This window comes from Arachis ipaensis, chromosome B2 (assembly GCF_059453495.1).
Source record: "Arachis ipaensis isolate K30076 ecotype BB chromosome B2, ASM5945349v1, whole genome shotgun sequence".
Lineage (NCBI taxonomy): Eukaryota > Viridiplantae > Streptophyta > Magnoliopsida > Fabales > Fabaceae > Arachis > Arachis ipaensis.
The window spans coordinates 70,870,504-70,942,592 of record NC_142437.1 but is presented as its reverse complement, the minus strand read 5'-3'; the positions used below and the strand labels follow the sequence as shown (position 1 = coordinate 70,942,592).

At 39.0% G+C, this 72,089-nt stretch overlaps 2 protein-coding genes and 1 pseudogene across 2 annotated transcripts in view; all 3 read right to left on the bottom strand.

Annotated features, from left to right (window-relative positions):
• The window catches only part of LOC107625269 (uncharacterized), a 6,715-nt gene extending 6,362 nt beyond the window's left edge, over positions 1-353 (bottom strand). Inside the window, exon 1 of the mRNA XM_016327867.3 lies at positions 1-353. This exon is cut by the window's left edge and continues 137 nt beyond it. The gene's annotated coding sequence lies outside the window, so the exon portion shown is untranslated.
• Positions 354-31,676: 31,323 nt separating this feature from the next.
• Positions 31,677-35,124, bottom strand: LOC110267639 (cyclin-dependent kinase F-4-like; annotated as a pseudogene).
• A 29,352-nt stretch (positions 35,125-64,476) lies between these two features.
• On the bottom strand, positions 64,477-65,364 carry LOC107628311 (uncharacterized). Its single transcript, XM_088505883.1, has 2 exons — positions 64,825-65,364; positions 64,477-64,728 (listed from the first exon to the last, which is right to left on the bottom strand). Exons 1-2 carry the CDS (start codon positions 65,362-65,364, stop codon positions 64,477-64,479), a joined length of 792 nt encoding a protein of 263 aa, XP_088362009.1.
• Positions 65,365-72,089: the final 6,725 nt, after the last annotated feature.

Here is a 72,089-nt window from a genome sequence, read left to right as displayed (position 1 = left end):
TACAAATAAAACGAAACAAATGAAAACAACTATGTCAAAAGAAGGATACTAAGTTTATTCTTTGTGTGGACTGAAAAGGGAAATCATAAAAGCAGAAGCCGGAAGGAAACGAAGCGAGGGAAATTTGATAAGAGAAGGAGTCAAAGAAAATGGAAAAAAAACCCAGAATCTAAGCAAAGAAAGGCGAACTTGATTCTGTTGTAAAGGTATATAGCTCAAAACGGATAGAGGGACTTGTAAAAGTGATGGGGAGTTAAGAAAAGATTGATGATTTCATTTCATTATTGCAAAGAAAAGAATATTTTGGATTCCACGTCTCATGGATGTGGACTAGGTAAAAGAAATTTCAAAGTATCAGACATGAAATTTTTTGGGTACGAATTAATAAAGGCATGGGGCCTAGCATTTCATTCATAGATGAGTTTCACCTTTTTCCTAATAATAATAATAATAATAATAATAATAATAGTTAAAAAAAGAGTTAATAATCAAATTAGTTTGTAGAAGGTAAGATATTTTTTAAATTTATCATTGAAATTTTTTTTAATTAAATTAGTTCTTCAAAAATTACGAATTAATCATATTCGTCCTCCAGTCACTCCATTATCAATTTTCTTCAAAGATTGATATTGTAAAACGTCAATTGATAACATATATAATACCTGATATGTCTAATTGAATATTGACCAAATATGTTTATGAAAGCTTATTAATTTAGTCATTTTTCTCAATTATAAAAATGTTATTCCTAATATGACCTAGTACTTGTTTGACCGTCTGGTCAGTTCGGACCGTTAAGGGGTGGGCCTGGAAGTATTGTCGCAGGCGCCGGGAGGCTGTGAGGAGTGTAAAAGCTAGTTTTTCTAGTCGTGAGTAGCGAGTTTCCGCTTCTTGCAAGACTTTGCTTATGAAGTAGATAGGTTCTTGTTCCTTTCTCATGTTTTCGCGGATGAGTGCTGCTGCGAGTGCCTCTTCCGTAATGGAGAGGTACAGGTAGAGTGTTTTCCCTGTTTGGGATTTGGCAAGGATTGGTGGTTCCGCTAGGACTTTCTTGAAATGCTGGAATGCTTCTTCGCACTCCGTCTCCCATTTAAAAGGGGCTCCTTTTTTCATTAGTTTGAAGAAAGGGATCGCTTTTTGAGCCGATGCCCCGAGAAAGCGTGATAACGCCGTCAATCGGCCGGTGAGCTTTTGGATGTCTTTGAGGTTTTTTGGGCTCGTCATTTCGAGGACGGCGCGACATTTCTCCGGGTTTGCTTCAACTCCGCGTTGCGTGATCATAAAGCCGAGGAACTTCCCTGCCTCCATCCCGAAGGCGCATTTTGCCGGGTTGAGTCGCATTTGATGCTTTCGTAGGGTGTTCATTATGACCTTGAGGTCGTCGGTGAGTTGTTCGTCGGATTCAGTCTTAGCGAGCATGTCGTCTATGTAGACTTCTAGTTTGCTTCCGGACAGGTTTTGAAATATCTTGTGACGAGTCTTTGATAGGTGGCTCCGGCGTTTTTCAGGCCGAAGGGCATCACTGTGTAGCAGTATGTCCTGTCTGGGGTGATGAACGCTGTTTTTTCTTCGTCTGGTCGGTGCATCGGAATCTGGTTGTAGCCAGAATATGCGTCCATGAAGCTGAGGTATCGGTGGCCGGATGCGGCATCTACTAATCCGTCGATGTTTGGTAGGGGAAAGGCGTCCTTTGGGCAGGCTTTGTTGAGGTCCGTGTAGTCGACGCACATTCGCCATTTCCCGTTAGATTTTTTCACTAGCACGACGTTTGCTAACCAGGTCGTGTAGGGGAGTTCCCTGATGAAGTTGGCTTCGAGTAAGGCTTTGACTTGCTTCTTGACCTCGGCGGCTCGGTCTGGTGACCTTTTTCGCCTTCTTTGTGCCACTGGTTTAGCTTTGGGGTCCACGGCTAGCCGGTGGGACATTAGGTCGGGGTTTATTCCCGGCATGTCGGCTGGTGTAAATGCGAACAAATCTCTGTTTTGCTTCAAGAGTTGGGAGAGTTCTTCTTTGAGATCATATGGGAGGTTCCTATTAATGAAGGTGTATTCCTCTTTGCTTGGCCCTATTTGTATCTTTTCCATGTCTCCTTCTGGCTCTGGCCTGGGTTGGCCGTCTTGCCGAGCATCTAGGTCGGCTAGGAATACCCCGGCCGCGTCTCGGGATTTCTTCTTTAGGGCTAGGCTGGTGTTGTCGCATTCGGCTGCGGTGTGTTTGGAGGTTGTCGTTGTGGAGCCCGAGCTTATCGAAGGCTCCTCGGAAGAGGATGTTTGAGTCTGCCCCGGTGTCTACCAGTATCCTCCGTACTAGTCCTGTTCCGATTCTAGCCGAGATGACGAAGGGGGCGTCTTCGGCCGAGGTGCCGTGCTGGCAATCCTCTGGTAAGAAGGTTATCGTGTTGTCGGCCGCAATGGTTGGAGTCTGGTTTCTGACTGCCATTACTTTGAGATCTTTTTCATTGTTAGTTTCGACTTGCTCGGTATGTCCTTACCCGTAATGACGTTTACGATGATGGTGGGGTCGTCTTCTGGGCTTTCCCTGGGCGGTTGCTTTTGGGTTCTCGGGTTACGCCCGTCTTTTTCCGGCGACCTGTCTCTTTCCACGCGTCTTGGTTCTCTGATGATTTTGGCAAATTCTGGGAGTTTGCCGTCTCGTATGGCCTGTTCGAGGGCGTCTTTAAGGTCAAAGCAATCTTGTGTTTTGTGACCGTATCCTCGGTGGTAGTCGCAGTAGAGGGTTTTGTTGCGTCCTGTTCTTTCCGTGAGTTGTCGGGCTTTCGGAATGATGCCTCGATCTGCTATTTGGTGGTATATCTCGGTAATTGGTGCTGTCAGGGGCGTGTAATTAGAGAATTTACCAATTCTTGGCGGTCGGCTTGTATTTGTTGGTCTGGGGTGGTCTCTTTGATTCTCTCTGGGTGGTGGGTTTTGGCGAGAAGCCGAGTTGCCGTGTTGGGTGTTGCCGTTTTGCCGTTTGTTGGCAGCGACGACCTGGCTGACTTTTTCGTCATTGATGTAATCTCTGGCGACGTTCTGGATCTCGTGCATGGTCTATACTGGTTTGGTGGTGAGGTGTTTGCAAAAATCTTCGTTCATGAGTCCATTGGTTAGGCAAAGGCTTGCGACGGAATCCGTGAGTCCGTCGACCGTCAGGCATTCGTCATTGAAGCGATCGAGGTATTTCCTTGTGGATTCTTCTTGTTTTTGCGTGACCCCCAGTAAGCTGATGGGGTGTTTGGCTTTAGTGATTCTGGTTGTGAATTGGGCCATGAATTTTCGTGTTACATCGTGAAAACTGGCTATGGATCCGTTTGGAAGGGCGTTGAACCATTTGATCGCCGGTCCCGCTAGGGTTACCGGGAAGGCCCTGCATCGGACCGCGTCGGCCGCTCCATCCAGGTTCATTCTGGCTTCGAAGGCCGTTAGATGTTCCTGGGGATCTTTGGTTCCATCATACTTCATGTCGGTAGGTTTGTCGAAACCTTTGGGGAGTTTTGCTCTTAAGATTCTTTCTGTGAAGGGTGTAGCTCCCATTATTATATGGTCGTTTCTCGTGCGCTTGGTGTTTCGGTCCCTCCGATCTTCGTCTGAGTAGTGTTGATAACTCAGATCTCGGGAATCGCTGCGGTTGTGTTTCTTGTTGTATCGCCGTTCTGGCGATTTCTCGTGTCTGTGGTCGTGTGAGGCGCTGCGACCGTCTCTTCTGTCGTGTCGTCGGGTTGGCGACCTACCGCAGCGAGACCTTGATCTGGAAGTTGCGTGGCTTTCGTGTTCGTTGTTGTGTTTTTCTCTATTGGTCAATTTGCCTTCGAGTTCCTGGACCTGGAGGCAGAGATCTTGGATGATCTGTGCCGCTTTGTCCCTAGCTTTCTCGGGATGTCGTTGGTCCGTGACGACGTGGTCGTTCGTGTGTTGGACAGTACTCACTATTCTTGCTTGGTTTGTGACCTCCCGGTGTTCTGGGGTTGGGTTAAGCGGTCGGGAGTCATCCTGGCTTGAGGGGGTTTCCTCCAGGACGTCCCCCCATCCGGCTCGGCTGGCGCAAGTCTCCACAGACGGCGCCAATGTACGAGATGTCTCTGGTACGGTTTGAAGGGTAGATCGGGAACCCGCGAACCTGAGCTGAAGCCGGGTTGCCTGACTGGAACAATGGGGGGAGGTACCTGCAAAGACACTCCGACGCTCAAGTCAGAATGGATCTAAGAGGTAGAAGGTGTGAGGAATGAATGAATACCTGGAAGGACTCCGGTCCTCTATTTATAGATGATGGGTATTCTTATCTTATCTTATCTGGTTAAGATAAGACGGACGTGTGAATTCGAAAGTCGGTTAGGAGCTCTGAAGGGTCGGTTTTTGGGCCTTCGGAGCGAGGTGCGGGTCGGACTCGAGAAGCCAGGGTTGGGTACAGTCTCGGGTCCTGGATCCGTGGCTCGGATCCGTAACATGTATGCTATCAATTAACATTTCACATCATCAATCATTGACAAAAATTATGAGTAGAGTAACTGTAGAACAAATATGATTAATTCATAATGTTTGAAAGACCAATTTGATTGAAAAAATCTTTTAGGAACGAATTTGAAGAATGTCTTATTTTTCAGGGACTAATTTAACTATTAACCTGTTAAAAGTATATATTTTATTATTCTATTCAGATATTTTATCATCAAAATTCAGAATAATAAAATATTAGTTTAAAGGAAAAATTCCATGGATAAAATGATTTACATCAATATTATTAAATGTCCTAAATTAAACTGTGTTATATGTCTGTCTCGTTTGTAACTCTATTTAAACCGAATCAAATAAACTTGATTTATGCTCTTTTAGTGTAAATCGAATCAAATGAATTCACTTTAGCAAGGGCAATAGTAAATTGAAATAGGTAGATTCGATTTACTAGCTAGTAGCTACTGATACATACAACTCCTAGTAAATCAAAACAAACCAATTCAATTTAAAGCATAGGGAAGCCAATAGTAAATCTACAAAAATTGCTTTGATTTCTTGAGGATATAGCTCCAAAGGTAATTAAATTTAATTGATTCGGATTACTAAGTAATGAAGCACAATATAATTCGAATTTACTTAATTTGATTTAGTTACGAGTACGTCCTCTAAATATAACAAATGTAACTCTTCATCAGAGTGGCACTCATAATGGCTAGTGATGATAGTTTTTTAGTTCTTGTGCACTACATAGGGATGATTAAAAAAAATGCGAGAGAGGATAAAATTTACTGATAATGATCCATTAAGTGTTTTTATCAATCCTTCTACGAGTTTTGCTCAATTTCAGAATACTATAAACAAGAAATTGGGAGTGCATGGCATGAAACAGGGGAAGAAATTATTTTATATAATTCTAATTTCTATTGTTCGAGATAGTGTAAAGTACGACTCTTTTGTAATATATAGTAACGAAATTTTACAAGCTTTGTTTCACTGTCATTATCAGTTTTCTGAGTAAAAACCCATGAACTATTGGTCAAGTTTGGAGATGTGGTCTCTAGTTCAGGAGGATCTAATCAACATCCTCAATTTATAACAACGCTAGAAGCATCTAGTTTAGTGCTTGTTGTTGTCTTCATATGTGTCTGTAATTCCATCCGAAGCAGTTTTGGTGGCATATCTGTCTTTTGCAGTTGATCTAAAATACGTTAATGATGAAGAAATTGGTGATAACCAATCTTTTAGTGTGTTTGCAATTACAATGGTTGATACTCCTGTTATGACCTTAGTTTTAGAAAAATATGGTGAACCAAATCCCATAGAAAATGTACTGTGGGATGATGATGATGTGGAGTCCAGCAAGATAGATGATAATAGCGGTGACGATCTAGAGAGGAGTATTCCAGTTGGTCAGGGTAAAGTATCGAGTTCGGAAACTCAGCAAAATCCCCTACACTTTTCAACTTTAGATCTAGAGGCCATGATATAGCAGAATTTTTCAGATGTAGAATCCGGTTTTAGGGGCAGAGATGCTCAACATATGTCAGCTACAATTGAGTTCCAAGTTGGTCAACAGTTTTAGCGTAAAAAAAAAGTTGTCTTAAGTATGAACACTTATAGCATCTGTCGTGGAGTTGAGTATAAAGTGTTGGAGTCGGATCACCTCAAGTATCATGGAAAGTGTAAGGAATTTGAAAAAGGTTGCAGTTGGTTGACTCGGATCACTCTATGCCAGCGAAAGGGTGCTTGAGAGGTCAGAAGGTATAACGGACCTCATATATGTCTGGCCACATCAATTTCTAGTGATCACAAGATACTTGATTACCATGTTATATATGCATTCATCTTTTCAATGGACTAAAGCTTATGCGACTATGTCGATTAAGGTACAGTAGACTACCATAGAGGCAAATTTTGGTTTTAGGCCGAGTTACAGAAATGTTTGGTTGGCTAAACAGAAAGCCGTTGCACAAATTTATAAGGATTGGAAAAAGTCATGCAATAAGTTTCCAATATGGGTGTTATGTGTGCAGACAACAATGTCAAGTAGTATTGCAGTGCAGAAGACGAGCCCTGTATAAGTTGGAGACAACCAAGTTGACAAGTCATCAGCTTATTTTCATTGACTATTTTGGACATTTCCACCATGCATCGAGGCCTTTAGGCATTGTAAGCCACTGTTCAGTATTGATGGGACACACTTATACAGTAAATATGGGTGTACATTGATGGTTGCGACTGAGCAGGAAAAAATTCGAATATATTTCCATTCCTTTTCGCACTTGTAGAGGGTGAGAATACAGAGTATTGGTCATTTTTCCTATCTCACCTTTGATAGCATGTCACGCCTTAGCCGGGTATTCTAGTAATATCAGATAGACACAACAGAATCAAAGATGCTTTAGAGGCTTGGTACACGGAATCGTGATCTCACACTTTTCTCACAACTCCGTTCAACTTACCAGCAAGTGCACTGGGTCGTCCAAGTAATAAACCTTACGTGATTAAGGGTTGATCCCACGGAGATTGTCGGCTTGAAGCAAGCTATGGTCATCTTGTAAATCTCAGTCAGACGGATTCAATTGGTTATGAGGATTTGATAATTAAAATATAAATAAAAACATAAAATAGGATAAAGTTACTTATGTATTTCTTTGGTGGGAATTTCAGATAAGCGTCTGAAGATGCTTTGTTGCTTATGAATATCTGCTTTCCTATTGCCTTCTTCCAACCATGCGTTACTTCCTTCCATGGCAAGCTGTAAGATCCTCTCAGTGAAAATGGTCCTCTACGGTTTCTGCACGGGTAATCAACTGTCGGATTTCTTGTCTCAGATGAAAAATACCAGGTACAGCTACCGCATGGCTAATCATCTGTCGGTTCTCGCTAGCGTTGGAATAGAATCCATTGATCCTTTTGCACACTGTCACTTGTGCCCAACATTCGCAGGTTTGAAGCTCGTCACAGTCATCCCTTCCCGGATCCTACTCGGAATACCACAGACAAGGTTTAGACTTTCCGGATCCCAGGAATGGTTGCCAATTATTATAGCCTATACCACGAAGATACTAATCTCACAGACTCGATCCGTGTATTAGATACCCAAGAGAGTATACTCCAGCTGTCGTCCAATGACTACGTTGAACATCATGTAGACCGCTTTGTGGTTGTCAGGCACGCGATCTTGGCTAAGCGAGTAACGAAGATTGGGTGATTGTCACGGGTCACCCCTTCATTCTGACTTAACTGAATTAAGAATGAGAGTATATCTTGGAGAAGAAGTAGGCGTGAATTGAATAGAAAACAGTAGTAATTGCATTAATTCATGAAGAATAGCAGAGCTCCACACCTTAATCTATGGGGTGTAGAAACTCCACTGTAGAAAATACATAAGTGAAAAAGGTCTAGGCATGACCGTGAGGCCAGCCTCCAAACGTGAACAATGGTCTATGATAAAATATCAAAGAAAAAACTCCCAAAATAAATCTCTAAAAGTAGTTTTTATACTAAAACTAGTAACTAGGGTTTACAGAAAATGAGTAACTAAATGCACATAGTGCAGAAATCCACTTCCGAGTCCCACTTGGTGTGTGCTTGGGCTGAGCATTGAAGCTTTTTTGTGCATAGGCTGTTTCTGGAGTTAAATGCCAGCTTTGGTGCCAGTTTGGGTGTTTTACCCCATGTTTTAGGCTGTCTTTGAATGCCAGATTGGGCCATCAAATCTCGAGCAAAGTATGGAGTATTATATATTGCTGGAAAGCCCAGGATGTCTACTTTCCAACGCAATTCAGAGCGCACCAATTGGGCTTCTGTAGCTCCAGAAAATTCACTTCGAGTGTAGGAGGGTCAGAATCCAACAGCATATGCAGTCCTTTTTCAGTCTCTGAATCAGATTTTTGCTCAGGTCCCTCAATTTCAGCCAGAAAATACCTGAAATCACAGAAAAACACAAAAACTCATAGTAAAGTCCAGAAATGTGATTTTCGCATAAAAACTAATAAAAATATAATAAAAAGTAACTAAAACATACTAAAAACTAAGTAAAAACAATGCCAAAAAGGGTATAAATTATCCGCTCATCACAATACCAAACTTAAATTATTGCTTGTCCCCAAGCAACTAAATACATAATAGGATAAAAAAAAGAGAATATACAATGAATTCCAAACTTATCAATGAAGATTAGCTTCAATTAGATGAGTGGGACTTGTAGCCTTTTTGCTTCTGAACAGTTTTGGCATCTCACTTTTTTCTTTGAAGTTCAGAATGATTGGCATCTTATAGGAACTCAGAATTCAGATAGTGTTATTGATTCTCCTAGTTCAGTATGTTGATTCTTGAACACAGCTACTTTATGAGTCTTGGTCGTGGCCCTAGGCATTTTGTTTTCCAATATTACTACCGGATATATAAATGCCACAGACACATAACTGGGTGAACCTTTTCAGATTGTGACTCAGCTTTGCTAGAGTCCCCAGTTAGAGATTCCCAGAGCTCTTAAGCACACTCTTTTTGCTCTAGACCACGACTTTAACTGCTCAGTCTCAAGCTTTTCACTTAACACCTTCACGCCACAAGCACATGGTTAGGGACAGCTTGGTTTAGCCGCTTAGGTCAGGATTTTATTCCTGTGGGCCCTCCTATCCATTAATGCTCAAAGCCTTGTATCCTCTTTACCCTTGCCTTTTGGTTTAAAGGGCTATTGGCTTTTTCTGCTTGCTTTTTCTTTTTCTTTCCTTTTTTCTTTATTTTTTTCGCCATTTTTTTCATATTTTTTTCGCAAGCTTTTTCTTATTCACTTCTTTTTCTTGCTTCAAGAATCAATTTTATGATTTTTCAGATTATCAATAACATTTCTCCTTTTTCCATTATTCTTTCAAGAGCCAACAATTTTAACATTCATAAACAACAAATTCAAAAATATGCATTGTTCAAGCATTCATTCAGAAAACAAAAAGTATTGCCACCACATCAAAATAATTGAACTAATTTCAAGATAGAATTCAAAATTCATGTACTTCTAGTTCTTTTGCAATTAAAAACATTTTTCATTTAAGAAAGGTGATGGATTCATAGGACATTCATAGCTTTAAGAAATAGACACTAGACACTAATGATCATGTAATAAAGACACAAACATAGACAAAACATAAAGCATAGAATTCGAAAAACAGAAAAATAAGAGCAAGGAAATTAAAGAACGGGTCCACCTTAGTGATGGCGGCTAGTTCTTCCTCTTGAAGATCTTATGGAGTGCTTGAGCTCATCTATGTCTCTTCCTTGCCTTTGTTGCTCCTCTCTCATGGCCTTTTATTCTTTTCTGATTTCATGGAGGATAATGGAGTGCTCTTGGTGCTCCATTCTTAGTTACCCCATGTTGGAACTTAATTCTCATAGGGAGGTGTTGATTTGCTCCCAATAGTTTTGTGGAGGAAAGTGCATCCCTTGAGGTATCTCAGGGATTTCTTGATGAGGAATTTCCTCATGCTCTTGTTGAGGTCCATGAGTGGGCTCTCTTGTTTGCTCCATCCTTTTCTTAGTGATAGGCTTGTCTCCTTCAATGAGGATGTCTCCCTCTATGACAATTCCAACTGAATTGCATAGGGTACAAATGAGATGAGGGAAGGCTAACCTTGCCAAAGTAGAGGGCTTGTCTGCCACCTTGTAGAGTTCTAGGGATATGATCTTATGAACTTATACTTCCTCTCCATTCATGATGCTATGGATCATGACAGCCCGGTCTATTGTAACTTCAGACCGGTTGCTAGTAGGAATGATAGAGCGTTGGATGAACTCCAACCATTCCCTAGCCACGGGTTTGAGGTCAAGCCTTCTTAGTTGAATCGGCTTGCCTCTTGAGTTTCTCTTCCATTGAGTGCCTTCCACACAAATGTCCGTAAGGACTTGGTCCAACCTTTGATCAAAGTTGACCCTTCTAGTGAAAGGGTGAGGATCTCCTTGCATCATTGGCAAGTTGAATGCCAACCTCACATTTTCCGAATTGAAATCCAAGTAATTCCCTCGAACCATTGTGAGCCAATTCTTTGGGTTCGGGTTCATACTTTGATCATGGTTCCTAGCGATCCATGCATTAGCATAGAACTCTTGAACCATTAAGATTTCGACTTGTTGGATTGGGTTGGTGAGAGTTTTCCAACCTCTTTTTTGAATCTCATGTCGGATCTCTGGATATTCACTCTTTTTGAGCTTGAAGGGGACCTCGGGGATCACCTTTTTCTTGGCTACAACTTCATAGAAGTGGTCTTGATGGACCTTTGAGATGAATCTCTCCATCTCCCATGACTCGGAGGTGGAAGCAATTTCCTTCCCTTTCCTCTTTCTAGAGGCTTCTCCGGCCTTAGGTGCCATTACTCGTACTTCAATATGGAGAATATGATGATCCGTGACACTCATCATTATCCTCAATCCTATGAATGCGTGCCTGACAACCACTCTGTTCTATCTGAGCTCAACGTAGTCATCGGGTGACAGCTTGAGTGCGTATCTCTTGGGTTTCTAATCCACAGACCGAGTCCGGAGGTTAGAACCTTCGTGGTATAGGCTAGAATCATTGGCAGCATTCCTGGGATCCGAAAAGTCTAAACCTTGTCTGTGGTATTCCGAGTAGGATCTGGAAGGGGATGACTGTGACGAGCTTCAAACTCGCGAATGTTGGGCGCAGTGACAGTGTGCAAAAGGATAATGGTCCTATTCCGACGCTAGTGAGAACCGACAGATGATTAGCTGTGCGGTGACAGCGCTTGTTATTTTTCATCCGAGAGGATCATACAGCCTGCTATGGAAGGAGGCCATGCATGTTTGGAGAAGAAGACAGTAGGAAAGCAGAGATTCAGATGACAGAGCATCTCCGGAACCTCAGCATGTTTCTCATTACTGCATCACAAGTACTGTTTATTTTATGATATTTATTTTTCATAAATATAACCACTCTTATCATTAATCTCCTGACTAAGATTTACAAAATAACCATAGCTTGCTTCAAGCCGACAATCTCCGTGGGATCGACCCTTACTCACGTAAGGTATTACTTGGACAACCAAGTGCACTTGCTGGTTAGTTGTGCGGAGTTGTGAAAAGTGTAATCACAATTTCGTGCACCAAGTTTTTGGTGCCGTTACCGGGGATTGTTCGAGTTTGGACAACTGACGATTTATTTTGTTGCTTAGATTAGGAAAATTTGCCTTTTTGGTTTAGAGTCACTAACATTGAGTCTTCTATTATTGTTTTGGGTTAAAATTTTAAAATCCTTATTTTATTTTTCTAAACTATTTTCGAAAATTTTTAAAAAACCTATAACTTCATAATTTAGTCTTTTGTTTGAGTTTAGTTTCATATTTTATGTTTGGTGTCAATTGCATGATCTTATTTTTCTTTCAATTTTCGAATTATATGTTCTTAGTTCTTTAGTGATCTTCAAATTGTTCTTGATAATTTTCTTTATTTGATCTTTAAAATTTCTTGTTTGGTGATTGTTGCTGTTTATCTTATACATTTTCGAATTATTAGTGTCCAAAATATAAAAAATTTTAAGTTTGGTGTCCTTTGTATTTCTATTTTCTTAAAAATTTTTAAAAGTTGTTCTTGGTGTTCATCCTGATCTTCAAAGTGTTCTTGGTGTTCATCTTGACATTCAAAGTTTTCTTGTTTGTTTTCTTTGTTTTGATCTAAAAATTCTAAGTTTGGTATCATTTTATTATTTTTCTCTTTCCTCATTAAATTCAAAATATCTTTTCTATTTATTTAATTAAATTTTTGAAAATTTCATTTAAAAATTCATATTTTTATTTTAAAAATTTTTATTTTATCTTATCTTAGTTTTAAAATTTCAAAATTCAAAATCTTTTTCAAAAATCATATCCAAAGTTTTTCAAATTTTCTTAATTAATTAATTATTTTAGTTTTCAAATTTCTTTTTATTATCTAGTTTTCGAAATTTATATTTTATTCTCCAATTATTTTATTTTATCTTTTTATTTATTTATTTATTCGGTTTGTTTTTAATTAAAAAAAATATATATATATATATATATATTATCTGCAATTCACACCAATTTCCTTTTCTCCATCATGGACCTAAGTGGAAATGAACAGTCTAGAAGGACTATGGGGTCATATGCTAACCCCATTACTGCTGCATACGGGAGTAGTATCTGTATACCCCCCCATCAGAGCAAGCAGTTTTGAGCTAAATCCTTAGCTCATTATCATGGTGCAGCAAAATTGCCAGTATTCCGGTCTCCCACAGGAAGAACCTACTGAGTTTCTGGCACAGTTTTTACAAATTGCTGACACAGTACGTGATAAAAGAAGTGGATCAGGATGTCTACAGATTATCACTATTTTCATTTGCTGTAAAAGATCAAGCTAAGAGGTGGTTAAATAACCAACCCACAGCAAGCATAAGAACATGAAAACATTTATCAGACAAATTCCTGAATCAATATTTCCCTCCAAAAAGGATGGCACAGCTAAGGCTGGACATCCAAGGCTTTAAACAAGAAGACAATGAATCTCTTTATAATGCCTGGGAGAGGTACAGAGGGATGCTAAGGAAATGCCCCTCTGAAATGTTTTCAGAGTGGGTGCAGTTAGACATCTTTTACTATGGACTTACAGAAAAAGCTCAAATATCTCTAGACCACTCAGCTGGTGGATCTATACATATGAAAAAGACAATTGAAGAGGCTCAAGAGCTCATTGATACAGTTGCTAGAAATCAGCATCTGTACTTAAGTAGTGAGTCCTCCCTGAAAGAAGAGGCTAAAGAAGTATCCACTGAACTTAGTCCTCAAGAACAAGTTGCTAAACTCAATCAACAATTGCTTATTATAACAAAACAGTTCGCAGAATTTAAAGAGATGCTCCAAGACACTAAAAATGCTAACCAAAATATGAAAGCACAATTGGATCAGACAAGACAGCAGCTATCTAAACAGATAACAGAAGAATGTCAAGCTGTTCAATTAAGGAGTGGAAAAATACTGAATGTATCAATCCAAGGTAGCAGGAAGCCAAGAAAGAAACAACTAACAAAGGATAACCAAACCACTGCCCAAAATCCCTCTGAGGACAGTAAGAGCCCGAAGAGGAATGAATCTGGCGTTCAAACGCCAGAAAATGGTGAAAAAGTGGCGTTAAACGCCCAAGGGACAGCCAATTCTGGCGTTCAGACGCTAGAAAAGGGTGACAATCTGGCGTTAAATGCCCAAGTAGCCCCCAATTCTAGTGTTCAAACGCCAATAAGGGGTCAGACACCTGCAAGTGCTGACAACAACCCCCTTAAGCAGGCTTCTCCAACCACTTCTGTAGGAAATAAACCTGCAGCAACTAAGGTTGAAGAATACAAAGCCAAGATGCCTTATCCTCAGAAACTCCACCAAGCGGAATAGGATAAACAATTTGCCTGCGTTGTAAACTATCTCAGGACTCTTGAAATAAAGATTCCATTTGCAGAGGCACTTGAGCAAATACCCTCTTATGCTAAGTTCATGAAAGAGATCTTAAGCCATAAGAAGGATTGGAGAGAAACTGAAAAAGTTTTCCTCACTGAAGAATCCAGTGCAGTCATTCTGAAAAGCTTACCAGAGAAGCTTAAAGATCCTGGAAGTTTTACGATACCATGCACATTAGAGGATGCTTGTACCAAGACAGCTCTGTGTGACCTTGGGGCAAGTATCAACCTAATACCTGCATCCACTATCAAAAAGCTTGGTTTGACTGATGAAGTTAAACCAACCCGGATATGCCTCCAACTTGCTGATGGCTCCATCAAAATCCCATCAGGCATAATTGAGGACATGATTGTCAAGGTTGAGCCATTTGCCTTTCCTACTGACTTTGTAGTGTTAGAAATGGAGGAGCACAAGAGTGCAACTCTCATTCTAGGAAGACCTTTCCTAGCAACTGGACGAACCCTCATTGACGTCCAAAGAGAAGAGATAACTCTGAGAGTCAATGAGGATGAGTTTAAGTTAAATGCTGTCAAAGCTATGCAGCATCCAGACACACCAAAAGACTACTTGAGCACAGATGTTATTGACTCCTTGGTGGAAGAGGTCAATATGACTGAGAGTCTTGAGTCAGAGCTAGAGGACATTTTTAAGGATGTTCAGCCTGATTTGGAGGAACCAAAGAGAACGGAAGAACCTCTGAAAACTCCTCAGGAAGAGGATAAGCCTCCTAAACCTGAGCTCAAACCACTACCACCATCCCTGAAATATGCATTTCTGGGAGAAGGTGACACTTTTCCAGTGATCATAAGCTCTGCTTTAAATCCACAGGAAGACAAAGCACTAATTCAGGTGCTAAAGACACAAAAGACAGCTCTTGGTTGGTCCATTAGTGATCTTAAGGGCATTAGCCCAGCAAGATGCATGCACAAGATCCTATTGGAGGACGATGCTAAGCCAGTGGTTCAACCACAAAGGCGGCTAAATCCAGCCATGAAGGAAGTGGTGCAGAAAGAGGTCACTAAGTTACTGGAGGCTGGAATTATTTATCCTATTTCTGATAGCCCTTGGGTGAGCCCTATCTAAGTTGTCCCCAAGAAGGAAGGCATGACAGTGGTTCATAATGAAAAGAATGAACTAGTTCTTACATGAACAGTTACAGGGTGGCATATGTGTATTGACTACAGAAGGCTCAATACAGCCACCAGGAAGGATCATTTTCCTTTACCATTCATAGACAAGATGCTAGAAAGACTAGCAGGTCATGAATACTACTACTTTTTGGACGGCTATTCAGGTTACAACCAAATTGCAGTAGATCCTCAAGACCAAGAGAAAATAGCATTCACATGTCCATCTGGAGTATTTGCCTACAGAAGGATGCCATTTGGTCTGTGCAATGCACCTGCAACCTTTCAGAGGTGCATGCTCTCTATATTCTCAGTATTTGGAGACTCATTCAGCTCCTGCCTTGACCATCTAGCACTTATTCTAAAAAGGTGCCAAGAGATTAACCTGGTTTTAAACTGGGAAAAATGTCACTTTATGGTGACTGAAGGAATTGTCCTTGGGCACAAAATTTCAAAGAAGGGAATAGAGGTAGATCAAGCTAAGGTAGAGGTAATTGAAAAATTACCACCACCTGCCAATATTAAGAGAATCAGAAGCTTTCTGGGACATGCAGGATTTTATAGGAGGTTTATAAAGGATTTTTTGAAAATTGTAAAACCTCTGAGCAATCTGCTAGCTGCTGACACGCCATTTGTCTTTGACACGGAGTGTCTTCAGGCGTTCAAAACTCTGAAAGCTAAGCTGGTCGCAGCACCAGTTATTTCTGCACCAGACTGAACATTACCATTCGAACTAATGTGTGATGCCAGTGACCATGCCATTGGTGCAGTATTAGGACAGAGGCATAACAAGCTTCTGCATGTCATTTATTACGCTAGTCGTGTTTTAAATGATGCATAGAAGAATTACACAACCACAGAAAAGGAGTTACTTGCAGTGGTTTATGTCATTGACAAGTTCAGATCTTATTTAGTAGGATTGATGAGCGGATAATTTATACGCTTTTTGGCATTGTTTTTAGTATGTTTTTAGTAGGATCTAGTTACTTTTAGGGATGTTTTCATTAGTTTTTATGTTAAATTCACATTTCTGGACTTTACTATGAGTTTGTGTGTTTTTCTGTGATTTCAGGTATTTTCTGGCTGAAATTGAGGGACTTGAGCAAAAATCAGATTCAGAGGGTGAAGAAGGACTGCTGATGCTGTTGGATTCTGACCTCCCTGCACTCAAAGTGGATTTTCTGGAGCTACAGAACTCAAAATGGCGCGCTTTCAATTGCGTTGGAAAGTAGACATCCAGGGCTTTCCAGCAATATATAATAGTCCATACTTTGGCCGTGTTTAGACGACGTAAAAGGGCGTTGAACGTCAGTTCTACGCTACTGTCTGGAGTTAAACGCCAGAAACACGTCACAAGCCAGAGTTGAACGCCAGAAATACGTTACAAACTGGCGTTCAACTCCAAGATTTACCTCTACACATGTAACATTCAAGCTCAGCCCAAGCACACACCAAGTGGGCCCCGAAAGTGGATTTATGCATCAATTACTTACTTCTGTAAACCCTAGTAGCTAGTTTATTATAAATAGGACTTTTTACTATTGTATTAGACATCTTCGGATCATCCTGGATTGTATTTTTGATCCTGTGATCACGTTTTGGGGGCTGGCCATTCGGCCATGCCTGGACCTTTCACTTATGTATTTTCAACGGTAGAGTTTCTACACTCCATAGATTAAGGTGTGGAGCTCTGTTGTTCCTCAAAGATTAATGCAAAGTACTACTGTTTTTCTATTCAATTCAACTTATTCTGCTTCTAAGATATTCATTCGCACTTCAACATGAATGTGATGAACGTGACAATCATCATCATTCCCCATGAACGCGTGCCTGACAACCACTTCCGTTCTACCTTAGATTGAATGAGTATCTCTTGGATCTCTTAATCAGAATCTTCGTGGTGTAAGCTAGATTGATGACGGCATTCATGAGAATCCGGAAAGTTTAAGCCTTGTCTGTGGTATTCCGAGTAGGATTCCGGGATTGAATGATTGTGACGAACTTCAAACTCGCGAGTGCTCGGCGTAGTGACAGACGCAAAAGGAGGGTGAATCCTATTCCAGTATGATCGAGAACCTCAGATGATTAGCCGTGCTGTGACAGAGCATTTGGACCATTTTCACAAGAGGTAGAATGCAGCCATTGGCAAGGGTGATGCCTCCAGATGATTAGCCATGCAGTGACAGCGCATCGGACCATTTTTCAGATAGGATTAAAAGTAGCCATTGACAACGGTGATGTCCTTACATAAAGCCAGCCATGGAAAGGAGTAAGATTGATTGGATGAAGACAGCAGGAAAGCAGAGGTTCAGAGGAATGAATGCATCTCTATACGCTTATCTGAAATTCTAACCAATGAATTACATAAGTATTTATATCCTTAGTTTATGTTTACTTATTATTTAATTTCGAAAACTCCATAACCTTTTGATATCCACCTAACTGAGATTTACAAGGTGACCATAGCTTGCTTCATACCAACAATCTCCGTGGGATCGACCCTTACTCACGTAAGGTTTATTACTTGGACGACCCAGTGCACTTGCTGGTTAGTTGTATCAAAGTTATGAATGAAAAATGATTTATTAAGACGTGCGTACAGAGTTTCTGGCGCCGTTGCCTGAGATCACAATTTTGTGAGGCTCATCTAGAGACCATAGAGATTCCATTAAACCTCCTTATGCCATTCATGAGCTCTGATGAGTATTCCTCTTCTGAAGAGAATGAGGATGTTACTGAAGAGCAAGTTACCAAGTACCTAGGTGCAATCATGAAGCTGAATGCCAAATTATTTGGTATTGAGACTTGGGAAGATGAACCTCCCTTGTTTACTAATGAACTGAGTGATCTGGATCAACTGACATTGCCTCAGAAGAAACAGGATCCTGGAAAGTTCGTAATACCTTGTACCATAGGCAACATGATCTTTGAAAAGGCTCTGTGTGACCTTGGTTCAGGGATAAACCTCATGCTCCTCTCTGTAATAGAGAAACTAGGAATCTTTGGGGTGCAAGCTGCTAAAATCTCATTAGAGATGGCAGACAATTCAAGAAAACAGGCTTATGGACAAGTAGAGGATGTGTTAGTAAAGGTTGGAGGCCTTTACATCCCTGCTGATTTCATAGTCCTAGATACTGGGAAGGATGAGGATGAATCCATCATCCTTGGAAGACCCTTCCTAGCCATAGCAAGAGCTGTGATTGATATTGACAGAGGTGAACTAGTCCTTCAATTGAATGAGGACTCCCTTGTGTTTAAAACTCGAGGTCATCCTTCTGTAAACATGGAGAGGAAGCATAAAAAGCTTCTCTCAAAACAGAGTCAACCAGAGCCCCCACAGTCAAACTCTAAGTTTGGTGTTGGGAAGTCTCAACAATACTCTGAACATCTGTGAGGCTCCATGAGAGCCCACTGTCAAGCTATTGACATTAAAAAAGCGCTTGTTGGGAGGTAACCCAATTTTTATTTATCTAATTTTATTGTTCTTTCATGTTTTATTAGGTTCATGATCATGTGGAGTCACAAAATAAATATAAAAATTGAAAACGAAATCAAAAACAGCAGAAGAAAAATCACACCCTGGAGGAGGATCTCACTGGCGTTTAAACGCCAGTAAGAAGTATCTGGCTGGCGTTCAACACCAGAATAGAGCATGGTTCTGGCGCTGAACGCCCAAAATGGGCAGCATCTGGGCGTTTGAACGCCAGAATTGCACCCTGGAGAAGAGCTGGCGCTGAACGCCCAGAACAAGCATGGTTCTGGCATTCAACGCCAGAAATGGGCAACAAATGGGCGTTCAACGCCCAGAACAAGCACCAATCTAGCGCTGAACGCCCAGAGTTGTGTGCAAGGGCATTTTGCATGCCCAATTTGGTGCAAGGTTGTAAATCCTTGAACACCTCAGGATCTGTGGACCCCACAGGATCACCTCAGGATCTGTGGACCCCACAGGATCCCCACCTACCTCCACTCACTTCTTCTCACCCCTCTTTCACACAATCCCATAAACACTCTTCCCCAAAATTCTTCACCAATCACCTCAATCTCTCTTCCCTATCACCACTTCACCACTCACATCCATCCACTCTTCCCTATAAACCTACCTCATAAACCCCACCTACCTTCAAAATTCAAAATCAATTTCCCACCCAAAAACCACCCTTATGGCCGAACCTTAACCCCTCTCCTCCATATTTTCTTCTTCTTCTTCATCTATCCTTTCTTCTCTTACTCGAGGGCGAGCAATATTCTAAGTTTGGTGTGGTAAAAGCATAAGCTTTTTATTTTTCCATTACCATTGATGGCACCCAAGACCGGAGAATCCTCTAGAAAAGGAAAAAGGAAGACAAAAGCTTCCACCTCTAAGTCATGGGAGATGGAAAGATTCATCTCCAAAGCTCATTAAGACCGCTTCTATGATGTTGTGGTCAAGAAGAAGGTGATCCCCGAGGTCCCTTTCAAGCTCAAGAAGAATGAGTATCCGGAGATCCGACATGAAATCCAAAGAAGAGGTTGGGAAGTTCTAACAAACCCCATCCAACAAGTCGGCATCCTAATGGTTCAAGAGTTCTATGCCAATGCATGGTTCACTAGGAACCATGATCAAAGTAAGAACCCGAACCCAAAGAATTATCTCACCATGGTTCGGGGGAAATACTTAGATTTTAGTCCGGAAAATGTGAGGTTGGCGTTTAACTTGCCTATGATGCAAGGAGATGCACGCCCCTACACTAGAAGGGTCAACTTTAATCAAAGGTTGGACCAAGTCCTCATGGACATATGTGTGGAAGGAGCTCAATGGAAGATTGACTCCAAAGGCAAGCCGGTTCAATTAAGAAGACTGGACCTCAAGCCTGTGGCTAGAGGATGGTTGGAGTTCATCCAACGCTCCATCATCCCCACTAGCAACCGATCTGAAGTTACTGTGGATCGGGCCATCATGATTCATAGCATCATGATTGGAGAGGAAGTAGAAGTTCATGAAATCATCTCCCTTGAACTCTACAAAATAGCCGAAAAGCCCTATCCTTGGGCAAGGCTAGCTTTTCCTCATCTTATTTGCCATCTATGTTACTTAGTTGGAGCTTTCATAGAAGGAGACATTCCCATTGAGGAAGAGAAGCCCATCACTAAGAAAAGGATGGAGCAAGCAAGAGAGCCCATTCATGGATCTCAACAGGCACATGAAGAAGCTCATCACCATGAGATCCTGGAGATGCCTCAAATGCATCTTTCTCCACAAAACTATTGGGAGCAAATCAACACCTCCCTAGGAGAATTAAGTTCCAACATGGGATAATTAAGGGTGGAACATCAAGAGCACTCCATCATCCTTCATGAAATCAGAGAATATCAAAAAGCAATGAGGGAGGAGCAACAAAGACAAGGAAGAGACATAGAAGAGCTCAAGGACATCATTGGTTCCTCAAGAAGGAAACGCCACCATCACTAAGGTGGACTCATTCCTTGTTCTTACTTTCTCTGTTTTTCGTTTTCTTAATGTTAAGTGCTTATCCATGTTTGTGTCTTATTACATGATCATTAGTAGTTAGTAACTATGCCTTAAAGTTATGAATGTCCTATGAATCCATCACCTCTCTTAAATGAAAAATGTTTTTATTCAAAAGAACAAGAAGTACATGAGTTTCGAATTTGTCCTTGAACTTAGTTTAATTATTTTGATGTGGTGACAATACTTTTTGTTTTCTGAATGAATGCTTGAACAGTGCATATGTCTTTTGAAGTTGTTGTTTAAGAATGTTAAATATGTTGGCTCTTGAAAGAATGATGACAAAGAAACATGTTATTTGATAATCTAAAAAATCATAAAAATGATTCTTGAAGTAAGAAAAAGCAGCAAAGAACAAAGCTTGCAGAAAAAAAAAGAAAAAAAATAGCGAAAAAAAAGAGAGAAAAAGCAAGCAGAAAAAGCCAAAGCTCTTAAAACTAAGAGGCAAGAGCAAAAAGCCAATAACCCTTAAAACCAAAAGGCAAGGGTAAATAAAAAGGATCCCAAGGCTTTGAGCATCAGTGGATAGGAGGGCCTAAAGGAATAAAATCCTGGCCTAAGCGGCTAAACCAAGCTGTCCCTAACCATGTGCTTGTGGCGTGAAGGTGTCAAGTGAAAACTTGAGACTGAGCGGTTAAAGTCAAGGTCCAAAGCAAAAGAAGAGTGTGCTTAAGAACCCTGGACACCTCTAATTGGGGACTTTAGCAAAGCTGAGTCACAATCTGAAAAGGTTCACCCAGTTATGTGTCTGTGACATTTATGTATCCGGTGGTAATACTGGAAAACAAAGTGCTTAGGGCCACGGCCAAGACTCATAAAATAGCTGTGTTCAAGAATCAACATAATGAACTAGGAGAATCAATAACACTATCTGAACTCTGAGTTCCTATAGATGCCAATCATTCTGAACTTCAATGGATAAAGTGAGATGCCAAAACTATTCAAGAGGCAAAAAGCTACAAGTCCCGCTCATTTAATTGGAGCTATGTTTCATTGATAGTTTGGAATTTATAGTATATTCTCTTCTTTTTATCCTATTTGATTTTCAGTTGCTTGGGGACAAGCAACAATTTAAGTTTGGTGTTGTGATGAGCGGATAATTTATACGCTTTTTGGCATTGTTTTTAGTATGTTTTTAGTAGGATCTAGTTACATTTAGGGATGTTTTCATTAGTTTTTATGTTAAATTCACATTTCTGGACTTTACTATGAGTTTGTGTGTTTTTCTGTGATTTCAGGTATTTTCTGGCTGAAATTGAGGGACTTGAGCAAAAATCAGATTCAGAGGTTGAAGAAGGACTGCTGATGCTGTTGGATTCTGACCTCCCTGCACTCAAAGTGGATTTTCTGGAGTTACAGAAACTCAAAATGGCGCGCTTCCAATTGCGTTGGAAAGTAGACATCCAGGGCTTTCCAGCAATATATAATAGTCCATACTTTGGCCGTGTTTAGACGACGTAAAAGGGTGTTGAACGTCAGTTCTACGCTGCTGTCTGGAGTTAAACGCCAGAAACACGTCACAAGCCAGAGTTGAACGCCAGAAATACGTTACAAACTGGCGTTCAACTCCAAGATTTACCTCTACACATGTAACATTCAAGCTCAGCCCAAGCACACACCAAGTGGGCCCCGAAAGTGGATTTATGCATCAATTACTTACTTCTGTAAACCCTAGTAGCTAGTTTATTATAAATAGGACTTTTTACTATTGTATTAGACATCTTCGGATCATCCTGGATTGTATTTTTGATCCTGTGATCACGTTTTGGGGGCTGGCCATTCGGCCATGCCTGGACCTTTCACTTATGTATTTTCAACGGTAGAGTTTCTACACTCCATAGATTAAGGTGTGGAGCTCTGCTGTTCCTCAAAGATTAATGCAAAGTACTACTATTTTTCTATTCAATTCAACTTATTCCGCTTCTAAGATATTCATTCGCACTTCAACATGAATGTGATGAACGTGACAATCATCATCATTCCCCATGAACGCGTTCCTGACAACCACTTCTGTTCTACCTTAGATTGAATGAGTATCTCTTGGATCTCTTAATCAGAATCTTCGTGGTGTAAGCTAGATTGATGGCGGCATTCATGAGAATCCGGAAAGTCTAAGCCTTGTCTGTGGTATTCCGAGTAGGATTCCGGGATTGAATGACTGTGATGAACTTCAAACTCGCGAGTGCTGGGCGTAGTGACAGACGCAAAAGGAGGGTGAATCCTATTCCAGTATGATCGAGAATCTCAGATGATTAGCCGTGCTGTGACAGAGCATTTGGACCATTTTCACAAGAGGATAGGATGCAGCCATTGGCAAGGGTGATGCCTCCGTGCCATGCAGTGACAACACATCGGACCATTTTCCAGAGAGGATTAAAAGTAGCCATTGACAACGCTGATGTCCTTACATAAAGCCAGCCATGGAAAGGAGTAAGATTGATTGGATGAAGACAGCAGGAAAGCAGAGGTTCAGAGGAACGAATGCATCTCTATACGCTTATCTGAAATTCTAACCAATGAATTACATAAGTATTTCTATCCTTAGTTTATGTTTACTTATTATTTAATTTCGAAAACTCCATAACCTTTTGATATCCGCCTGACTGAGATTTACAAGGTGACCATAGCTTGCTTCATACCAACAATCTCCGTGGGATCGACCCTTACTCACGTAAGGTTTATTACTTGGACGACCCGGTGCACTTGCTGGTTAGTTGTATCGAAGTTGTGAATGAAAAACGATTTATTAAGACGTGCGTACAGAGTTTCTGGCGCCGTTGCCTGAGATCACAATTTCGTGCACCAAGGATCAAAAGTGATTGTTCATACTAACCATGCTGCTCTAAAATATCTCCTCACAAAGCAGGATTCAAAACCCAGACTCATAAGATGGGTGTTGCTTCTGCAAGAGTTTGATATCTAAATAAGAGACAGAAAAGGGACAGAGAACCAAGTAGCAGATCACTTGTCCCGAATAGAACCAGTAGCAGGAGCATCCCTCCCTCCTACTGAGCTCTCTAAAACCTTCTCGGATGAGCAACTCTTTGCCATTCAGGAAGTACCATGGTTTGAAGACATTGCAAACTATAAAGCTGTGAGATTCATACCCAAAGAGTACAGCAAGGTACAAACGAAAAAATTGATTTCTGATGCAAAATACTACTTGTGGGATGAACCATATCTCTTTAAGAGGTGTGCAGACGGAATGATCCATAGATGTGTGCCTAGAGAAGAGGCACAGAAAATCTTATGGCATTGTCATGGATCACAATATGGAGGACATTTCGGAGGTGAGCGAACAGCCACCAAGGTTCTCCAATGTGGCTTCTACTGGCCTACCCTCTATAGAGACTCCCGAGAGTTTGTACGTAACTGTGATAGTTGCCAGAGAGCTAGTAATCTACCTCACGGTTATGCCATGCCTCAACAAGGGATCTTAGAGATTGAGTTATTTGATGTATGGGGTATTGATTTCATGGGGCCTTTCCCACCATCATACTCAAACACTTATATTCTGGTAGCAGTATACTATGTATCTAAATGGGTAGAGGCAATTACAACACCCACTAATGATACTAAGACAGTGATAAAGTTCCTCCAGAAGCCTATCTTTAGCAGGTTCGGTGTCCCTAGGATACTGATCAGCGATGGAGGCACTCATTTCTACAATAAACAGCTTGACTCTGCTCTGGTCCGATATGGAATTAACCATAAAGTGGCAACTCCATATCATCCACAGACAAATGGACAGGCTGAAGTCTCAAATAGAGAAGTAAAGCGAATCCTAGAGTGGACTGTAAATGCCCGTAGAAAGGATTGGGCAAGAGGTCTGGATGATGCTCTATGGGCATACAGAACAGCATTCAAAACTCCTATAGGGACCTCTCCATACCAGCTTGTGTATGAAAAAGCATGTCATCTGCCAGTGGAACTGGAACACAAGGCCTACTGGGCAACCAGGTTCCTAAACCTTAATACTAAAGTACCTGGAGAGAGGAGATTACTCTAGTTGAATGAGTTGGAAGAATTCAGACTCAATAATTTCAAAAATGCCAAAATTTATAAGGAGAAAGCAAAAATATGGCATGACAAAAGGCTGTCATCTAGAGTCTTTGAGACAAAACAGAAGGTCCTGCTGTTTAACTCTAGGCTCAGATTGTTCCCCAGAAAATTGAAATCCCAGTGGAGGGGCCCATATGTGATTACAAGTGTGTCACCATATGGCTATGTAGAACTTCAAGATATTGATTCTGACAAAAATTTCGTTGTTAATGGAAAACGAATCAAACATTATATTGACGGCAATGTTGAGCAAGAATGCTCAAAGCTGAGACTAAGTTAAAAGCTCAGTAAAAGTCCAGCTAAAGACAATAAAGAAGCACTTACTGGGAGGCAACCCAGCCATTATCAATAATTAGATGTTTGTAACAGTTAGATAAGTCTTTTTAATTTTGTTTTCCTTGTTAATTAATATATTTTCAGTGAAAAAGTCAGAAAAATGGAGGTTCAAGACATAAAACAGAGAAATCACAGAGGAAAGGAGCTCACTGGCGTCAAAAAGCCAGTAAAGAGACAAACTGGGCGTTAAACGCCAGAATGACTATTATTCTGGGCGTTTAACGCCAGTAAAGGTATCATTCTGGGCATTAAACGCCAGAATAGGCAGCATTCTGGGTGTTTAACGCCAGAATTGGCAGCATTCTGGGCGTTCAGAAAAACGCCCAGTGAAGAAGGATTTCTGGCGTTTAACGCCAACCAGGATACCTGGCTGGGCGTTAAACGCCCAAAATGGCCACCAGATGGGCGTTAAACGCCAGAATGGATATCATTCTGGGCGTTTAACGCCAGAACAGATAGGGGAGAGGTAATTTCGTTTTCAATTCAAATTTTTTCGAATTTTCTTGTTTTAATTCAAAATTTTCTGCATCTAAACATTACAAACATTCAATTTCTAACTTCCATCAACAAAAATTCATAATCTTACAAATTCCTTTTAATTCACCTTCAAATTCTTTTCAATTTTTTTTCAAAAACTAATTTATCTTTCCAATTTCTTTTCAAATATTTTCAATTCATTCATATTATCTTTTATTTCTTAGATGCATAAACAAGAAATTCAGATTTAACTTCTTCATATCTTCTTCATATCTCTTAAATTTTGAAAACAATCTTCTCTTTTGCATATCATGTTTATCTCTTATCAATCATATCTTTCAATCATATCTTTTTCTTTTTTAAATTTTTGACCCCATTCCCTCCCTCCCCTTTATTTATAAATTCGGCCACCCCCTTTGGTTCATCATTGGAATCCTTCTCTCCATCTATTCATCTTCTTTCTTTCTATTTTGCTTGAGGGCAAGCAAAGCACTAAGTTTGGTGTAATTTCCGTGATCCCTAAGCCAAAACAAACAAAGCTCATGGCTCCCAAAGGAAAACAAACCACTTCAAGAGGCAAGAAAGAAGGCAACTCAAAGCCACTTTGGATGCATGAGAAATTCTGCACCAAAGAACATGCAGACCACTACCTTAAAATATTATGTAGAAGATCAGTGATCCTGGAAGTTAGATTCAATCTGAAAGAAGATGAATACTCAGAAATCCAAGAGCAGATTCAAAACAGGGGCTGGGAAGTCCTGGCTAATCCTGAGATACCTGTTGGAAGAAACATGGTACAAGAATTCTATGTAAATCTGTTGATGACAGAGAAGCAAAGATTAGAGGAAACTGCTTTTTACACCTTCCAGACTATGGTCAGGGGGAAGATTATTTACTTCCACCTGGACAAAGTGAGAGAAGTTCTTAAACTTCCTCAACTGCAAGATGATCCAGAATCCTTTAATAGGAGGATGGCCAAGGATAAAAGGCTGGATCAAGTTCTAGAAGACATATGCCTCCCTAGAACTAAATGGATTACCAATTCAAAAGGTGTCCCAAACCAGTTAAAGAGAGGAGATCTTAAACTAGTTGCCAGAGGTTGGCTGGATTTCATTGGGCGCTCTATTCTCCCAACCAGCAACCGATCTGAAGTCACTATCAAGAGGGCAGTGATGATTCATTGTATTATGCTAGGGAAGGAGGTAGAGATTCATCAGTTGATCCCCATTGAAATTTACACAATTGCAAACAAGGAATCCACTGAGGCCAAATTGGCCTACCCAAGTTTGATTAGTCTGCTATGCAAAGATACGGGAGGTACAGATGGGTGTGGATGAATTTATCCCAGTTGAACGCCCAATCACCAAAAAAATTATGGATGGACCTCAAATTCAAGATAACCCCACCAAGAGGGGGGCACATGAACTCCTTCCAGAAATTTCTCAATTTGACTATTGGGCTCGCTTAGAAGCATCTGTCACCAAGCTGCAAGAAGCTGTGAATCAACTCAAACAGGAGTAGCAGAATCAAAATAGCATGCTTTGCAGACTGCTCATAGAACAAGAGAAACAAGGGCATGAGATATAGGAGCTAAAGCGCAAGAAGCTGTCCCTTGAAGAGCCAGGCGTCCCACAAATTGAAGGAGCACTTGCCTCTCCCAATTCAGGTTGTTGAGTCCTAACTCTATGATAATTTTTGTTATTAGAGATCTATTTTAAGAGTTACATGAGCATTAGTATTAGAGTCATTTGTTTTTATGTCTTTAATTTCCTTTCTTTTGTTATTATTTGTCTGCTTTTATGATTATTTCAGGTCTTATTTTTATTTCATGATCAATAAAGTTTAGAGTCTATGTCTTAAAGCTATGAATGTCCTATGAATCCTTCACCTTTCTTAAATGAAAAAAAATGTTTTCTGAAAAAGAAAAAAGGAGTACATGAATTTTGAATTATATCTTGAAAATAATCTAATTATTTTGATGTGGTGGTAATACTTTTTGTTCTCTGAATGAATGCTTGAACAGTGCATATTTTTGATATTATTGTTTATGAATATTAAAATTGTTGGCTCTTGAAAGAAATAATGAAAAGGAGAAATATTATTGATAATCTGAAAAATTATAAAATTGATTCTTGAAGCAAGAAAAAGCAGTGAAAAATAAAACTTGCAAAAAAAAAAAAAGCAAGCAGAAAAAGCCAATAACCCTTTAAACTAAAAGGCAAGGGTAAAAAGGATCAAAGCTTTGAGCATTAATGGATAGGAGGGCCAAAGGAATAAAATCCTGGCCTAAGTGGCTAAACCAAGCTGTCCCTAACCATGTGCTTGTGGTGTAAAGGTGTCAAGTAAAAAGCTTGAGACTGAGCGGTTAAAGTCGTGGTCCAAAGCAAAAAGAGTGTGCTTAAGAGCTCTGGACACCTCTAACTAGGGACTCTAGCAAAGCTAAGTCACAATCTAAAAAGGTTCACCCAGTTATGTGTCTGTGGAATTTATGTATCCGGTGGTAATACTGAAAAACAAAATGCTTAGGGTCACGGCCAAGACTCATAAAGTAGCTTTGTTCAAGAATCAACATGCTGAACTAAGAGAATCAATAACACTATCTGAATTCTGAGTTCCTATAGATGCCAATCATTCTGAACTTCAAAGAATAAAGTGAGATGCCAAAACTGTTCAGAAGCAAAAAGGCTATTAGTCCCGCTCATCTAATTGGAACTGAGCTTCATTGATATTTGAAATTCATTATATATTCTCTTCTATTTATCCTATTTTGTTTTTAGTTGCTTGGGGACAAGGAACAATTTAAGTTTGGTGTTGTGATGAGCGGATAATTTATACCCTTTTTGGCATTGTTTTTACATAGTTTTTAGTATGTTTTAGTCACTTTTTATTATATTTTTATTAGTTTTTATTCAAAAATCACATTTCTGGACTTTACTATGAGTTTGTGTGTTTTTCTGTAATTTCAGGTAATTTCTGGCTGAAATTGAGGGACCTGAACAAAAATCTGATTCAGAGGCTGAAAAAGGACTGCAGATGCTGTTGGATTCTGACCCTCCTGCACTCGAAATGGATTTTCTGGAGCTACAGAAGCCCAATTAGATTGACGCACTCTCAATTGCGTTGGAAAGTAGACATCTTGGGCTTTCCAGCAATATGTCCATACTTTGCCTAAGATTTGATGGCCCAAATAGGTGTCCAAAGTCAGCCTAAAACTTTCTGGCGTAAAACGCCAGAACTGGCACCTTTTTCGGTGTTAAATGCCCATTCTTGGGCGACAACTTGAATGCGTATATCTTGGGTTTCTAATCCACGGACCGAGTCCGGAGGTTAGAACTTTTGTGGTATAGGCTAGAATCATTGGCAGCATTCCTGGGATCTGGAAAGTCTAAACCTTGTCTGTGGTATTCCGAGTAGGATCTGGAAGGGGATGACTATGACGAGCTTCAAACTCGCGAATGTTGGGCGCCGAGACAGTGTGCAAAAGGATAATGGTCCTATTCCGACACTAGTGAGAACCGACAGATGATTAGCCGTGCGGTGACAGCGCTTGGTATTTTTCATCCGAGAGGATCATACAGCCTGCTATGGAAGGATGCCATGCGTGTTTGGAGAAGAAGACAGTAGAAAAGCAGAGATTCAGATGACAGAGCATCTCCGGAACCTCAGCCTATTTCTCATTACTGAATCACAAGTACTGTTTATTTTATGATATTTATTTTTCATAAATATAACCACTCCTATCATTAATCTCCTGACTAAGATTTACAAAATAACCATAGCTTGCTTCAAGCCGACAATCTCTGTGGGATCGACCCTTACTCACGTAAGGTATTACTTGGACGACCCAGTGCACTTGCCGGTTAGTTGTGCGGAGTTGTGAAAAGTGTAATCACAATTTCGTGCACCACGTGCAAGTTTGGCCATGCGTATGCGTGACCCACGCGTACGCGTCACGGTCAGCACGTGACTCAGTTAATGGAAGTCGCTGGGGGCGATTTCTGGGCCTCCAGAGCCCAATTTTGGGACACTCTGAAGCTGATTCTTCCTATATCAAGCAAGGCCTCATTCCATGTGAAGGGGGGGGGGGGGAAATGAGGGCTAGTTTTACATCATGTAGTTTATTTTCTAGAGAGAGAAGCTCCCCCCTCTCTCTAGAATTAGGGTTAGCTAGCTTAATTTCCTTATAATTTCTACTTTTGATTCTTGTTTTAATCTAGTTTCTTCTACCTTTCTTTACTTTATTGTCTTAATCTCTTTAGTTTATCATGTTAACTTCTCATTTTGTTGCTTTTTATGCTTATGAACACTCTTGTCATTTTAATTTACATTTAATGTAATTTATGTTTTCTTGTCATTTATTGCTTTATTGAGTTGCCATCTTTACTTTTCTTGCTTGGTAGTTGTAGCATTTATTATTTATTGTCATTTTACCATGCTTTATTTTCACACCCACCAAGTGTTTGACAAAATGCTTGGTTGGGCTTTTTGCATAGTTTTTCTCACTCTTGGTTGAGAAATTGTGTGGTTTGGGTGAACTTGAGTGGTGGATGTCCATTCCCCATTGTGTGACGATTGTTAATTAATTTGGTTTCCACTAACACTGGTCTTTCACTAAGTTAATTAGTGAGTTGATTAGGACTTGTGGATTGAGATTAATTATGCCTAGTTGACTTATCCTCGATGTAGGGTTGATTAATTAGGATTAGTCCACATATAATACCATGTTTGTGGTCCACAACTAGGATAGGAATCCTTAATCACCCACTTCTTGCCAAGAATGCTTTTTAGCTTTCAATTGCCATTTTCATTGCCTTTACTTGCCTTCATTTAATTTCTTGCATGTTAAGTTACCTTCTTGCATTTTTAATTTCTTGCCAATTGTTATCATCCAATCCCCACTTTCCTATAGCCAATAATAGACACTTAATTACAACTCCTAGGGAAGACGACTCGGGATTTAAAACTCCCAGTTAATTTTTTATTAATTGTGACATCTTTAGGATTATAATTTGATTGATGATCAATTGTTGGGTTTGGACTATACTTGCAATGTCAATCCTATTTTTAGTGCGAAAATCCAAACCCATGCTCTTGGTCGTTGTCAAAATTTTGGCGCCGTTGCCGGGGAGTTGCAATCGTGTTGTTATTGGCTATTGTGCATATGTGAATAGTGTAAATAGCTTATTTTTGGTTGATTGCACATATGTTGCTTCCTTATCTTTGTTATTGTGAATATGTTTTTCTTGTTTGCTTTTTGTTTTTCTTGTTTGGGAGTTACTAGCTTGTTGGACACTCTGTCCAAACTTGGTGCAATCAATTGGGAATTGTGGAGACTCTAGCATTGTTGGAAGCTCCATGATGAATACAAGCACAAGATTAAAGCCCTCCATAAGTCTAACTTAAAGACAATAAATGAAAGTGCTAGGTGGGAGACACCCACTACAAGAAAAACACCCATTCAGGTACACTTGAAAAGTGTAGCCAAAAGTGAAAAAAAATGATGCTTTAGGCTATGGCTACGCTTTTTGGGCTACGGCTACGCTTTTTGGGGTGATTCCTATTTGGCCGTTGCCTATTCTCAAAGGCTACGCTTTTCTGCACCAAGGGCTACGCTTTTGGCGTTTGGGAATAGGCTACGCTTTTCAAGTGATGCTGTCCAGGACCAAAGGCTACGCTTTTCAGCTTTCATTTTTCCAGAATAAGCTATGCTTTTCAACGCTACTGCATCACTTGTAAAGCGTAGCCACATTGTATACCATAGCTACTTTTTATAAGCGTAGCCTTAGATCCCTCTTTTTTTTTGTATACTATAACTACTGTATATAAGTGTAGCCTTAGGTCCCTCATTGTTTTTTTTTTCTATATATATATTCTAATAATTTTTTTTCTAAAACCTAATATTTAGTAATATGATTATATATATAATCTTATTTTTTAATTAAATTAGTCAAAAATTATAAAATAAAAATAAATACATAATAATACCATACACTATTCTTTAAATAATAAAAATTATCCTTTAACAAAATATATTTATAATGAACTAAAAATATTGGGATGACCATAAATGAGTATTCATACATCTCACACTAAATTAAACATACCCATATCAAAATATACATTAGACCACTTAGAATTTACTACTAATAAACGATAAAAAACCAAAATATTGTATCCTACATAAGTATCTTCTAATAAAAGTTATTAATCTTCTGATAGAAGAGAAAAAAACAAATTGATGTCAAATAGAGCACCTAACATCTGCGACTGAATTGAACATATATTGAAGCAAATTCTTGGCTTCTCCCATTGAGCGCAACTGATTCCGGTGTCCTCTATTCGTAAAGGCCTGCTCTCGTTTTTTTGCCTCGGAAAGCTGAGAAGTCATTGCCACAAGTGAATTAGATGATATGCTTAACATGTGTAATGGCACTTAACATGTGTAATGTAACAAGCCAAAACACAAACATTTGTAGATTAGAGATTCTTACTAATTAAAGTAATTTACCCATCAAGATATAAGATTAAATTACAATATGTCAAACTTTCAAAGTTGACTCTTTGTGCTACTAAAGTACTTGTTTTCTATTTTCTTTTTTTTCCTTTTGAATTCAGGCATTATCATATTGAAATTGGTACAGTAGGTCAGTAGCACATGTTTGAAAGTGCCATTTGAAACTTGAAGTTGATTCACAAAAATTAGGACTGAGAATTATTAGATAAACATTACCAATCAAGAACACATAACACAACATAAGGAACCAAAAAAAGATAAACATTACCAGACACTTAACATCGATAACACGACATAAGATCTTCGACGGAAGATCGTATTTGGGAGAGAGAGAGAGAGAGAGAGAGAGAGAGAGAGAGAGAGAGAGAGAGAGAGACTACCTGGCACCAGGGAAAAGAGGATGATGAGAGAACAGTTCAGCCATTATAGCACCCATTGCCCACATCTCTAAATGAGTGACAGAAAATTCAGTAAATAAAATGGTACTTATCATCACCCCAAATAGTATTAATTTGATCATTATCGCTGTTTAAAGCATATACTTACCAACTTTGGAGCTATACAGATAAGATTGAAGTAGCACTTCAGGAGCACGATACCTAACAGAAGCCAGCGTACAACTTATAAACTGCACAACACACAACTGAACAATTTACATACAAAAGTTGAAAGCACTTACCACTGTGTGGAGACATACCCAGTGTAGGGTGGTTGTGAACTGATCTCACGTGCTAGGCCAAAATCAGCAATTTTTATGATATCCTTGGTAACCAGCAAGTTCTCTACAAAAAAATGAGTATACATTGTGTCAAAACAAAACTTGCAATGAAGTGATAAAATTAATCAGAATAGACCATAGTATAAATCTCCATTTGCTGCACAATAACAACTTCATTAAAATGTCAACCTAAATGATTCATAATTGATAGAAAAAGCTAGGTAATTCTTGAGAAGTTTGAAAAAAAAAAGCTAACATACTCAAAAAGCATGTTCTCTATTTTATCATATAGCACATTTAACAAAGGATTCGGATGCAATGATAAATGTACCAGGCTTCAGATCACGGTGGAAGTATCCCCGCTGGTGCATATAAGCAAGACCTTGGAAAACTTGAAAACACCAATTCCTAACTTCACCCTCAGAAAACATCTTCTCCCTGTCTTTCATAAGTTGGTACAGGTTGCATTCCTAAATCACCCAAAAAATTGAAACATCAATTACTGGACTTTACACAAGATGATGCAGACCACATCTAATGAAGAACTGGCCACCCACCATGTACTAAAAAACAAAGTACAAAATGTCACTTTCTCGAATAACTTCCTTTAGCTTCACAATATTTGGGTGGTTCATTTTTCTTTGTGACTGTAAACCAAGAGAAATTGAAGTAAGTTATAAACAGAAAATAAAAAGCCACATGGCAAATAAGGTTTCAGAAGGATCAGCAAAATGAGACACCTTGACTTCTCTCAGGTTTGTTTAAAGATACCCAATATACCCAGAAATATATAGATAATAATAAGATACAATCAAGAAGACACGATTGGAGAGAATGAAGGGCACATACCTCATTTTGGATCCTATTGCATAAAGATTCAACCAATTGATTTCTGTCAAATCCCATATTAACCACTTCCTGAAGAAGCTCTTCGTCAATCTGCAAAACCATGATATTGGTGGATTTTGTATATATGAACTGATTATAATATATCCAGAAACAATCCTCAGCAATTTGATCAAGACACATAGTCTAATCACAATTAAGACACAAAAGCACAAAGATAATCCTGTTTTCTTGTAGTGAATATGAAAAAATTAATTCATTGCACTTTTTGAACATCTTCATTTCACATGAACTTATTATAATTGAGCAGCCAAAAAAGATATAGTGCTAAGTACCTCAAGAACCAAGGCCTTCTTCGTATGAACCTTTTTCAAGGGAAGTAAGAGAGAACCTTCTTCGTATCCACATGACTTTCGTGTGGATTAATTTAAAATACCCGTTACACAAAATCAACACTCAGATTTGTAATGAACCTTTTTCGTATGCATCATCAATGAATTCTTTGTAGTAATGTAATAAACCATAAGTCCTGAAAGAACACACAGAAGAATGAATGAGGGCAAGAATCAAAATTAAATCTCAAGACCACTGTAATTAAACTACGTGTAAATAATAATTTAGAATATTTTAACAGAATTTGAATTTATGTCAAGGTCTAACTAGCTAAATTTAGAGTGTAAAATCTTAAGCCCTGAACTAGCCAAGGGAAAACTATGGCAATTATATGAATTCAATCAGCAAAATATAGCAAAATCAACAAACCCTGATGAAGCAATATGCAAAATCATAAAGCAAAATGTAAAATAAAAAAGCAAATTCTAACAAAGGAAGAAAGAATCAATACTATTCAGATTTAACATAAAATTTTAAGTACATGTCCTCTAATTATTCCTTTTCTCTTAATCAATACTATTCAGATTTAGAATCAATATGTCATTATTCTTGTTATTCAGATTCACAACACCAACAGGAACAATTAAAAGTTACACGGCAACGACACCAACAATTAAATCACAATAACAAAATAAAAACAAGAAAAAAATAATAACAGACGGAATTCGAACTCAGATGCGGGCCAGAACTCAAACCGAGATAAGGGAGAGGGATTAGTGGGGAACAGGCGACAGAAATGGAACAGACAACGGTCGTGGAACAGAGGCGAAGCAACACGACGATAGACAAGCTGCGACGGTGCTGGAGCAGTAGGAGTGGGGACGGCGGCTGGACCAGATTCGACGGTGGCGACACAGCTTGAAGAATAGCAGCGGCTAGGGTTTTTCTTTGAGAAAGATAAGAACTTCAATGTCTTGGTGAGTGGAGAGCAACGATGAAGAAGATGAGGAGCGGCGACATTGAGTGGTGAGTGAAAGTGAACAAGATGAGGAGCGGTGCGGTGAGTGGTGAGTGGTGAGTGATGGTGAGCGAAGGTGAGAACACAGAAAGAGAGGATACAGAACATAGAATGGTTACCTGGTGACACGGGGTACTCCCTTCGAGCTCCTTGGCGGTGGAACAGCAGCCCGACGGTGGCAGAACAGCGAAGGCAACAAGCCCTAGCAATGGCGGTGGAGTTTCAGCGGCGACCGAGCACCCCCTTCTTCTCTCCTCCATTGCGTTTTCTCTCTTCCTCGAGCTCTCTTTCACTGGTGCTCGACAGCGGTGGAGCCCTAGGCGGCGTCGTCGTTTCTTTCCTTCCTTCCCCTCTCCTCTCTTCTTCTCTTCTTCTTCTTGTGCTCCCCGACCCTTTTCTGATTTCTTCTCTTTCGTGTGTGTGAGTTGAGGGATGATGAGAGTGCGTGAGTGGTGACTGGTGATGGCGATCCCTTCTCTGATTTGGGGGTGATGAGTGGCGCGAAGAAGGGAAAAGCTAAGGATAGTGATGATCGAGTGTTATGTTTTCAGTGGCTAAGGGTTATGTTTTTTAATTTGGCTAAGTGTTTGTACGCGTGTATCATTTCGTGAAAATTCAAAAAATTTACTAAGTGTTATTGGGCATTTGACTTAGATACATTAGGCAACACTTTTGAAGCGCACCTAAAATTTAATAAATAGGCTACTCTTAAAAAGCGCTCTCTTTAATATAAAAAGTGTACCCATAGATATTAACATACGGCTACGCTTTATAAGTGATTTTTATAATACCTAAGGCTACACTTTTTAAATGATGCCAGAATTGTGTTTCCTTTTCTCTAAAAAATAGGCAACACTGAATGTAGCTTAAAAAAAGTGTGGCTGAATGGGTATTTTTCTTGTAGTGACCCCACCATGGTAACACCTTTCTAACCCTCTCCTTGTACATAGTTCAATTTATTGCATTTTGTTTCTTGTAACTAGTTTAGGTTAGTTTAATTTCAAGCTTAATTTGCTTAGATTTTAGTTTAGATTATGTGTTTTTGATGAATAATATGTTTTGGGGTTGAAAAGCTATTTTGGATTTCATGTTTGGTGCCTTAAAGCACTAAAAATTTTTTAGGAAAACAGAGCATGTGCGTGCGCACACACCTGTGCGTATGCACCCAACCGCAATTTTCGCAGTCTGTGCACGCGCACCCAGCTGTGCGCACGCACACCAGCTTATGCACCCTATGTTGGGTGCGTTAGCACACCTTGTGCGACCGCATCCCCCTTCTTTTGCCCCTCGTGCGTCCGCACGGACCTGTGTGCATACGCACACACGGCGAGATAGCTGGAAATTTTGACGCTTCATTCGAAAAAAATTGGCTTTCTGTGTGTGGGTACAGCCCTGTGCCCATGCACACATCGATCCGATGCCTCTGTCCACAGCGTTTGCACGTACAGTGCGAACGCACAAGCCTTTTGAATTTTTCCACCCACGCGTACGCGTACCTCACACGTACGCATCATTTTGCTTTTTCGCCCATCCACGCGCACGCGACCATTACGCGTATGCGTCGATCTGTACGCATCATTTTGCTTTTTCGCCCATCCACGCGCACGCGTCCATCACGCATACGCGTGACCCTCTGTGCGTGCGCACAGCCCTTTGTGAGCACGCACGCCCCTGTTTTCACCCCATATATTTCTTTTCTTCTCTTCTCTCAACTTCTTCTCTTCTTTTCTCTTCTCATCTTTCTTTTCCCTCCTTCAACCACCACCCACCATTATACTTCACCATGCACGACACTCACCTTTAGTTAGTTAGTTAGTTAGGTAGTTAGTTAGTTAGTTATTTACCTTAGTTTAATTTTCTATCTTGATGCTTAGTGTTGGATGATTGAGTTGATTTGCTGAATATGTTGAGATATTGCTGCTGAATTATTATTGTTGTTACTATTTATTGAGGTTGTAAATTATTGCTTGGTGTTGAGTTCTTCATGTTCAATTTTACACACACCAAGCACTTATAACATTGCCTCCGTGAACTTCTCTGGACTTCTAAATTGCATGTTTGATCACCATATAATTTGATTTCATTATCTACAGATAGGCAATTTGTATGTAGTTGATGCATTTTTTGTTAGGTGATGCTTGTATGGTTGATTTTTATTTAAGTCACCTATTTGATGCGTCAACATTGAGAATTGTGAAATTGGATCATAAGCTTACCTATTGACACTTTTTGAGCTTTTTAAGCTTTGTGGACTATGCTTGTCATGTTTTCCACTTCATGTCAGTTAAGTGTTGCTTCATTATCCATTTCACAATTCCTTGATTCTTGCTTGAATACTTTCATGATTATTGCTTATTTGTTTATCTTAACCTACAAGTTTTCTTTTAAAGTATTTCAAGCACACTAGGATGAGTGAGGTGCATGTTATTTTGTATACTTGTGACCTAGCTTACCATGCTAGTGTGTGTGTGTTCTAAATCGTGCACAACTTAGAATACACACACTTGTTTTCATGTCACAAACTTATTCACTCACCTCATTCTAGTGAATACCGCCTCATCCCAACACTCTTTGCTTCCTTGTTTTTGCATTCACTTGTCTATCCATCCTGTTTTCTATTTTTCATGGATGAGTCGCTATGTACAACAAGGGAAGCGGGAGGAAGAGCATGCAGCAGCCGATTGATCCACCAGCTGAACGTGGCAATCCGAGGTCACCATACCCCCGTCGCTCACCTTTAGTTGCACCGCAGACGGTGCAAATCCTTAAGTGTGGGGAGGTCGTCACGGATTGACCATCTTGGGTGACATACTCTAATCCTAACACTTTCATCTTCTTTTTGAATTTTTAGTTGCATTTTTCTTTTCTTAGTTGGTACATATGTTAGTACTTTAATTGCATTTCTCTCAGTTTATTGCATTTCTTTGCGTATGCATAATAAGCTTAGTCAATTTAATGAAATTTTCCAAGAAAAAAATTCTTGATAGGGCATTATCATCCTAATTGATTTCAGTTGGGACTTTTGATTGAAACTTGCTTGAAATATATTGTGGAACATATTTTTGAGTCATGAACACACAACCTTGTGAGTTTTTGAGCCTCATTGTGTGGTTACAATATATAACCACTATCTTTATTCTTGTGTGTGTTATTCTCTTTTTATGATTGCAATCTTTGATTTGTTTGATTCTTTATGTCCATTGTTTGATGTATATGTGCATTTATGTGATTGAGGCCATCTTTTCATTAAGCTCACTTGTCCCAAATAGCCTACCCTTTTATCTCCCATTGTTAACCAACTTTGAGCCTATTTCAATCCCCATTTGTTCTTAAAGCTAGCACATTACTAGTCTTGAAGTGAAAAATAATAAATGTCCTTCATTTGGATCTTTGATTAACTTAGGCTAGTGAGAGTGTATCATCAAAGTGTGGGAAAGTTTGGGAACTTTGGTTGAGGTAAAAGTGGATTTTTGCACTTTGTTGAAAATCTTGGGAATTGGGTACATACTCATGCATCAAATGCTTAAGCCATATGCATTCTCACTTTTGTATATATTTTACTTTCAAAAAAAGAGAGAAAGAAAGGGGACAAAATGCCTCAAAGTTTGAGAAATAAAAATGCATATGAGTTGTGATTAAAGAGAAAATACATGAGTGTGTGAGAAAAGTGAGAAATAGATAGTTAGGCTTGCTTTGAGTTGTATAGGTTGTTAAGTAGGTTGGGTGAGAGCTTAGGCTAATCAAAGATGCAAATATCAAGCTCACTTAACCATATATAACCTTACCTTTATCCTAGCCCCATTACAACCATAAAAGTCCTCATGATACTTGTATGCATGCATTGAATAAGTGTTGATTTTTAGATGAAAGACAAATCTTAGAAAGCATGATTGGAAGAGAAATGAGTGAAATGACCCTATACACTTAAGTGATTAAAGCGGATACACATCCAGTGAGGGTTCGATTGCTCAAATTCTATGTTTCCACCTATACTTAATTCCTTTCTTGCAAGTTTGTAAATGCTTTTCAATAACTCTAATCAATTATGGATTTGACTTGGTTGAGATTGCTTTAGCCCTTATATGTATATATGTATTGTTGGAAATTTATTTATTTTGACTAAGTGGTGGGATTCATATAGGTAGATTGCATATAGGTAGTTTTCTTGCCTTGAATAAATGTTCTTTCCCCTTCCCATCTCCTTTGGTATAGCATGAGGACATGCTATTGTTTAAGTGTGGGGATGTGAAGAATCCACATTTTATAATATTTATTTGCTCTATTTGGGTGAATTTCATCAACTTTTCCTACACTTATTCCTTTAAATAGCATAGTTTTCTAATTCTCCCTAGATTTGTGCTTTATTGTAAAAACATACTTATTAGGCCTTAAAATAGCTAATTTTATTCCACTTTTATTCCATTCGATGCCTTGATGTGTTTGATGAGTAATTTCAGGATTACAAGACTAATACAGATGGAAGAAGTGATGGAAAAGCATGCAAAAAGGGAAAAAGCATGAAGAAATGAAGTTTTGGAAGATTCAACTTCTATGCGTGCGCACAGTGATGCGTGCGTACGCACACGCGCAAGTTTGGCGACGCATACGCGTGGGAGTGAATTTTGCCAAAAGACGCGTATGCGTCGCAGCCAGCACATGACTCAGTTAATGGAAAACACTGGGGGTGATTTCTGGGCCTCTAGAGCCCAGTTTTGGGACTCTCTGAAGCTGATTCTTCCTATATCAAGCAAGGCCTCATTCAATGTGAAGGGGGGAGAAATTAGGGCTAGTTTGCATCATGTAGTTTATTTTCTAGAGAGAGAAGCTCCCTCCTCTCTCTAGAATTAGGGTTAGCTAGCTTAATTTCCTTGAAATTTCTACTTTTGATTCTTGTTTTAATCTAGTTTCTTTCGCCTTTCTTTTTTTATTGTCTTAATCTCTTTAGTTTATCATGTTAATTTCTCATTTTGTTGCTTTTTATGCTTATGAACACTCTTGTCATTTTAATTTATATTTAATACAATTTATGTTTTCTTGTCATTTATTGCTTTATTGAGTTGCCATCTTTACTTTTCTTGCTTGGTAGTTGTAGCATTTATTATTTATTGTCATTTTACCATGCTTTATTTTCACACCCACCAAGTGTTTGACAAAATGTTTGGTTAGGCTTTTTGCATAGTTTTTCTCACTCTTGTTGAGAAATTGTATGGTTTGGGTGAACTTGAGTGGTGGATGTCCATTCCCCATTGTGTGAGGGTTGTTAATTAATTTGGTTTCTACTAACGCTAGTCTTTCACTAAGTTAATTAGTGAGTTAATTAGGACTTGTGGATTGAGATTAATTATACCTAGTTGACTTGTCCTCGATGTAGGGTTGACTAATTGGGATTAATCCACATATAATACCATGTTTGTGGTCCACAACTAGGATAGGAATCCTTAATCACCCACTTCTTGCCAAGAGTGCTTTTTAGCTTTCAATTGCCATTTTCATTGTCTTTACTTGCCTTCATTTAATTTCCTGCATGTTAAGTTACCTTCTTGTATTTTTAATTTCTTGCCAATTGTTATCATCCAATCCCCATTTCCCTATAGCCAATAATAGACACTTAATTGCAACTCCTAGGGAAGACGACCCGGGACTTAAATCTCCTGGTTACTTTTGTATTAATTGTGACATCTTTAGGATTATAATTTGATTGATGATCAATTGTTGGGTTTGGACTATACTTGCAACGTCAATCCTATTTTTAGTGCGAAAATCCAAACCCATGCTCTTGGTCATTGTCAAAATTTAATTGATGAGTCCATATTTATTGGTGTATTTTGACTCAAATAGGATGGATTCTAGCACATGAACTCACACTTAAGCACCAAAATAGCATAATTTTGTGTTTTGTCCCCAATTTGATCATAAATGTGAAAACATGCAATTTTGTACTTGAAATGAGCAATTTAATTCCACTTTTCTTTCATTTGATGCCATGACATGTTTGCTGAGTGTTTTCAGGCCTTAGAGGCAAGAATGGATAGCCAAAAGTGGAAGAAAGCATGTACAAGGGAGAAAACATGAAGAAAACAAGGAAAAGCACACACAACAAGGTGTGCGTGCACACAAGCCAGCGTGCATACGCACAAGAGGAAATTTGCATGTGTGCGTGCGCACAAATACCCGTGCGTACTGATTTGCAAGGATTTATACCGGTTCAGAATTCCACAAAATAATTTAGTTGTTAGTATAGTCTAAACTAATAGTCAATCCTTGAATCAAATTAAATTTGGTTTTGTCACAAGTACAAACCCCAATAAAAATTAACCGAAGTATTTGAACTCCGGGTCGTCTCACAAGGAATTGCAATGAAGTGTTCAATCATTGACTATGAAAATGCAAGGGGGTTTGGTTTTATATTTTGGCAAGAAAATAAATGGCAGGCAAGGTAAAAGAACAACATAAAAGAAAGTGAAACTCTTGGCTAGACTTAGGTAACTGAGATCACTATCCTTGTCAACAATTCAAATATTGATAATTATGAAGAACCGAGCGCATTAGGTCTACTCACTAAAGTCTTAAGTACGTAATGTCTACTCCTAGGCTTGGAGTACGTCAAATGGCTTGATCAACACCAATCCATAAGTCCCAACCTAGCTACTAATCAACTTAGTAGTAGGGTAGAGTCAATGGTTATCAAATTGATCCCCAAGGGTTCTAGAATTACCAATTCAATGAAGCCCAAGGACTCAAGATCACTCAATTTCCTTAGCCTAGGCCAAGAGTAAAGAAAAATACTAAAAAATTATAGGAAGCATTATATCAAACACCTAATGTACAATAAAAGTAAACATCGCAAAATGCTAAAATTAAGGAAACCCATAACTATCATAAGCAAGAAATCAATAATAGCAAGCAAGATCAACATAAAAGCAACATAGAAAAATGAAATTGCATTAAAAGGAAATTAGATCTAACATTGTTCATCAACATAAAAGAGAGCAAAATGGGAAATTAACATTACAACTAAGACAATCAAGATGTAGAAATAAGAAATTATAAAAGAAACAAGATGAAATCAAGTAATTAATTCAAGATCCCAGACAATTTAACCTAATCCTAATCTAATTCTAGAGAGAAGAGGGAGCTTCTCTCTCTAGAAAACTAACTAAAGGCTCATGTTGACTAACTAATTGCTCCCCCTTTGCTTGGACTTCAATTCTGCATGAAATACACTCAGAAATCGCCCCAACATTTTGCCTTTAAATGGATCACGTGTGAGTATCGGTGCGTACGCGCCATGTGCACGTGCGCGTCGATTGGCTATTTCTTCATCCGCGCGTACGCGTCATGTACTCGTGCGCGTTGATGTGCAATGTTGTTTCTGCGCGCGCACACCTTGTACGCTTGTGCGCCCCCTGAAGCATCCCAAATCTTTGTTTTCTCATGCATTCTCCACTTTGTATGCTTTTCTCCTCATTTCATCCATCCAATACTTATCTCATAGACCTGAAATCACTCAACAAACACATCAAGGCATCGAATGGAATTAAAGTAAATTAAAATCACCAATTTAAGGACTGATAAACTACTATTTCATGGTTTATCTTGTACTCAATTGAGTGGTTTTTATCAAGTCTTCACCCACTTATTCATATAAATTGCATGGTTTTACCATTCCTTCCTCATATTATGTGATTTATAAAAACATGTTTCCTATGCTTTATTAATATTAAAATTTATTTATCCTTTATTACCATTCGATGCCGTGATTTTTGTGTTAAGTATTTTCAGTTTTCATAGGGCAAGAATGACTTAGAGGACAGAAAGGAAACATACAAAAATGGAAGGAAAGCATAAAAATAGAGTTTTGAAGAGAAGGCAGCGACGCGAACGCATGGATGACGCGGACGCGTGACTTGAGCGGAACGCATACGACGCGGACGCGTAACTGACGCGTATGCGTGACCAGGAAAAACTCCAGATGACGTGAACGCGTGACCCACGCAAATGCGTGACAGACGCCACATGCAGAAACTGCAGAAAATGCTCCCAACGATTTCTGAAACCCTTTTCGGCCCAGATCTAAGTCCAGAAACACAGATTAGAGGCTATAAAGTGGGGGAATGTATCCATTCAAGGAGATATTCTATTATTCAGTTTTCATAATCTAGATGTAGTTTTTAGAGAGAGAGATTCTCTCCTCTCTCTTAGGATTTAGAATTAGGATTCCTCTTAAAGGAATTAGGATTTCTTCCTCTCAATTCCCAGGTTTAATATTCCTTTTTATTTATTTTCTCAATTTAGTTTATAAACTCTTTATGTTTGGATTGATTTTCTTTTATTAATACAATTTGACGTATTTCAGAATTATGATTGCTTTCCTTTATTTATATAAATAATTTAGATTTTTCCCTTTTGGCTTTGGTTGATTAATTGGTGACTCTTGAGTTGTCAAACTCATCGTGATTGATAATTGTTATCTTTGCTGATTGATTTAAATTCCTATAACTCTAGTCTTTCCTTAGGAGTTGACTAGGACTTTAGGTGTTAAATTGATTTATCCACTTGACTTACCTTCATAGTTAGAGGTTGACTTAGTGGGAGCAAACAAAAAAAATATATAATTCTCATCACCATTGATAAGGATAACTAGGATAGGACTTCCAGTTTTCATACCTTGCCAAGAGTTTTATTAATTATTAATTTATTAATTCCTGTAATTTATTTCCCTTGTTCAAACCTTTTAAAACCCAAAAATACTGTTTTCCATAACCAATAATAAATACACCTCCCTGCAATTCCTTGAGAGACGACCCGAGGTTTAAATACTTCGGTTATAAATTTTATTGGGTTTTGTTACTTGTGACAACTAAACTTTTGTACGAAAGGATTCTCTGTTGATTTAGAAACTATACTTACAACACGATTAATAATTCTATAAATTTCTTTACTGGCAGAAATCCGATCCTCAAAATGGCGCCGTTGCCGGGAAATTGCAAACGTGTGCCTTATTATTGGTTACTGTAAATATTTTTCTTTTACTTGTTTATTTGTTTTTTTGTTTTCCCTTTTTCTATTTCTATTAGCTACTATGAGTTCTAACCCCTCTTGCTTTGAGTTTGGTTCTAATTTTTTTGGAAGGAATGGAAGCTATAACAGGACTATGCATCATGGTCAAAGCAATCAAAAATGGATGGAGCCAAGAGAATCTGATCAACCCTTTAGGCAACAACACCTTCCAAGATATCATGGATAAGGACCATTCTACAATGCATACCAAGCTGATAGGTATGGTGGACCCCTTGGTAGTTACCAACAAATCCCACCCTGTGCTTGTAGACCATCTTCTCAACATAGCTTCGAACCACCACACTCACAAGCTCCTTTTCACCATTCACCAACGTATGATCCTTATCCACCCCAATTCCAATCCAATTGCTCCCAAGAACCACCACTTCCCTATGTACCATGTCCATATCCATCACCTCAAGAATCACAGGCTCGCCTCAAGGAAACAGTAGATCAATTTCATGCAACCCTTCATCAACTGGAGCAAGCAATAAATCAATTATCTTCCAGACGTTCGGACACTCAAGGAACTCCCATAGCTCCATATGGACAATCTAATGAAGAACGTAGCTTGAAGGAGACACTGAAAACTCCAGTGGACAGTAAGGAGCATGACTTTGTATTGGAACAAGTAGAGGAAGCTGTCATTATAGAAGAAGAGTTGATTGAAGACTTAGGAGATGCTGAACCTCCTTGGGAATCGAGAACTATAAAGGATTCCACCGAGACGCTTGAAATTGATGCTAAGGAGGATAGTGCACAACCTCCAAGGCATATACCTTGTGAAGAATTGAGCGGAACAGATCAAGAAGCTGATTCCCTTAGCAGTGATGATCATGAATCAAACTCTCCTAGTAATGAACTTACATCTACGAGTGAATTCTTTGAGACTGAAGCATCTTCCCCGAGTGAATACGAAGATGATGCAGAGGTAGACTTTTCTCAACCTCCAAATTATGACTCGAGTGATAAGGAAGAAATCGAGGACTTTGATCAAGACATTGTTGAAATTGAAAAAGTTTGCAAGGAAGTGGAAGAATTAACTGAAGACTACACGGGAGTAGAGCTTGCAAAACCACTGAAAACACCTACCCCAAGGCCATTACCGCTCAATACAAACTTCAAGTGGGTAAAATCCTTAACTTTTATCTTTACTTTTCCACTTGAATATGGTTTACTTGAAACAGATGGCCAGCTTAGAGCTCTTTGCGGCTTTAAGAGTATAAGGGACATGACTCGCACTCAGAGCTGGTATGCAAGATTCAATGAAGTTTCACACTTCAAATTGAGGTGCAAAGATTGGTGTCGAGCTCAATTGAAAGGATCTCGAAAGCTGTTTGGTCGCTGCAGTGAGAATTCAGATTGCTCACCACCCAGCTGGAATAATGCAGATCAAGACAAAGACGGTGTAAAGGCAAAGTTTGGGATCCTGGAGTCTGTCCTGACATTCAGCACACTGGAAGCCTGAGAACCTATTTAAAATTGCTCAAGGGATTTACGTGCCTTGTTTGGGACCCCGGAGGCTGTTGGCATTCTGAAAGAGACGAAAGATTGTTGGTTTAGAAGTTATAGTAAACTCTCGTTGCAAGTATAGTTACTAAACCAAGCAATCAACCTTTCTTACAAACGTTTTGGTTATCACAAGTAACAAACCCCTTTAAGATTGATAACCAAGTATTTAAACCTCGGGTCGTCTTCTCAAGGAATTGCAGGGAGGTGTTCTTATTATTGGTTATGAGTTTGTAAATTGGGGGTTTTTAATGTATAAGATAAAAAGCGAGAATGGTAAATGGAAAGAAAGTAAATTGTATTAAATTAAATAGATAATAAAACTCTTGGCAAGGTATGAAAACTGGAAGTCCTATCCTGGTTATCCTTATCAATTGTAATGAGAATTGGATTTTTCTCCCACTTTGTTAACCTCTAATTATGAAGGTAAGTTAAGTGGATGAATTAATTCTAATTCCTCAAGTCCTAGTCTTTCCTTGGGAAAAGTTAGAGTTAGTGGAACTCGAATTAATTCTTGAAGAATTCCAATTTAAAATTAACAATGATTTTGATAACTCAAGAGTCTCCAATGACTCAACCAAAGCCAAAAGGGAAAAATCCAAATTATTTATATAATAAATAAAAAAAAGCAATCATAATTCTGAAATACCTCAATTAGCACTAATAAAGATATCAAATGTAACATGGAAGAGTTCATAAATTAAATTAGAAAAATAAATAAAAGGAACATTGAACCTGTGATGAAGAAGAAATAATCCTAAATCTTAAAACTAAATCCTAAGAGAGAGGAGAGAACCTCTCTCTCTAAAAACTACATCTACTCCTAAAATTGTGAATGTGAAAGCTTCTTTATGAATGGATGCAACCCCCCACTTTATAGCCTCTAATCTGTGTGTTCTGGGCTGAAAAATGGGTCAAAAACAGCCCAAAAATCTGAGTGATTTCTGTTACATTCAGGTCGCGGGCAAGTGACGCGGAGGCGTTGTCCATGCGTCCGCGCGGATTGAGGTTCGCAGATGCGACGTGGGCGCGTCATTCACGCGTTCGAATTGCCTAACTTCGGGGCAGCTATGGAAAATTATATATCAAATCGAAGCCCCAGACGTTAGCTTTCCAACGCAACTAGAACCGCGTCGTTTGGATCTGTGTAGCTAAAGTTATAGCCGTTTGAGTGTGAAGAGGTCAGGCTGGACAGCTTAGCCGTTTCTCCAACTTCTTGTATTCCTTCCAGTTTTGCATGCTTCCCTTTCCATCCTCTGAGCCATTCCTGCCCTGTAATCTCTAAAAACACTTAACACACATATCAAGGCATCGAATGGTGATAAGGAGAAATTAATTTTTGGTAATTAAAAGGCTCGGGTAGCAAGTTTCCAATTATAGAATAAAATTAGGAAGGAAATATAAAACCATGCAAATATTATGAATAAGTGGGTAAAGAGTTGATAAAATCCACTCAATTGAGCACAAGATAAACCATAAAATAGTGGTTTATCAACCTCCCCACACTTAAACATTAGCATGTCCTCATGCTAAACTCAAGAGAAGCTATAAACATGAAGAGGAATGGTAGATTAATATGAAATGCAACCTATCTATATGAATGTAACTAAATACAAAAATGTTTCTACCTACTTGGTTAAAAGTAAATAAGTCCTCCAAGACAAATATAAATCAGATTTCACTAATTCAAATCATACAATAAAAAAAGCAAGTAAACTTGTAAGAAGATAGCTCATGAAAGCAGGGAACATAGAATCAAGCATTGAACCCTCACTGGTAGTGTATATGCACTCTAATCTCTCAAGTGTATAGGGTAATTCACTCTACTCTTCTCTAATCATGCTTTCTAAACCTTGTTCTTCATCTAACCAATCAACAAGTATTTAATGTACCAATGCAAACATCATGAGGTCTTTTCAAGGTTGTAATGGGGCCAAGGTAAGGGTGAGGGTATATATATGGCTAAGTGAGCTATAAATTGAATCCTTGACTAACCTAAGCTTTCACCTAACATACATATACTCTATATAATTCTAATTCATGCCTAGCTACCCAAAATTCCCACTTTTGCATCACATACTCATGTATCAACTTTTCTTTTTAATTTATCACATGTGCATTGATTTTTCATTAACTTAACATTGGGGTAATTTTGTCCCCTTATTTAATTTGCTCTTTTTCTTTTCTTTTTCTCTTTCTCTTTTTTTTTTAAATAGAAAAATAAACATAACTTATCAATGCACATGGATTTTTAATTTTTTCTAGTCTCACATAAGTAGGTACCCAAATTCCAAATATTTTATCAAATTAAAAATATAACACATTCCCTTATTAACCCATGTTCCCATAGTTTCCCCACACTTAATTAACACACTATCTTAAGCTAACCAAAGATTCAATTGGGATAATTAATTTGTTTTCCACTTAAGGCTAGTGATGTGGTAAAATATAGAACAAATGGGGATTAAAAAGCTCAAGGTGGCTAACAAGGGTGATGTAAAGGGTAGGCTTATTTGGGATAAGTGAGCTAAAATCAAATAATGGCCTCAATCATATGCAAACATGTAAATACACTAAATAGTGGACATATAGAATGGAACAAAGCAAAGATTACAATCATAGTGAAGAAAACACACAAGAATAAAAATTTATGGTTAAATAATGTAACCATGTAAATAAGCTCAAAATCTCACAGGTTGTGTGTTCTTTGGCTCAAAAACCATGTTCCAATTACAACTTCAAACAAATTTAACACAAGTTTTGATTTAAATTAGTGAAATACTATAAAAATTTCTTGAAAAAGAAAATATTATTTCAACCAAGTAGTAACTAAATGCATAAAATCAAATAAACCTGCAATCAAACATGCAAATGCAACAACTAACAAGAAAAATAAACCATTGGTGTTGAGATAGAAGAGTAACTAACCCATGGAGATCGGTATCGACCTCCCCACACTTAAAGATTGCACCGTCCTCGGTGCATGCTAAGATGTGCAAGTGGACGGGTGGTTTCAACTGATGCTTTTCTTCAAGGATTGTGCAGATGGACTTGTTTGTCTCCCCTTTTAGAAATTTCTCCCTTTTTCCGTCTTCGGTGGCCAGCCTGAAAGAAGAAAAAAAGAAGAACAGTAACCCAGAAATAAAGATAAGAAAATAAATGAAGTATGGGTGGGTTAATGCCAAATGATAAGGGTCTCATTTACATGGAAGCTTCAACATGTACGTGAGAAAATAATAGAAGCACATGGCATACCAGTGGTGCAGAATTTGCAACAAAGGAGAGGGGAATGTAGGTAATGCAAGATAGTATAAGTTCATATCAATGCAAGAGAAGTACAAGTATCATAAAAGATTAGCATTGATTTAAATAATGTTACCCAATCAGAATAAAATAAGTCATAAGCACTAAGATAATATCAGAAAAGATATAACAGTTGAATAAGAACATTTGAACACCAATGGTAAAATAATAAATTTAGAAAAGAAAATAAAAATATACAAAATTAAAATGCAATGAATGAAAGTATGCAAATAAATAAAATAAAAGATAAGAAGAATGAGAAGGGAAAGAAATAAAGTAAGAAAGAAAGAAGAAAGAAGAAAATATAGAAGAAATTAGGATTGGGGAAGAAAAGATAAGATAATTGGCTGATCTGGATAAGTTGTGCGGTGCAAGCGACGCGGTCGCGTGGTACGCGATAAGGTTGGGTGATGCGGATGCGTGGGCACGCGATCGCGTGACTCGATTTGTGCTAGTGGCGCGAGTGCAGCCTCGCGGTCGCACAACTCTTTGTTCAAAACTTAGTATTGCCAAAATCCAAGGTGACGCGGTCGCGTGGTCGACGCGATCGCGTGAGTGGTCATGACAGGGATGTGACACGGACGCGTGAGCCATGCGTCCGCGTGATAAGGCTGGGCGTTCAGAACCAGTCCAGCACCATTCCAGCATAACTTTCGGCTATGCACCCTTTTCACGTCGATTTTCATGTCACGCGGCCGCGTGGGTGACGCGGTCGCGTGGGAGGCCAAAGTTCCCACATGACGCGGACGCATCAGCGACGCGGTTGCGTGGATCAATTTGTGCCAAAGGCACGCCTCCAGCTACGCTATCGCATGACTCTCTGTTCGATTTTTTTCTTCCCAATGCACTGGCGACGCGGACGCGTCAGTGACGCTGCCGCGTCGCGTGCGTGCTTTTTTTTTATAATGCAGTATGCAGAATGCAATGCTAATATGAATGTTATGCAAAACTCCAGGTGCAATAAAATAAAATAAAACTCGAAAACAAATAAAACTAAATAAAAATGAAAAAGGAACGATCATACCATGGTGGGTTGTCTCCCACCTAGCACTTTTAGTTAAAGTCCTTAAGTTGGACATTTGATGAGCTTCCTGTTATGGTGGCTTGCGCTTGAATTTGTCCAGAAATCTCCACCAATGTTTGGAATGCCAACAGCCTCCGGGGTCCCAAACTAGGCGCAGAAAGCCTTCAAGTAAGTTAAAGCAAGTGACAAGGCCCCAAGAGTGTTGATTGCCAGAATGAATTCCAGGGTCCCAAATCTTACTTTTGCACCCGTTTTCTTGTTGATCATTATGATTCCATCCGGGTAGCAAGCAATCTGAATTCTTACTAAAGCGGCCAAACAACTTCCTAGACCCATTCAGTTGAGCTTTACACCAACCCTTGCATTTAAACTTTGAGCTTCTAACCATAATAAACCTTGCAGGACAATTCTTACCACTGACCATCTTCCTCTTACTCTTTATGCCACAAAGAGCTCTAAGTTGACCATCCGTCTCCAGTAGCCCATATTCAAGTGGAATTAGAAAGCTAAGGGATATGAATTTTATCCACTTGAATGTTGTGAAGGATGATGGCAACTTAGGGGGAGGTATTGTTAACGAATTTGCAAGCTCCACTCCCTTGTGCTCTTCTCTGACAACTTCCACCTCTTTGCAAGTTTCTTCAATATCAACCTCTTCCTCTTGGTAGCTTTCTTCCAATTCAATCTCTTCTTTATTGCTCACCAAGGGCATGAGAGGCTGTGCTTCTTCTTCTTTAATCTCCATCTCTTGACCAACCTCTTCCAAGTCTTCAACTATGATATGCCTTGGAGGTTGTACACCCTCCTCAACATCAAATGCAACCGTCTTGGAAGGAGGTTCTATGTCTTGACTTTCCCATGGAGGTTCAGCATCTCTTAAGTCTGCAACTACTTCTTCTTCTTCAATAATTCCGGCTTCCTCCATTTGTTCCAGTACAAATTCATGCTCCTTAATGTCCACCGGAGTTTCTAATGTCTCCTTCATGCTACGTTCTTCATTAGATTGCCCACATGAGGCCATGGGGGTTCCTTGAGTGTCCGAACGTCGGGAAGGTAATCGATTTATCGCTTGATCCAGTTGGCGAAGGGTTGCTTGAAGTTTTGCACATGTTTCCGTGAGACGATCCCTTGATTCTTGTTGCGCTCGGCTATCATAAGTAGGATCATAGTGCTCTTGTATTGATGGATATGGAGATGGCAAATATTGAGGTGGTGGTTCTTGGGAGTAATTGGGTTGGAATTGGGGTGGTTCTATATATGGTTCATATGGCTCATAAGGTGGTTGGTGTGGTGGATACGGGTTAGAATCATGTGATGATGTCTGGTAGTAGGGGGCTTGTGAGTATAGTGGTCCAAAGCTGTGTTGAGGAGGCGGTTCATAATCATATGGTGAGGGTCCACCATAACTATTGTCTTAGTATGCATCGTGGAATGGTTTTTGTCTGTGGTACTATGGAAGGTGTTGTTGCCGGAAGGGTTGATCAGATCCTCGTGGCTCCTTCCATCTCTGATTGTTTTGACCTTGATGCGTGTTCCTGTTATAATTTCCATTCCTTGCAACATCATTGGAACCAAACTCAAAGCGAGAGGGGTGAGAACTCATAGTTAGTTAATAAAAATTTAAAAACAAAAATAAAAGTAAATTTGAAATTCAAAATTTTGAATTTGAGAATTAAAATTTGAATTTTGAATTTTTAAATTTTGAAAATTGAATTCTTAAAATTGAAAATTGAAAATTGATTTTTTTTTAAAATAAGATAGGATAAGATAAAAATTTTTAAAAAAAATCTGAAAATTTTTTTCGAAAAAATCAATTTAAAAGTAAATATTTACAATAACCAATAATAAGGCATACGTTTGCAATTCCCCGGCAACGGCGCCATTTTGAAAGAGACGGAAGATTGTTGGTTTAGAAGTTATACTAAACTCTCGTTGCAAGTATAGTTACTAAACCAAGCAATCAACCTTTCTTACAAAAGTTTTGGTTGTCACAAGTAACAAACCCCTTTAAGATTGATAACCGAGTATTTAAACCTCAGGTCGTCTTCTCAAGGAATTGCAGGGAGGTATTCCTATTATTGGTTATAAGTTTGTAAATTGGGGGTTTTTAATGTATAAGATAAAAAGCGAGAATAGTAAATGGCAAGAAAGTAAATTGTATTAAATTAAATAGATAATTGTATGAAAACTAGAAGTCCTATCTTGGTTATCCTTATCAATTGTAATGAGAATTGGATTTTTCTCCCACTTTGTTAACCTCTAATTATGAAGGTAAGTTAAGTGGATGAATTAATTCTGATTCCTCAAGTCCCAGTCTTTCCTTAGGAAAAGTTAAAGTTAGTGGAACTCGAATTAATTCTTGAAGAATTCCAATTTTCAATTAACAATGAGTTTGATAACTCAAGAGTCTCCAATGACTCAACCAAAGCCAAAAGGGAAAAATCCAAATTATTTATATAATAAATAAAAGAAAGCAATCATAATTCTGAAATACCTCAATTAGCACTAATAAAGATATCAAATGTAACATGGAAGAGTTCATAAATTAAATTAGAAAAATAAATAAAAGGAACATTGAACCTGTGATGAAGAAGAAATAATCCTAAATCCTAAAACTAAATCCTAAGAGAGAGGAGAGAACCTTTCTCTCTAAAAACTACATCTACTCCTAAAATTGTGAATGTGAAAGCTTCTTTATGAATGGATGCATCCCCCCACTTTATAGCCTCTAATCTGTGTGTTCTGGGCTGAAAACTGGGTCAAAAATAGCCTAGAAATCGCTGGGAGCGATTTCTGTTACGTTCAGGTCGCTGGCAAGTGACGCGGAGGCGTCGTCCATGCGTCCACGCGGATTGAAGTTCGTAGATGCGATACTGGCGCGTCATTCACGCGTTCGCATCGCCTAACTTCAAGGCAACTATAGCGAATTATATATCAAATCGAAGCGCATAACGTTAGCTTTCCAACGCAACTGGAACTGCATCGTTTGGACTTCTATAGCAAAAGTTATAGCCGTTTGAGTGTGAAGAGGTCAGGCTGGACAGCTTAGCCATTTCTCCAACTTCTTGTATTCCTTCCACTTTTGCATGCTTCCTTTCCATCCTCTGAGCCATTCCTGCCCTGTAATCTCTAAAAACACTTAACACACATATCAAGGCATCGAATGGTGATAAGGGAAAATTAATTTTTGGTAATTAAAAGGCTCGGGAAGCAAGTTTCCAATTATAGAATAAAATTAGGAAGGAAATATAAAACCATGCAAATATTATGAATAAATGGGTAAAGATTTGATAAAATCCACTCAATTGAGCACAAGATAAACCATAAAATAGTGGTTTATCACATTCCAAACATTGGTGGAGATTTCTGGAAGAATTCAAGCACATGCCACCATAACAGGAAACTCATCAAATGTCCAACTTAAGGACTTTAACTAAAAGTGCTAGGTGGGAGACAACCCACCATGGTATGATCGTTCCTTTTCCATTTTAGTCTGTTTTTGAATTTTGATTGAACCTGGAATTGTGCATAACATTCATTGCATTTTGCATACTGCATAAAAAAAAGAGATCACCCCACGCGAGCGCGCAGGCTACGCGTGGGCGTGGACTGGAAATCGGCGTAAAAATCCAACACCCAGAAAGTTGGGCTGGAATCGTGCGGCTGGTGTGCCTTTAGCACAATTTGGCCCTCGCGTTTACGTCCCTGACGCGACCGCGTCACTTGCATTACACACATCCCACGCGAAAGCGTGAGCGACGCTGATAAACCACTATTTTATGGTTTATCTTGTGCTCAATTGAGTGGATTTTATCAATCTTTCATACACTTATTTATATGATTTGCATGAGTTTACGTTTTTCTTCCTGATTTTGTGCTATGATTGAAAACATGCTTCTTTGGTCTTAATTTTGATATGTTTAACCCTCTCTTATTACCATTTGATGCCTTGATATGTGCGTTAAGTGATTTCAGAGATTACAAGGCAGGAATGGCTTGGAGGATGGAAAGGAAGCATGCTAAAGTGGAAGGAATACAAGAAGTTGAAGGAACTGCAAAGCTGTCAGCCTGACCCTCTCGCACTAAAACGGTCATAACTTGAGCTACAGAGGTCCAAACGATGCGGTTCCAGTTGCGTTGGAAAGCTAACGTTCGGGCTTCGATTTGATATATAATATTCCATAGTTGCCCTGATGATAGGTGATGCGAACGCGTGCTCCACGCGGATGCATCGCAGTGACAAAAAATCAGCGTGTTTGAATTCGCAACCAGTGAATTCTGGACTATTTCTGACCCAGTTCTCTGCCCAGAAAACACAGATTAGAAGCTATAAAGTAGCGGAACATATCCATTCATGAGACAATAATACATACAACATTCATTCAAAATTTTAGGAGTAGATGTAGTTTTAGAGAGAGAGAGGTTCTCTCCTCTCTCTTAGGATTTAGGATTAAGATTTCTCTTACTTTCAGGATTGTTTCTTTCTATCAGGTTCAATGTTCCTTTTATTTATTTTTCCAATTTAATTTATGAACTTTTCCATGTTAGATTTGAATTTATGTTTAAACGTAATTTGATGTGTTTCAGATTTATGATTGCTTTATTCTATTTATGATGTCTTCAATTTAATTTAGAATTTTCCCTTTTGGCTTTGGTTAAATAATTGGTGACACTAGAGTTATCAAACTTGAGGTGTTGACTGAAAATTGGAATTCTTCAAGAATTAAATCGAGTTCCAATAACTCTAGCCTTTCCCAAGGAAAGACTAGGACTTTCGGATTCAAATCAATTCATCCACTTAACTTACCTTCATAGTTAGAGGTTAACAAAGTGGGAGAAAAATCCAATTCTCGTCACAATTGACAAGGATAACTAGGATAGGACTTCTAGTTCTTATACCTTGCCAAGAGTTTTATTATTTATTTAAATTAATTCCTTACAACTTTCTTTCTTGCCATTTACTATTCTTGCTTTTTATCTTATACATTAAAATACCCAAAAATATATCTTTTTTCATAACCAATAATAAATCACACCTCCCTGCAATTCCTTGAGAAGACGACCCGAGGTTTGAATACTTCGGTTATCAATTTCAAAGGGGTTTGTTACTTGTGACAACCAAAACTTTTGTAAGAAAGGAACTCTTGTCGGTCTAGAAGTTATACTTACAACGGGAGTTTATCAGCGAAAATTCTAGAAAGAGGTTGTCACAAAATTAGAATTAAAATACTGGGAGTATGAATCCCAGGTCGTCTCCCAACGAGTTGCAGAAAGGTGTGCTATTTTATTAATCAGATATTTTCTAAAATGGTTTGAGTTGGTAAACAGGAAATTAAATCAGATAATTTATGCAATTTAAATAAAAACCTTGATTGGGAGTAGATTAGTTGGAAGCCCTATCCTTGATGGAGTTCTCCCAAGATCAAAATGATAATTGAAGGTTGTTTGCTTAGTTATCCTTTACTAGGTAGAGGAAAGTCAAGCAAGTTGGAAGGCAATTTCTATTCACAAGTCCTAATCCTCTCCCTTGGGAAGGACTAGTGTCAGTGACTAGAGGGCGATCCAACAATAAACCCAATTACAATTTTTCTCTTGAGTATTCCAACTCAAGGTTCTCCTTTCAATCATCTCCCAATTAAGTTATGGAACTACTCGCTCATTATGAATGTAAATTTCACAAAATAAGGAAGAGAAATAAAGAGAGACATGATAAATAATAATAATCAAAGAAACCAATTAAAAATAAAAATAATTCTTGTATTAATAAATTCTAAAAATAATCCAATAGTAACTCTGAATAAATTAAGGACATGGAAGAGTAAATGACAAGTAAGGAAACAAACTAGAATGATGAAGTCTTGACGGAGGTAATAGCTCTTCTCAATATCCCAATCCAAAAAGCAATAAAAACGAAATCCTAAGAACTATGAATGTGTAGAGAGAAAACCTAGAGGAGGAGTAAAATTAGATCTAAAACTAAAATTATGCGGAATGAATGTTCTTCTAGTCTCTGCATGTTCTCTGGCTCTAATCTGCTTTTCTGGGCCAAAAACTAGGTCAAAACAGGGCCCAAAATCGCCCCTAGCGAATTCTGCAGATCGCGCACGTCACGCGATCGCGTCATTCAGGCATTCGCGTCATCCAGCATTTTGCCTTGCCACACGTGCGTGTCGTCCACGCATTCGCGTCACTTATGCAGCTTCCAATTCATGCGTTCGCGACAGGCACGCGAGCGCGTCACTGCAATTTCCTCTATTTCGCGCGGTCGCGTGAGCCATGCATCCGCGTCACTTCTCGCTGGTCATCTCCTCAATTTCTTGTGTTCCTTCCATTTTTGCAAGCTTCCTTTCCAATCTCCAAGTCATTCATGCCCTATAAAACCTGAAACACTTGACACACAGATCACGGCATCGAATGGAATAAAAGAGAATTAAAATACATAATTAAAAGTCTCTAGAAAGCAAGTTTTTAATCATGGAGTAATTTTTGGGAAGGAATTGTAAATACATGCTAATCATATGAATAAGTGGGTAAAGGTTCGATAAATTCACACAATTAAACACAATATAAACCATAAAATAATGGTTTATCAACCTCCCCACACTTAGACATTAGCATATCCTCATGCTTAGGTGAAGGAGATAAAATAAATGAGTAGGAACATGTAAAACTCATGCAATGCAATGCAACCTATATATGTGAATGCAACTATATGATTCTTGTCCACTTGGTCAAAAGTAAATAAGCTCTTCAAGACAATCACAAATCAAATTTCACTAATTCAATTCTTATACAGTAGCAACAGATAAAAATGCAAGAAGGTAGCTCATGAAAGCAGGGAACATAGAATTTTAAGCATTGAACCCTCACTGATGATGTATGTACACTCTAGTCTCTCTAGTGTATAGGGTAATCACTCTATCCTTCTCTAATCATGCTTTCTAATTTTTGTTCTTCTCCTAACCAATCAACAACATTCAATATACCAATGCAAACATCATAAGGTCTTTTCAAGGTTGTAATGGGGCCAAGGTAAGGGTAAGGGTATATATATGGTTAAGTAAGCTTATAAATTGAATCTTTAATTAACCCAAGCTTTCACCTAACACACATATATATTCTTTATGGCTTAAATTTCACACCCAGCTGCCCAAAATTTCCCTTTTACATTCCTTACTCATGTATCAACTTTTTATTTTAATTTTATCATATATGCATTGATCCTTGAATTTTAACTTAGCATTGGGGTAATTTTATCCCCTTATTTATTTATTGAATATATATAATTTTTTTTTAACATAAACACAGCTTATCAATACACATAGATTTTTAATATTTTTTTCACAGTTTCACATGAGTAGGTACCCAAATTTCCGTTATATTATCATGACACATTCCCTTATTATCTTTTGTTCCCAAAATATTCCCATACTTAATTAACACATAATTCTATCTCAAGCTAACCAAAGATTCAATTGGGATATATAATTATTTTTCCGCTTAAGGCTAGTAATGTGGTAAAATAAAGAACAAATGGGATTTAAAGGCTCAAAGTGGCTAACAAAGGTAACTTAGGGGGTAGGCTTAATTTGGATAAGTGAGTTAAACAAATAATGGCCTCAATCATATGAAAGCATATAAATATATTAAACATTGGACATATAGGATGAAACAAAATATAGATTATAATCATAGAGAAGTAAACACACAAGAATAAAATAATTATGGTTAAATAATGTAACCATGTGTTTAGGCTCAAAGTCTCATAGGTTGTGTGTTCTTTAGCTCAAAAATCATGTTCCAAATACAACTTCAAGCAAATTTAACATAAAAGTTGTAATTAAAATTAGTGAAATTTTGTTCTAAAGATAGGGTCTTAGAAGAAACTTACTGTCTTTTCAATCAAGTAGAACATGCATGCAACTAACCTATTACTATGCAATTTATCCTATTCTATAAAAGAAAAACTAACTAAATATCCTATTTTATTGGTGTTAAAGGAGAGAAATTACCTCCGAAAGTTAGGTACTGACCGACCTCCCCACACTTAAGGCTTTGCACCGTCCTCGGTGCCATCTGTCAAGAAGAAAGGTGGGCCGGTAGCAGTATCTCCACAGTCAGAACCGATATGGCTCCCTGTGCTGGTAAAGGAAGTGGAGTCCGGGGTGTCTGAGTCTCTGTATTTTCCTTTAAGTAGCTCCTTGAGGTATGTGAATCGGCACTTGTTACGACACTATCTTAGCTTTGCTTTGTGTTCCTGCCGATCCAACCTCTCAAGTATCTGATGGAGCAGTTGGTTTGTTGTAGGTGCTCGTGGTGTTGAAGGAGGAATGTCTTCAGCCGGATCAGTAGGCTGGCTTGTAGTGGCTGTTGGAAGTCTAATATATTTCCCGTTAGGGACGTACTGATCATCCCGTGGGAGCATGGCTTTGGTGTCTCTAGCTCTGTAAGAGACTCCGGTTGCTGAGACGAGATCTGAAACTAAGGCGGGAAAAGGTAAATTACCCACAATTTGTACGTGTCCCATAGCATTCCGGATGTGTCTTGGTAGGTTCAGAGGCTGATCTGTAAGGATGCACCATAGTAGAACGACCATGTCTGCAGTGAAGGAGGACTCGTGGGTGCTCGGAAAGACGTAATGGGACATAATCTGTGCCCATACGCGAGCCTCCAAGGTAAGTACAGAAGCCGATATTCCCTTAGGACGGGAACGATGGTATCCGTAGATCCATCTGCTGCCAGGTAGTGCGATAACTCTGAGAATGGCGTCCCAGTCAAATTGGTACATCTGGCGCTTGAGTGCGGCCTCTTGAAATGCATCCAGTCCTTCTGGAGTAGGGGGAAGATCTAAAGTTCGTTGAATGGCCTCTTCTGTAATGGGGATTTGCCTCTGACGGACATAGACAGACTGCAAGGTTGGCAGGTAGAAGTTGGAGTAGAACTCGACTACCCAGGAAAGATTAACCTGCCGTGGCTGTCTTTGTAGGAAACCCCATTGTCTTCGTGCAATTTGCGGCTCAACAAATTCAGCAATATGAGTTGGGAGGATAAGAAGGTATTCGTTGTTGTAACTCCTTTCTGCCAGGATGGGGAACATCTGCTCACAGTAGCGATTGGTAAATCGCGCAGTGTCCTTTGCTGGGAAGGCTCTCTCTTTTTCATCAACCTTTATAATCCTCTTAATCTTTTTTGTTGAGGGCTTAACTGCAGTTGAAGATGGCTCTGCCACTAATGCTCTTTTTGTTCCTCTTCTTGCGGGTGGTTTGGGAGTAGCTTTCTCCTTGCCTTTCTTGGTGGCCATCCTAAAAGAAAGAAAAGAAAAGGTGTGTTAAAATATCAAGGGTTGGAGCAAGGAAGAGGGCGGGAAAGGTGGTAATCAATGCACATTAAAAGATGAATGATGTTAACACATGGTCATGACTACATGTGGAAAATCATCAATGGAAATATAGCAAGTGCATATGGGGACAATTAAATGTAAGGTGTTTATTGGCATGCAGGCAAAGGCATGAGTAGCATAGATCAAGCATTCAATGTCTAAGTTAGATTACCAAGTCTGTCGTACTAACAATCTGTTTGTATTAACAATTATATTTAACTAATAAAATATAAAAAAGGGTTTTGTGAAAAGCAAGCATATAGAGTAGTAGATTAAAAGAAATCTAAAAATAGTGCACAATGCCATACGGGCGTTTTCACAAACACATAGCATGCATGATAAATAAGCTAATGAAAATAATAAATTGAACATGCAAGCAACCCTTAAAAAAATTAATATATAATTGCCAAACAAGTCCTTAACAATCCACAAGCAAATTATAAGGAATAATAATGACCCTAATAAATTTTCAACACCAATTAAAAGAAAAAGAAAGAAAAAGAAAACATGGGATAATGCAAGTAAAAAGAAAAAGAAAAGGAGAAGAAAACATAAAAATAAAAGAAGAATAGAAAAGTAAGGAGGGATGAAGAAAAGAAAAACCTTGATAATGCTGGTGAGAGAGAGAAAAAGTAGAAAGTGAGAAAGAAGGAAGAAGGAAGAAAGGGGAAGAAAGAAGTAAGGAGGAAAAAGAAAAAGTAGGATTTGGGGAAGAGAAAGATAAGATATTTTGGCAAATTAGGATAAGCTGTGCGGCGCAAGCGACGCGGACGCGTGGGGTACGCGTTCGCACGACTTGCGCTCATATGAATCGACGCGGTCGCGTCGGTCACGCGAGCGTGACTCGTTCGGTGCTACTGGCGCGAGAGCAGCCTCGCGCTCGCACAACTTTCTGTTCAAAACTCATTATTCCCAAAGTTCAGGGTGACGCGTTCGCGTGGTGGACGCGATCGCGTGGGTGGCCAATATTCGAATATGACGCGGACGCATGAGCCATGCATCCGCATGGTAAGGCTTGTGCGTTCAGCACCAGTCCAGCACCACTCCAGCACAACTTTCGGTCATGCACCCTATCTTACGTCAATTTTCGGGTCACGCGACCGCGTGGGTGATGCGGACGTGTGGGAGGCATGTTTCCCATATGACGCGGACACGTCAGCGACGTGGTCGCGTGAGGTGATTTGTGCCAAAGGCACGCCTCCAGCCGCGCTCCCGCGTGACTCTCTGTTCGATTTATTTGCTTTCCTACTCTCTGTTCTTATCACCGAGGACGGTGCAATCTTTAAGTGTGGGGAGGTCGATACCGATCTCCATGGGTTAGTACTTTCCTGTCTCAACACCAATATTTAAATTTTCTTTGTAGTTAGTTGTTGCATTTGCATGTTTGATTGCATATTTGTTTAATTTTGTGCATATTTTACCACCACTTGGTTAAAGTAATATTTTCTTTTTCAAGAAACTTTTTAGAGTATTTCACTAATTTGATTAAAATTTTTTGTTAAACTTATTTGAAGAAATATTATACTGGAACATGGTTTAGAGCTCGAACACACAACCTGTGAGATTTTTGAGCTTATTTGATTGGTTGTATTTTATCAACCGATATTTTATTGATGTGTGTTTTTCTCTCTAAAATTGTGATCTTTGTCTTGCTTAATTCTATATTTTCATTATTTGATGTATGCATACACTTAGATGATTGAGGCCTTTTTTTTCACTGAGTTTACATACCCATATGGCCTTACCCTTCCATTATTCTTTGCAAACCAATGTTGAGCCTATTATACCCCTTTGTTCTTTACTTTAGCACATCATTAACTCTAAATGGAAAACAATAATGTCCTTAATTTGAATCCTTGGTTAGCTTAGACTAGTGAGAGTGCTCATGAATTAAGTGTGGAGAAGTTGAATTTGGAAACATTTGGTTTGAGAATTGAGTATGTTAGAATTTTCTGAAAATGTGAAAGAAATGTTTAGGACATGATTCATGCATCCAATAATTTAATCATATGCATTGAGAAAAATAAAAGAAAAGAATATATATATATATATATATATATATATATATATATATATATAATACAAAAAAAAAAAGAGAAGTGAGAAAAAAAAAGCAATTAAGCAAAAAGGGGACAAAATGCCCCAAAGTAAGTGAAAGCAATGCATATGTACTGTACTTGAAATTAGAATGCATGAATATGTGGAAAACATGGTTAATGGATAGTTAGATGTTGTATTATGATTACATGGATTGTCTAAGTTAGGTGGAAAAGTTTAAGTTAATTAAGGATTCAGATTTTACTCCACTTGGCCAAATACAATCCTACATTGACCCTAACCCCATTACAACCCTTAAAAGACCTCTTGATATGTGTATCTGTGCATTAAATTTTTGTTGATTGTTAGATGAAGAGCAAGCCTTAGAAAGCAAGATTAGTAGAGAATTGAGAGATCGAACCTTAAACACCTGAGCGATTAGAGTGCATACACTTCCAGTGAGGGTTCGATGCTCGATTCTTTGTTCCTCGGCTTTCACGAGCTATTTTCTTCTTGCAAGTGTAACACCCTAACTATCAAAGTGTCACGCTTCCGGCTGCGCCACTCTGATAGCTCGAGTATTACCACGACTCTTATAATATTTAAGACTAAAATATGAGCCTGTTTAAAACTTAAAACCGCATAACCCTTCGATAACTCTTTTTCGTGAAAACATAAACATACATGTACATACAAATCAGATACAACCTTAAGACACACACACACACACACATATATATATATATATATACACACATAACACTAGTTTACAAATATACATATCATAATTTCCTATCCCTCTTACAAACTTAATAAAGATAAAGGCGAGGAAAAAATAATAGCTACGGTGATACAAAAAGACCAAACAAACAAAAAATAAACATAACTCTCCTGAAGCTTCGTCTTCTATATCCTGAAAAGGAATAACCTGTAGGGGAGTGAGAACGTCGTCCTCGCTTGTTCTCACAATAGGATTACAAAAATTGCTATAACAAGATACGTAAAGATAAGATCATTCTTAGAGTTCAGTGATCATTGCTCGTCTTATGAGTCTTTCCAAAAACCATAGGTTCACATTCGAAATCTAGAAAATTACTTTTTGAAGACTTGCTACATTTCTCAAATATTCTAAAACAAAACCTTTTTTTTTAAAGAAAATGTCTGAAAAGTTTTTCCTAGACCGCAACCATGAAAGCAGTTACCTACGCGGTATAAATGATCATCCCGTTCCAAGCATAGGTTCATTAAGTCTATGCTGAACCGATCAGATACTTTATATAGAACTAGGACTCAATATACCAATCACGGCCTCAAGCCCATCCAATCCAACACGGCCCCCGGCCCAAACAGCTCAATCAGCAACCAACTCATCACAAACCAATCAATTCAAACACAATCACAATTAATGTGGTTCAAGCACAATCAAGAACAATTACAACAAGTATAAAAGTTAGCAGTTAACATAAGTATTCACATAGGCAAACCAAATACAATATGCACACCCAAACAATATCACATAGATGCAAATGATGAATGTCTGTCCTACTGGCTGTGATATCACATTGTCGGTTCAATTGCCAACCCGACACATTCCCATGGGAATGTTGTCTTTCGGTCACGTATAAATGGGAACCCTCTGGGATAACGTGCCCGCCACACGGTCCAGGATGTCAGTGCCTGCACACTCCTGTGATCCGAAAGGATGTGAGCGGGATACTTTGCCTCCGACCTCACATCTACACGTAAGCGGGATTAACCACCGTCCTTACACGGGCGCCGCAACCTCGACAAGCGGGATTAACCACCGTCCTTGCCAGGCGCAAGCGACTTATCAACAATCTCGTCAATTATCAAATCTCGCAGCATAAGCGGGACGAACCCGGCCGTTACGCCTACCAAACAATAACTCATCAATTTTGATGATATCCACAATCAATCAAGCTCAATATCTTATTTCAAAATCATTCTTGGCCCATTTACTTTTAAATAACAACGTAGTCAAATCACAGCTAGCCAAGAATCACTTTTCAAAACGGAGTCACTTTCCACATCTTTCCAACACTTCCAAAAATCTCAAAACCATGCCAAGTTCAAAATCTTTTTGAAAGACTCAATCATTCATTTCTAAATCAAGATTTGATCGTAAGATTCCTCAGTAGAGTCTCAAGACTTCAGGGGAGAATAACCTAACTCATTTCTTAAATTTCTTGAAAACCTCCGAAACTTTAACTTCTTGAGTTGGATAAATAGAATAGGGTTTGAACCCAAAACCAAATCGTGTTTCCAATTATTCTGAACCAATTTCAAAACCAACCAAACTTAAGTAGAAACCAAATCATTTCTTAACCGAAAACCAATTTCAGTTTCATTCTTAAATCTGTTTCCAAGGGCTCGGGAAATGTTTCAATTTTAATAAATCAAAGTTCCCGAAAATACTTCAAGCTCTTCCTAAATGTCGTAAAGTGAAATAGATTAATTAAAAACCAGGTTTATTTTAAATCCATTTAACCCCTCCAAAATATGTTTATGTAAATCAAATTCCAAAACATAATTTTCATATTTAAATTGATTTTTAAGGCATAATTCCTTTCTTAATAATTACATCAAAATATAGAGATTTTCCTAATAAGGCAAGTTCAAACATAATTTATTTCTCAAACATTTAAGTCAAAGCATAATTCATTCTTTTCCAAAATAACAATTCTAATCAAAATCTCAGATTTTCTAGAAATTTCGGCAGCATCTCCCCTAAAACTTGGACCTTGCCACCCTTTCCGGGTCCCAACAAAACCAATCATCAACTCTTTCTGACAGGTTCAAGACCAAATCAGTTTCCAATAAAACCAAAAACTCAAACTTTCAGATTATCAAAAAGCATTTCAATTCAACCAAATCCAGAAATCTCCAATTTTCCAAAGCAGACATTAGCTCAATCAAACAGGCACCCGTATTCATTCAAGATAAAACCAGACAATTCATAAGACTCACATAACCACCAGAAATACATTTTGTAAAGCATATCTATCTATAACAATTTCCACTTTAAAATTAAATCAGTTTGTATAAAAAGTCCCTACCTTGGCTCGTCGAATACATGAACCAAACGCGTCACAGGAAAGCCTTTCGTCTCGGCCCGAAACCAACAACCAATATTCCAGCTCCGCTTATTTTTCTCAATAGCAGAAACAGCCTCAACGCCACGTATATAAGCTTGGATACTAATTCCTAACACATCAATATCGCGAAAAATCTCGAAACTCATAACTGAAAGCTAAAGGCGAAGGTTCGAGATAGAGACACTTACAGAAAGAAAAGGAACGGCACAGCAGTCACAGCAACACTTATGCGACACGCAATCATCAGGACCCAACCTACGTTACCAAACCTCAAGGTCTTTAACCAAACATAACCAAACACTAAAGCGGGGATTTTCGAAACACAATTACTTACCAAACTAAGAAAACGAAATAGCGGTGATAGCTGACCTGGTTTGCCGGCAGCCCCGGCAACCACCTCGAGTGGCGGCGGCGACCAGATCTCCGGCGACGGTAACTGAAACCAATCATACAACGACAATGAAGCTTCCGGAAATCCAAAGGAAACGAAGACCAACTTAAATCCTTACCGGCAGAATTTTCCGGCGACGGCGGCGAGGTTTTTCCGGCGGCCAGGCACGGCGGCAAGATTGGTTTCTCCTCCGGCAGCAGCCTCTTCCCAGGTTCTCTCTCTCTCTTCGCGGATCTGCTCAACGGTGACAGACCAGAGGTGGCGGCGGTGGCACACGCAGCAGTGACAGCACATGGCGGCGACTGGCGCAACGGCGGCAGCGACTGGCGCAACGGCGGCGGCGACTGGCGCAACGGCGGCGGCTGAAGGCAGCTCCTTTAGCTCGCGTCTTCGACAGCAACAACTCCCCTTCTTTACACTGTCCTCTCCCTCAGCTCCGATCCTTGTTAGCGACTTGCGGCGGCGACAGGGGCAAGGATCGATGGCAATGACTCCAAGGGAAACGACAAGCAAGGACGGCGGCGAAGAAGACCCTGATGGCAATGTTGGCGCGACCACACGGAACGGCGACGCCTTCCTCTCCTCGCGACTCTCGATGGTGCGGCGGCAATGGCGTTTTGCGAGGATGGCGCGGGCTCCTCTCTTCACCGGCACTCTCCTTTCCTCTCGGATCTCCTCCATCCCTTGCCAACAGCGGCGGCGGCGGTGGCAGTGACACCCACCGTGCCGCCTTCCTCTTCTTCTCCCTTCCCCTTTCCTGCGGCTCCCTTCCCCTCTGTCCCCTTTCTTTCTTCCTTCCTTTCTTTCACAGGGAAACTATGCTGTTTGATGAGAGTGAGGGTGTGGGGCAGCAGCTGCTGCTCCTGGGTTTTAGGGTGGCTGGGGTTTGGTGAGTGTGTAGGGGTGTTAGGTTAGATTTAGGGTTAGGGGTAGTTCTGTAATTTCAAATAAAAATAGGGATAATATGGTAATTGGAATAAATTCTAGTCCAATAATAATAATATATAGAAATACTATTCGATCATCAATTTTACAAATTATTTTCAATAAAATGTTCAAATCCAAAAATTAGAAATAATATAGTTAATTTCTTTATTTTCCAAAATAGTAGTATCAATATTTTAAAATATTAATTATTTAGTCCAAATCATATAAAAATCCTTATTATTTCACAACTACCAACTCTATAATTTAAATATAGAAAATAATTCAATAATCATAAATTAGATGAAATTCTGATTTAAATAGCCAAACCTCATTATTTTCGAATTTCTAAAACTTTAAATTGTAAATAGTAAAATAATCTATAATTATAGAGTTGGGATAAAAATCTTAATTTATCTCAAATCCAATTAATCAAAACTGCCTTTAATTATTTTCAATAAAACAATTTCTTGAAAATAAAACTGTAAATAATGTATAGTTTGAGATTAGTTTAAAATAGGACTTTTCAAAAGTCTTGGGTCTTACAGCAAGCCTATTTGTACTTCATTTTTATGATTTGAATTAGTGAAATCCAGTTCATATTTGTTCTTGAAGGATTTGTTTACTCTTAACTAAGTAGGTAAAAATATTTTGCATGTAGTTACATTCATATACATAGGTTGCATTTCATACATTTTACCATTCCTCTTCACTCTTATAGCTTCTCTTGAGCTTAGCATGAAGAGATGCTAATGTTTAAGTGTGGGGAGGTTGATAAACCACTATTTTATGGTTTATCTTGTGATCAATTGAGTGGATTTTATCAATCTTTCATACACTTATTTATATGATTTGCATGAGTTTACGTTTTCCTTCCTGATTTTGTGCTATGATTGATAACATGCTTCTTTGGTCTTAATTTTGATATGTTTAAACCTCTCTTATTACCATTCGATGCCTTGATATGTGCGTTAAGTGATTTCAGAGATTACAAGGCATGAATGGCTTGGAGGATGGAAAGGAAGCATGCTAAAGTGGAAGGAATACAAGAAGTTGAAGGAACTGCAAAGCTGTCAGCCTGACCCTATCGCACTAAAATGGTCATAACTTGAGCTATAGAGGTCCAAACGATGCGGTTCTAGTTGCGTTGGAAAGCTAACGTCCGGGGCTTCGATTTGATATATAATATGTTATAGTTGCCCTAACGATAGGCGACGCGAACGCGTGCTCAACGTGGACGCGTCGCAGTGACGAAAAATCAGCGTGTTTGAATTCGCAACCAGCGAATTCTGGACTGTTTCTGACCCAGTTCTCGGCCCAGAAAACACAGATTAGAAGCTATAAAGTAGGGGAATGAATCCATTCATGAGACAATAATACATACAACATTCATTCATAATTTTAGGAGTAGATGTAGTTTTAGAGAGAGAGGTTCTCTCCTCTCTCTTAGGATTTAGGATTAAGATTTCTCTTACTTTCAGGATTGTTTCTTTCTATCAGGTTCAATGTTCCTTTTATTTATTTTTTCAATTTAATTTATGAACTTTTCCATATTAGATTTGAATTTATGTTTAAACGTAATTTGATGTGTTTCAGATTTATGATTGCTTTATTCTATTTTTGATGTCTTCAATTTAATTTAGAATTTTCCCTTTTGGCTTTGGTTAAATAATTGGTGACGCTAGAGTTATCAAACTCGAGGTGTTGACTGAAAATTGGAATTCTTCAAGAATTAAATCGAGTTCCAATAACTCTAGCCTTTCCCAAGGAAAGACTAGGACTTTCAGATTCAAATCAATTCATCCATTTAACTTACCTTCATAGTTAGAGGTTAACAAAATGGGAGAAAAATCCAATTCTCATCACAATTGATAAGGATAACTAGGATAGGACTTCCAGTTCTTATACCTTGCCAAGTGTTTTATTATTTATTTAAATTAATTTCTTGCAACTTACTTCCTTGCCATTTACTATTATTGCTTTTTATCTTATACATTAAAACCCCAAAAATATATCTTTTTCCATAACCAAAAATAAATCACACCTCCCTGCAATTCCTTGAGAAGACGACCCGAGGTTTGAATACTTCGGTTATTAATTTCAAAGGGGTTTGTTACTTGTGACAACCAAAACTTTTGTAAGAAAGGAATTCTTGTCGGTCTAGAAGCTATACTTACAACGGGAGTTTATCAGCGAAAATTCTAGATCGCGCGAGAATTTCACTCTTTCAGACTCGTACGCGTCGCGCAGATTTTATGGACTCCTTTTGGAGACAGAGAGTTGCGCCAAAATGACGCTGGAACTGTGCGTTTAGCACAAATTTCAGCGACGCGTTCGCGTGCTTCACGCGAACGCACCCCTTCCCTTCTTTTCCCCATTCACGCGATCGCGTCAATGACACATTCGCGCCAACCCCTTTTCGTGCACTTCACGCGAACGCATGCTCCACGCATTCGCTTGGCTTCAAAAATACTAACCCCCATTCACGCGAAACCCTACCCATTCACGCGAAAACCATCCCCCCACCCCCCATCTGCAACCTCTCTTCTTCCCGTCTCTCAACCACCAGCCCTCCTCGCTGCCCAGACCCGACTGTCGCACCGCCCCGACTGCCGACGTTCCTCCCCTCCCTCCCTTCTCACCCACTTTCCCCCTCTGCCATTAAACCCTACGCAAGCCCCAACCACCGAACTGCCACCACAGCGCCACCCGCCCAGAACCGCCGACCACCACCATAGCCCCCGCAACCCTCGCCCCCCTTCTTCCTTCCTCTCCCCCTCGCCCAACCCTAACCCAGCGCCACCCGCCCAGAACCGCCGACCACCACCATAGCCCCCGCAACCCTCGCCGACCACCACCGTAACCCCAAAATGCCACCGTGCCGCCCTCCCCTCACCGCCGCGTCAGCAACACCACCACCACATTCCCACCATCTCTCTGTGTTCGATTACTGTTCATACACACACCAGGTTCCGCCGAACACTGATTTCGTTTTCCAATTCGTCAATTAGTGGCATAGTTTACAGTTTTTTGTTCAAAATAGGATAGTTAGAGATGCATGTTATAGTGGATTTTAGGTGGTTAGGTAGCTAGGATGTGGTTAATGGATTTAGGCCTGATAATTGCACCGTTCTTGCTACATGTTTTTATCTGATTGGCAATTCTGACTTGGCTGTGATGATGTCCTATTCATATGATGCTCTTTCATGTTTGATGCTGCTGTTATACCATGTTAATCTTTTCAGCACTATTTAATTTCATATGAATTGATTTTTCCTGCTGTTTATTACCCGGAAACATCCAATTTTAGCCGGAATGTTGCCCAATTTTCTGCAAATTACCCCTATTCATGTATTGGTTTGTAAATTCAGTATTTTGCATTACTTGGCTACAACCAAACCAATTCATGAATGCACAGGCTAGCATTCTTATTCTTTATGGTTCCCTAAGTATTAAACTGCTTATTGATGATTTCATTCTTACAACTCCTTTATCTATATGAATTATCATCAATATAAATTGCAACCCTTGTTTGATTATGAGTTGATAGTTCTTCAAGTTTGTGAATTTATTGTTAACTAGAAAACCCATTATCATGCCATTTACTTTAACCTCCTTTTTACCTACTAACCCTTTTAACTTTCTGACTTCTCTTTTTAACCAACTGCTTTCACCTTCTAACTCAAGGCATGCTTACTGTTTTTCCTAATTAACTTGAATTTCACATATAATTTATTTTGGATTGTGACTTTTACTCTCGGACTTTTAACTCGAATACAGTCCAAAAATATACATATTTCACTCATTTCATAATGCTATTACTTGTTTGCCTCTATGCTTACATGGATGAATCCTATTTGCCTACCTGTTTTCCTGCGTTCGTTCTTCAATTATATCCTACCATTTCTACTTTTCAGGATGTCTAATCCCGTGAGGAAAGGAAAAGGCAAGGCAATTACTGGCAAACGAAAACAAGGAGAATCCTCTAACACTATTTTGGATATCCTCCATGACGACTCCTAGCGGGAAAAGCACTTTACCCCGCAGGAGAAGGCTGACCAGCTCCTCACTACAACAGATCCAGCTAAATTTGCAAACCGATACTATGAGCTCAAGTATCCAGTGTTTGCCACTTCCAGGAACCTGTACCTGGAAATAACTCTAAAAATTCCAGAAGAACTACAACAGTACACCGCCGAACAGATAAAACAGAGAGGCTGGTTCTTCTTGGAATAAAACTTGATAGAGGTCAATGCTTCCTGGGTCAGAGAATTTTACTGTAACTATTTCAAGACTTCCCTGGATGCAGTGCACCTCAGAGGAAAATAGATTTTGGTCACTGAGGAAGCTATTGAGGACATCCTCTAGCTTCAGCCTAAGTCAGATCAGCCTGACGGTTACCAAAAGGCTGAAGAGGATATGAGATTTATGAGATTTGACTGGGATGCTGTCAAGCAGAGAATAGCCATTGATCCTACTGCCCCGTGGGTCATGGGGAAGAATACAGTAATGCCCAAGGGAATCAAGCTAATATATTTGAATGATGAGGCTCGGCTCTAGCACCAGATTCTGAGTAACTATGTGATGTCGAACACTCATGAGACAGAGGTGCCCACTACTATGATCACCCTCATCTGGTGCGTGATGGAGGGTAAGGACATGTATCTTCCATGTTTCATCAGGTATTATATGGCCAGGGTCCATGTCAGAGGCACTCTCCCTTTCCCTTATCTGATCACCCAGCTAGGCCGTCGAGCTGACGTGCCTTGGGAGCTTGCTGATGAGAAGCCAACTGCTGTAGACTGCAAGAAGATTATCCCTCACAGCAGGAAGTTTCAGGCTTTAGGCTACAGGCCCCCATTCCTCACCGCTTCTGCTGAGGCAGCCACACCTTCAACCGCCCCTTCTTCATCCACTACTGTACCAGCTACCACCACTGCACCTCCACCTGCTCCTGAGCCCATTTATCATCTGGTGCACCGCCTCTTCGCCCGCATAGATCGTATGGAGCGTCGCGACAAGCGGCGCTATGAGCACCTCAAGTTGATGATCTGATCCGGCGGCGACATCCCCTCCGAGCCCGACACCCCTTCTGATACATTTGAGGTAGAGGCAGATGATCATGAGGAGGAGACACATGCCCAGGCTGAACAGGCAGGACCAGAGCAGGCTGCGCCACAGCATGAGGAGCCACACCAGATCCATGCCGCAGATCCGGCGATTCCTCTACAGTCAGAGCCTCCACTGCAGTAGACAGATCCTCCTACACTTATCCAGTCTGCAGACCTTCAGGCCACCACAGAGACTCCAGCAGCCCATCCTTCCGGAGATGACACTTCTTCACACCCAGCTTGAGTGAGCATCGAGGACGATGCTATATTTTAAGTGTGGGGAGGTCGCCATCTCTGGCTTATCTTTTTGGTGAACCACTACAGACTCTTCTATCTTATTATGTTCATTTTCTGTATTTTTATTTTTATCCTTTGGTACTTGCACATTTTTCTTTTGCTCTTGCTGAATTTTTACTTTATTTCCGCATTTTGCACTTGAGTTTATATCTTAGATATTTAGTTTAGTTGCAATTCTAAACTTCTTAGTTATAGAATATGTGGATTACTTAGTATAGTTTACCCTTTTAGCATATAATAGTTTGATTTAATTAAAAATAAAAGGAGTAAACTAGAGACTTTAACAGAATCAAAACATCCACACACCTTGTATATATATAGCATTATATGTTAGTTAATTTATACAACATTTTTCAAGGAACAAAACTAAGATTTTAAGGGCCACCCCTAAGATTCACATTGAGTTGAACGAAAACTCTTGATTTCTACTTGCATGACATACATAACTGATATATGATTTTTGAGCTAGAGAGCACACAGCATGTGAGTTTTGAGCTTAATTGTATGGTTACATTCAACCATAAATTTCATTCCTGTGTGTTTTGTCCTTCTTTTCTATGCTCGCAATCTTTACTTTATTTTAATCTATATGTCCAATATAGAATATAGATACATACCAAGAGATGATTAAGGCCATTATTTAAATTGCTCACTTATCCCAAATAAGCTTACCTTTTTAATCCCATCTTGTTCTATAACCACATTACTAGCCTTAAGCAGAAAAACAAATAAAAAAAATTCTAAGTTGAATCCTTGGTTAGCTTAAGATAGAAATTGTGATGCACACTAAGTGTGGGGAAACATGGGAACATGGGTTGATAAGAAAAGATTAATTCAATAAAATAATAAGAATTTTTGGGAAGCATGCTCATGTGAAATCAAATTAATTAAATTATCATGTGCATTGAAAAAAACTTTTAAATAATTAAATAAGGGGACACAAAAATAACCCCAATGCAAAATAATAAGAACCAATGCACATGTGACGAAATTCAAAAATAAATTTGGTGCATGAGCATGCAACACAAAAGTGGGAAAAATTTGGGTAGCTAGGTAAAGCATTTTAATTTATAT

Excerpts from the sequence above, each read along its gene's own strand:
- LOC107628311 (XM_088505883.1), bottom strand. The coding sequence starts at position 65,364 with ATGGAGGAGATCCGAGAGGAAAGGAGAGTGCCGGTGAAGAGAGGAGCC. Across the intron at positions 64,729-64,824 it reads GCCGCCGGAAAAACCTCGCC|TTACCGTCGCCGGAGATCTG; the intron begins GCCGTCGCCGGA and ends GATTGGTTTCAG.